Source organism: Amblyomma mixtum, chromosome 7 (genome assembly GCF_055824585.1).
Source record: "Amblyomma mixtum isolate Tamu chromosome 7, ASM5582458v1, whole genome shotgun sequence".
Taxonomy (NCBI): Eukaryota; Metazoa; Arthropoda; class Arachnida; order Ixodida; family Ixodidae; genus Amblyomma; species Amblyomma mixtum.
This window is the reverse complement of record NC_143018.1, coordinates 20795756-20856703: the sequence shown is the minus strand read 5'-3', so window position 1 is coordinate 20856703 and position 60948 is coordinate 20795756. Positions and strand designations below refer to the sequence as shown.

The 60948-nt window shown below is 48.1% G+C and overlaps 2 protein-coding genes across 8 annotated transcripts in view; both read left to right on the top strand.

The window, feature by feature from the left end:
- Positions 1-2355: 2355 nt before the first annotated feature.
- Positions 2356-33764, top strand: LOC149335180 (uncharacterized). 2 transcript variants are annotated; one of them, XM_089551858.1, is made up of 8 exons: positions 2356-3357; positions 14993-15119; positions 16805-16938; positions 19258-19357; positions 20953-21158; positions 23941-24075; positions 25094-25211; positions 31604-33764. In XM_089551858.1, exons 1-8 carry the CDS (start codon positions 3300-3302, stop codon positions 31836-31838), a joined length of 1113 nt encoding a protein of 370 aa, XP_089407984.1. In that variant the 5' UTR covers positions 2356-3299; the 3' UTR covers positions 31839-33764. The 2 variants fall into 2 exon arrangements, with proteins under 2 accessions (XP_089407984.1, XP_089407985.1); XM_089551859.1 differs by lacking the exon at positions 23941-24075 and having other exon boundaries at positions 2365-3357.
- A 1895-nt stretch (positions 33765-35659) lies between these two features.
- The window catches only part of LKRSDH (lysine ketoglutarate reductase/saccharopine dehydrogenase), a 74595-nt gene continuing 49306 nt past the window's right edge, over positions 35660-60948 (top strand). For 2 of the 6 annotated variants that reach the window (XM_089551843.1, XM_089551837.1), the window contains exons 1-2: positions 35660-35840; positions 59304-60102. The gene's annotated coding sequence lies outside the window, so the exon portion shown is untranslated. Of the gene's footprint in view, positions 35841-58537; positions 58747-59303; positions 60103-60770; positions 60896-60948 lie in introns of those variants that run through there. The other 4 variants (XM_089551844.1, XM_089551839.1, XM_089551841.1 and 1 more) reach the window with 4 other exon arrangements.

The following is a 60948-nucleotide window of genomic DNA, read 5'->3' as shown; positions in this document are numbered from 1 at the left end:
TGGTCCAAGGTTCGAGTTCCGGGACATTCCGTATTTTTCTTAAGCTACGAAGCTTTGAGGAGGTTGCATAGCTGCTATTTTCGTAGCCTTTTGGATTAGCTCATGTGGATAACAATCATTATTATTGTCATGTCTTTCATTACGCACAGTGTTCTCCTTTCACTTCTAACATTGTAAGTGGAGCAGAGCTATTAGCCTCTTGCATCGATGCCCCCACGAATACTGCTAGGAGATGACAGGCAGTGATCAATACAGAATAATCCCTGTTAACAAACTTCAAATTCAAAATCTGATTGCCTTCTGTGAATAATTACTGCAAGCTAACTGACGAAAACAATAGGCGGAGTCATTGATTCCTGATGCAAGCTGTTGCCAGTGTTTTTTAACATTTCAGAAGTAATGCTCACGTCATTTTATAGCTACCTGCAGTGATGCGATAACCTGCAAACGTTTGAATTTCGGAGTATCCAGTATAGCGACTTTTCTAAAAGGTGTCACCAAACAGTTCTACTTGCAATTCTACACTCTACACAGAAAGGAGTAAAAAGGGAATAAGCTATCCTCCCATTTATAAAACGGAGCAAAAGGACAGCTTACTCCTTTTTTTACTCCCGTTAGGCTTAGAGAGTGTAGGGTAGCTGCAGCAGGCACAGGGCAGGGTTAGTTGATGCTCATTGGTGGAGCCTTTTTTCTGCAGTGGATCTTGTTGTATGATGATGGTTATTAATACGAATTGTGGCAAGAATCCGCGTTGTTTATTGTCTGAGGACGTCTCTAAGCAAACCGAGGACGTCGTTGGGTCTACACAGCATTGCGAGGAACTTTCGAAATACGGCGAGACGAACGAAGCGAGAAGTGGCGAAAGTAAAAGCCGGCTCTCTGTGGTGAAGACAAGCCTTCAAGGCCGCGCGTCGCCGAAGCCGCCCTTCGCAGAAAAAGGGGCGCAGCCCTAGCGCGAAGGCGAAAGTCGACGACGACAAAGAGATAAAACGCGCGGTGTTCGTGCGTTGCTTTCTTTTCTCGTATTGTTTTTTCGAGCTGGGCCGCGTTCCTTTGTTCCTTTCTTGTATTTTCATGCGCCGTCCTCAACTGCACGGTCGCTCCTCCGCCTCTCGCGACCTGACAGCCCGACGAAAGTGAGAGAGCCGCGGAGAGAATTCTCAATAGGTTCGCCGGAACGCTGGCTGTATAGAGGAGGTTCACAAATGGCGTACAGTGCCATGCTTGAAACACGAGGTTTTATTTCAGCAAGGTCATGGTAACGTGGGCACGAAATAATGCATGCATCTTGTTCGCTTTTGTACTTTTTTAGGCCTGTAAATATGGCCACGTCCACGGAAGATTCCAAGAACTGATAAACCTCACTCATGCTACGAGATGCAATGAAGAGCGGAGCTTCAGATCTTTCCACCCTGCCCTCACAAAACCTTCCTCTGACTTTATAATGACCTGTTGTGGACCTCAAACTGAAGGCTGTGTATACAGTGCCCAGCAGACAGGGGAGGGGGGGGGGGGGGGGGGGCATAAAATAACATGTAAACAGCAGCTATGCATTCTCAATGTGTTCCAGAGTCACGGTTTCACGAACTATAGCTAATTTCTTCCAGGCAGGATGGCAGAATTCGTGACCATGTACTGCGTAACAGTCAAGTTGCTTTCAAAGTACGTTGTACTCGAACTGATACACCTATTACAGGTACGTTATAGGCTGCACCAGTGATGCAGGACTAAACATTTGTTTTCACAACATGGGGCTCTTTACAAATGCGCCAAAGCCTAGATTTATTTTTTAATTTCAGGTCCATGAAAAGGACATTGTTGAATCCAGGAGTCGCAGCTCTGACTTGAGAACTTAGCAACATAACTCCTTAAAAAGCTGGGCCATCGCGTTGCAAGGCAAATGTACCTACGCCTTTTGCCTTCGCCTCGGCGGGCAAATATAGCAACAGGTTATTATACCGACACGAAGAAATAGCACTCGGTTGTTAAGAAAGTAATTGTTTCAAGCGTCGCAAGGAGGGGCGACGAGACGCGAGAACAATCAGAAACGGAGATTGCGAAAGAGGGTGCGGAAGGAACGCGTAACTATTAGAAAGGAAAACATAGGAAGGGTAGCTTAGTGTGGAGTTCAGCCAACGCCAGCGTCAATGTCCGTCTTGGCAACGTACACCTCTTCAAAACAGTCCTGCGTACACAGGATGCGCCGGGCACGCACACAGGGGCACAGACATGCCAACCACGCGTAGATGGGCTCGCCAGTAGCAATTACAGTACAGGAGCAGCAGCAGCAACAAGCATGCGGCCCAGTCCCGTCGGCGAGGGTATCACAGCGGGCACCCCACCCACTGGCGTCGCCGGAGAGAAGGCGCGGCGAGCGTGGACCAGCGCCCAAGCGTGTCCAGGGAGAGAGGACAGCGCATGCGCGAGGAGGAACGACGTCTGGACCGTTACGGGCTCAGCGCGGCCTCACCCTCTCCGCGACGGTGGTGATGAAGCAAGCGCCCAGCGCCAGCGAAGAACCAACGCAGCCCTCGAAACAATTGGACGCTAGCGGCGTCGACGACAGGACGGCACGGGTCCAGGAACAATCATCGGAGATCTCTGTCTTAATAGCTGCTGTGCTGGACTTTGAATTAGTGCAGGGGCACATCATTGTCCTCTACTGTTCTTCATCATTCTCGGCATCAAGTCAGGCTCTGTGAGCTGCACAGTTTGCGCGTCAGTTGAAGTTGAAGACCACCTCGCCAAGTTCGGGGATACTGTGGACCACCTGCTCCAAAGATCATCGCTCCTTCAGCGGCTTCCAGTCGGAGGTACAGCGAAGCGTCTGTAGCAAACGTTCTAGTTTTTAATAACGACGCTGAGAGTGCTCTTGGACTTCTATGAAGAAGCAAGGGTGAAGTACTACTGAAGAGACCGTGTTTCTAGCTGGGGGCTACCAGACACCCGTTTCTCGATCCAGGCAGCCCAGAGACTCATACAACGCGCTTTCGGTCTTAAGACTTGAGATCGCGAAGGACTAGCCCGCAGTGCTTTGCTTTTCTGAAAATAGACTGTGTTGAATAGAAGAATTTTTTCTTCAACAACATTTCCGTCGATCTCAAGAGACCAAATATTTAAGGGTATCTTCAACACGAGGAGTCCGAACATTTGCACCTCTTACGACACGTGGCCGTCGTCTGGACATCGAGACACTGACAGCGTGCAAGTGTGCACACCTTCCCAAGATCTCGGCGAAGCATTGTGAAGGAACTCATTTTTTCCAGTACTGAGTCACCTTCACTCTCACATCGCAGACAATGACTTCATCAGGTGCCTGGACAGCGGTAGCAGCGGCCTGCATCATGCTCATCAGCTGTAAGTACTGTACTATACCTGTTGTTTGAATTGCTGCTACAAATCACGCAGAGACAAATATTACTGTTCAGCAGTGCACGGAAAGTTCAAAGGGCAAGAATAGAGGCTAGTTGGTTGCAAATGGGCCGATAATAATGTTAACCGCTGAGTGAGCTAGTAGGTTTTTAAAATAGCTGTATTGCAGTGAGGCTGACAAGCCCAAAAGGAGAAGAGACGGGACAGCGCTTCGCTAGCAACTGGAACTTTAGGAATAGAAAGCCTTCGTCTGAACGCTGAAAAAGCGCCCATTGCTTTCTATTTGGTTTCTTTGTTTTTTTTTTTTTAAGCCAGCTAATATCTGATTTGAGAGGACGGATGTCATGGACGTTTATGGAAGTGCGGAATATGGTAACCTCAAAGATCAAGCTCTTTGGCAGGGTGTGCTGTTCTATAGTTATGCAGCTATAGTTTAGTTCGTATAGCTTTTAGTAGATGGTGGTTTAGAGAACTCTATAGTAAAGGAGGGAAAAAACAGAGAGAGCGAGGTCTGGAACAATCCTTCGTGGCCGACGAAAAAGTCATCCAGTTTCTGATGCGTTAAACTCGTAAAGACCTACCAGAGGCTTTTTATGATATAAAAATCTGTATAGCTAATCCATTTCTCCTTCGGTTATCACGGTCCCAAATATGTACTCTAGCGCTCAACATGATGTACAGCATGCAATATGTGCCTGGAGCTCTCTTCATGAATCAGTACGATCATGGAGGCTCTGAAGACCTTTTTTTATCTAGCTGCGAATTTTGCGAAGTGTTTTCGCATGTTGCTTGTTGTGCACTGCGGACTCAATCGTTTGCTGCAAATTCAGCATGAACAGCAATAGAGTCACAGCCGGTGTGTTGTAGGCCTGCAGCATTTGCTGTCAGTACTTTCTGGGAGTATGAGAAATCAAGAAAAGCAGACTCCGTTAGTTGTAAGTACAAAAAGTTTGTTATAAAGTTGAAACGTGTTTATTTATTACCTCATTTTACTCTGGTATTCGGATTTTACCAACATTAAACGGTACGTCACCGCACAAATAATTTGCTGGGGACAGGAACAAGTTAGTTATGATAGCAGGGCTATACAGCCGGCGTGCAACGCGCGCTGTAAAGCAAAACACCTTGAACACAACGTTATTAGATACGCCAGCCGTGTAGCATGTGGTTCACTCTAGCGCTAAGTCGTACGTCACGGTGTGTGACAGCGCAACGTGCAATACACACGGCGTCGAAACTCGTACGTGACCGAAGCAACATGTTTACCTTGTGCGTGAAACCTGTTAGCACATAAATTCACGTCTTATTTCACTGCGCGAAGTACATGCGTCGTGGTGAAAATCTCGCCTGGGCATGTCGAAGGCAACTTAGCCGATTACACTCGTGTATGGCTCTCCGGCATGCCTGCCGGCGTAGCTTGAAAACGCGAACAGTTTTCGTGGACCCTAACACACACTCTTCGGTGTTTCTATGGCCACCAACGGTAGGGAAAATTATGCGATTAGTTTTTAGTCGTAAAGAGTGGCGCCTGTAGGGCACTACAGTCGGTCGGTTATCGGCCGATGCCGCGCCATGTATTCGAGTAATGACGCGTAATTAACGGGTAGTTCATTTCTGCCCGTTCGCATTGGAATTCTGTGCCGATGTCAGATACATAGGTAATGCGAGCTGTAATGGCCGGCTGCCATTACTAATTATCCTGCTAGGGTATTGAACCGGTGCAACCATGCGTGTGACCAGCAGTGCCCCAGACGGGCCCACAAAACGGCTCCTTAAACATGACCAGTGTCTGTTATTTACTCGATCACAGCCGAAACTCAGTAGCGGATTAGGGGCGGGGGTCGTTCCCTTCACTCAGCGAGAAACTTTTCTGCGGCGAAACCATGCGAAATTCATTCGTGAACGCAGCTAGAAAGTCGCAGAAATGCATTTCGCTAAATAGGGCCCAATCGCCTCCCCAAGAGTCACCCATAAATTTGCCGCTGTCAGGACGGAGCCTTTTTTTCCCTATAGAGAGGCATGAAAACCTTATTCTGGCGCTATGAATTGGTCTGGGTTGTGGGGATTGTTGTATGATGCTAGTCACGGTAGTGTGGATTTCTCCGCCGGCTTGACGCCACAAAGTGGCACCTGGACGGAGAAGGCTTCTAGCTTCACCTCTATCAAACGCACCAAACCTTGAATCTGTTTTCAACGCCGTTCCCACGCATCATACTGCTCATTTGTGTCTTTTTATCTCTCTTTTGCGTCTTTTTATTTTCGACCGCGCCAGTGTCGCTGTGCTTTCACTACTTAATGAAGACCATAGTTTTACACAAGATTAGATTGCATATCTTTCCCTCACGATATCAACGTAAAGAAGAGGCACGAAAAAGCTGAAAGAGAGAATTCTGCGCACGGTTAGAAATGCGTACCGTGTGCGGCACTTCACCGAAGAAAATGACAGCCTCGCGTGACAACGTCGCAGTGACCGCACGCATCACTGCCGGAGAGGCGGCGTTCGCGGTGGTGTCAACAACAATGGAGCAATCTGGCCACTCCCCGACGCTCCTAGAGTTGCTGTACGTCTCCACTGCGGTGTGGGCGGCGACGGGGCCGCGGAGGTTTTCCGTCGTTGTTTGCACAAGTCCTTTTTCTGCTCACCACAAACAAAAGCTGAGCAGTATGCATCGTTGATGCGTCTTGACGGATATCAAAATCATGCAGCTGGGATGCGCTTTTGATAAGACCGGATTGTGACTCGAATGAACTTAGGTTGTAAGTTGCGCCTGTTCGGACCCTTCTGTCTTGTGGTCGTCTCAAGGAAAGAATGATAAGAAATTTGACAAACGCAGTACCGCCAGAGAGGTAACTGCAGGAACTACTCAGGAAGACGATGCGTAGGTCGATATGCTGACTAGACTTCTGCTACTGCTGCTTTTCTACTACTACTACTACTACTACTACTACTACTACTACTACTACTACTACTACTACTACTACTACTGCTACTACTACTACTACTACTACTACTACTACTATTACTACTACTACTAGTACAACAACAACAACAACAAGAACTACTACTACTACTACTACTACTACTACTACTACTACTACTACTACTACTACTACTGCTCCACCTCCTCCTATTACTGGCACCGCTACTACAATATACTGCTGTCAGTCATACTACCTCTCCTACTGCTGCTGCTACTACTTTTCCCCAGTCGAAAAACACAACAGAAAATTTTCTCTCGTTACAACCGATTTTCTGTAGTATTTTTGGCCATGAACATGCAATAACAACAGAATGTTCGCTAGTAATATGCTGTCTCTTGTCTTAGCGATATAACTTTTGAAAAGTGCTGCAGAAAAATATTATAGTACTACTGAAAAAAACTACAACACTGCAGAAAAATCTGTCGTTACGACAAAACGACAAAAAGTTTTTTGTGGTACTTTGGTCTAAATTTTGCCGTTTCTTTGTAATGTTTTGTGTGTGTGCTAGGGGGGGGGGGGCTGGATACTGCTACTACGACAGCCTCTGCTACTGCTGCGACGAGGAGTGCGCAATAAAATTCCCCGTAAACGCCGCCTCATCGTAGCTATCGCTCGGGACCGGCAACAAGGTGAAGGAAGAATACAAAAAAAAAAAAACTCCTCTATTTCCTTCACGTTGTGTCCTTTCGCGCCGTAAATATGCGCTCGTCGGAGCATCGAAGTAGCGCGCGAGTCCCGGCCGAAGGAAGTGCGAATAAAGGGCGAAAGGAACGAGCGGAAGCCGAAGCCAAAAACCCGATATTACACGGACGCGGGGCAGCTACCGCTGCGGCCGGTACAGGAGGATGTGACGAACAGGGTAATGACGGCGCCACAAATAATTCCTTTCCGGCGTTTGTTTGCAAAGGCCTCTCTCGGCACGCTAAGACCGATTCAAGGCCAAGGCGTTGTTTCTGCTGTACAACCTGGTCACGGCACCGCACCACGAAAACGATGGCAAAAGAATTGGATGCAAGCACGTTTCTGCGTACGACGATCTTGCGGTGACGTGATTTGCGGCCGCCATATTGGTGAACCGCGAACGCGACTCAAGGATGCAACGCTGTGTATCTGGAAGCATGTTTCGTAACCATTCTGTTCTTTATTCATACTTTTCCTTCTTTGCCGTTGGTGAGTTCCGCCGTTAATAGCGGAAGAATCCAATGACGCTCCTAGCTTACTAGCAGCTATGACGTCATGAGAGGTGAAAGACCAATGGTGGAGCAGCAACGAACTTCGAAAAGGAATATTTCTACAAAAACAGTGTTTTTTTGATAGGGCTAGGTGTGGTTACATTGGTTGTGTTGGCATTCCAGCCCGCAAACATCTACCCAACCAGCGACCGTCGGTGCCGTTGCCGACGAATACGGTTATTATAGATAGACGCTTAGTTGTCTGCTAGGCGCTGCGAACCAATGTTCCGTGACATAATCGCGCGATGAGGCCCCTTTCCGCTATTAACGTTTTATGAGTAAGCCTCAAGACTGTGACTTCAAGCTCTGTCCTAGTTTTCCCCTTTGCGCGCGTTTCGAAGGGTCCAATAAAAAAACCCTTCTGGCGGAATTTACGCGGTCTCGAAAGAGAATGCGGAATGAGTCAAGCCGTCGCCGAGGGTTTAAGTGAGCACGGTTTGCAACCGATACTCCGTGGTCTTACATTAGGAGCCGGAAAGGCGTTGCGCAGCTAGAAACGTGGCTTCGCAGTAAAACGTGACTTCAGCGCCCAAATCGCCGTGACGTCACAGCTAATTGCGACGTCCGAGTCACGTACGAACGTGACGAAGCCGCCGCTCAACAAAGGGGCTGATTGATGGCGGAGATACACGTTAATGACGGTATTGTCCGATTCACAAAGGAGGAAGGTGGGAACGGTATAGTGCGGTAGTTAATAGCACAGTGAGTAGTAAAGCAGGCGTGACGTCACCGCGAATTTTGATTGCTCTGCGACAGACATATGGTTGCGCACAGGAAATGTTCACGAGAGAAACAATGCTGGAAATAGGCGGCCAGGTAACTTCTGCAATAGGTGGCGCGCGTTATGTCGTCTACGAACGTAAGTGTGTTTGTGCGTTTAAATTAAGGACATCTTGAATCGTCACTCGGGAATTTTTCTAGTTTACTATGCGCCCCCGTTTGGCTTGTTTGTCTTTTTAGTTCGTAACACAATTTGCGCATTTTTTTGGAGTTTGTAGGTTTCGATAAAAAAAATTGTGTGTGTAAAACTGTCTTCAGAAGTAGCGGCCACAGTGTCTCTCAATTTCACATTTAGCGAACTTAATGTAAAGCTATATCGGCGGTACCTTTCGGCAAATCGGAGGCGATATGCTCCCGCCATCCAATCAGTGAATTTTATGACTGATGACGCTTGAGGACGTCGGCCGTCGCCAGATTTCTTCTCCGATGATGTTTTTAATTCTACCGCATTAAAAATGAGTCCACGGAATCGCGGCCAACAACATATCGTGTTGTTTGTTGTTGAAGAAAGCAACGCGCTTGCATAGGACTTCGCACACTCCTTGAAGTTGTTACATTTGTCGCATCCTTTACCCCGTTTCTCTCTCCTTACGTGCATAATAAGCGATATGCTTGTACTATACAACTTATACGAACATCGGAGGACACATATATTCCATTACAGCGACGCTATTTGTGAGCATCATTTTAAACGTGGCGGCGCGCAACATTCATCTTCGCCTTATTTTGCGTGATTTGCATTTTTTTATATTTTTGCTTCGGTCTGGCTTTTACAACAAGAAAAGGGCCATTCAAAGGAAACCTCCATATGAAACATCTACCTTTGCTCCGTAGAATTATATCCAATCACACAGCTGCCTCTTGCCCGCTATTTGTTCAGCGTCGCCGCATTTCCAGAACGACTTCACTGCGCCCAGACATAGTGAAAGTCCCTCGCATGCCACGAGAAGCGAGAAAGGCTTTGAGCAAGCTGCTTCTGTATCCCATCCCTTTTATAGACAGTCTATAGACTTCTTATAGACTCTACTGCCTTTCTGAAGATATTTCTTTCTGTATATTCATAGTCTATTGAATGTCTACTACAAGTCTATGACCATAAATCTATTGATTGTCTATAAACTGTCTATAGCATTGGTGTTGTCTAAAGACTACTTTCTAGGATTTGTCTATAGACAGTCTTTAGACTTTATAGACTGATGCCCGTGGACAGCCTACAGACTGTCTAAGAAAATTTTTGTAAGGGATGGCCGATCTGGGTGACGCCTCAAAGCACTTCGCAAGATGTCCGCGTTCAGTGCAAGGAAGACAGTACACAGAGTAGGCAGAGTTTGCCGCCAACACATCGCACGTCATACTACAGCTGTCATTACGTCTCACTTTCCGCTGTTGATTTTACGGTTCGTTCAGGCGGAATGTATCACAGGCGTGTATGACGCCCGGGAGCGCTGCCGCTTCCCTAGGCCTACTCCAATCCGCTCCTCCTCCATAGTGCAGTGTAATACCGGTCTTCCAGAGTGCTCACGCTCTGCGCGCACAAACAACGGATTCCTTTATTCCCGGTGTTCGTACAGACAAAGCGTTAGTGAATGGGCAGCGTTGAAGTCTACACACGGACGCAGCGGTGCTGCAGTGCGCGTCTGGCAACGCTGCTGCTGCAAAACACTCCCTGTCTCCAAGGGATAGTATACAGTACCGGTCGTCGAGTTCATGCGTCGATGACAGTTCATGGTGTATGCACACAAATAACGGGCAGAGACGCTGGTTATTATGTACAGTAGCGCGCTTTAAGCGTTTATACAAGCGATCACCTGCGTCACTCCGTAGGGTTCCTTGCCCGAGTCGTCAGAGCACTCCCTTTAACCAAGGAGCAGTATGCACTTTACCCGTCGTCCTGTCCACTGTGTGCGGTTACCCAGTGATGACAGTTCATGGTGTATGCACACAAATAACGGGCGGAGACTCCGGTTATTATGTACATTAGTGCACTTTAAGCTCCTATACAGGCGATCACCTGCGCCACTGCGTAGGTGCCTTGCCCGGGTCTTCAGAACATTCCCTTTAACCAAGGAGCAGCATACACTTTACCCGTCGTCCTGTCCACTGTGTGCGGTTACCCAGTGATGACAGTTCATGGTGTATGCACACAAACAAGCGGAAGCACTTCGGTTATTATGCACATCCGTCCACAATAAGCGTGAGCAGGGATAGTGGACTCCACGCTCTGTAGACGCACGGAGACAACGCAACGGCAAAGTCGCAGCGGGCGGGCGTCGTGCACGGGGCGACAGTCGGTTGTTGCGCGAGCGGGGGCCGACGGACGGACGATTGGGCGACCTTCCGAATCGCGCCGGGAGACCAGCGGCGCGAGACGTGACCCGGCCACTGCCGACGGCTGCTGCCGGGTCCTCGAACGCGCAAAGTCATCGCCTGCACGCAGCGCGGAACTCGGAACAGGCGGCGGGAAGAGGGCGGGTCAGCGCGGCACCGCGCGCGAGGCCAGCGCTAGGCCTAATTATACTCACGCCACAAGGACCTCGCACGTGGTAGAGTCGCTGCCGTCCTTTTCCCTCTTTACTCTGACAGGCAGCTATCGACCCAGCAATTACGGTATAATAACCTCAATGTCTCGAGATGATGAATAAAAAATTCAGGGGGGCACTTTGTTTTTAGTCACACATAATTGCGCTTTCGAAGAAGACTTTGGACAACACAGTTACGACACAAACTCTGGTGCACACTTTTTTGACCTAAAATGCGGTGAGGCGAAATCCTTTAGCGCGGTGTTGCTGCTTGTGTCACTGATGTGTGGTTAAGACGTTTTAACTACACAACTGTTTGTGAATCTTAAATGCTGGAGACACTGGAGGGCGTTTGGGAGGCATCCGTCTGATTCGACGCCTTTCTGCAAACACTCGCCAGCGTCCTAGACAAGGAGAAGTACACATGCGTTGGCAGGAAGTAGCGTCGCCATTAGCTTGCTCGCTGCGGTACGGAAGGATGGTGGTTCGAATCCTATCATGCACAGATTTTTTTACCTCAAGGGAACATGGCGGGGGAAATTTGGTTCTGTCGCTCCGCCACCAATTCCGCGGCTACTGCAGCGAAGCTTATATCCGCTGTAAATGAATGATTGCCTCAACTTATCTGCAGCGCAGAGTCTCAGTGATAAGATATCGAGGACTTTGAGGTTAAGCTTCACATCTGAAGGTTGGTAAGCGTATTGCAAGCACAAGAAGTTTCTTGCTCAGTTGGTTCACAGATAACTGGTTGCGCAGTTGAACATTGCTTGGTATCCTATAACTGATTGACTTATTCATTCTTATAACAAAAAAAAAAGAACAATGCGAAATTAAGCCTTTCTCCAGTTGACTGCTTCGCTAGGTATCTGCAGTTAAGGCTATGCTTTCAAGACTATGAGCGGCGGCAGATTAGTCAGTCCCTCATTGTGCCAACCTAAGGTAGATAAGGACCCTAACGATTCGTACCCCCGTTTTAAACCTACAAATAAATTTTATAGAAAATTTGTACAGGTTAGTATATCGCCTTCGGTTTCGATGACGAAGGATGCCCGATACTCCGTGACGTCACCGGTTTACTAGGCTAGAAACGTGTGAATGGTACTGATGGGCGATGGAGTTTTTCTCTTCCATGTTCCTGACTTGATGCGCGCTCTTTTTTTTTCATTCAAATGTGGCTATGAGTTACCACCCAGCTCGCTCAGTCACTCTTGTAGGCTAATAAGAAGGCATATTCACGAAATTGTCCGCGTAATAGCGTCGCGTGATTGGCCAGAAAACAAGTTCTGGCTGACGTGTCAGTCACCCAGCTATAATAAATCGTTGTTTAATTAATGAACGCGCTAGCAAATCATGGCATGCCCTTACGCAAGTAAAGGTCGTGCGTTTCGTAACGATCATTTTCTTGACTTATCCATTTTGCTTGCTTGCCAATGGACACTGCCGCCTATTGCGTCACAGCGGATAGCTAGCAAAGTGTTGTAAGCAGCCGCGTTGGTAGAACCGGGCAGCACACGTCGGCGCTCAATCGGAAGAATTGTTGCAATATGGGACTCAATCTTGCTGCCGTATTTTTCAAAAAACGGACCCTAAGGTCGCACCATGCTGCGATTTAAGGCAGTTTGGTGACTTCCTGCCCCCAACCCCACCGTTTCAGCCGAAAAAACAATGGAATTGTCCTGGGTCTGTCTGGACTCCTACCGCCTTGGACAAATATTGCCCAGGAGTTTACGAACCGAATCGCAGTTAATTTTTTGTTACCTTTCTTTTTTCTTCTTTTGCAAAGTTTCCTTCGCAACTCACAGTAGCGGCGCTTTCGCCGCTGCCACGGTTTAGCCGTTCCGGTGCCGATTTCAGGTCGCGGGCTCAATTCTCGTCCGCGAAGATTGCTTTCCGACGTTGAAAGCTACTTGCAAACCACTCTTTCTTTAAAGCCAATCCTTCCATTTAGATCTCCGTGGAAGGGAAGCTTAGTAGCTCGGGCCAGGCATCACTAAGCCTGCGGAATGAGGACGCGAAATCTAATCTACTCCTAACAAATACTTTCTTTTTTATAAGACAGATACTTGCAGAGCTTAGCTTAATCGGCTTAGCGCATTATTCAGCGAAAGCTGTTATAGATTTGGTTTGACCTTTTAGACCTCCACTTTGCCGAGGTATTCACATCGTCATCCGTAGGACAAAGACTATCCGATCTTATGCGAATCAACAAAAGATGATCTGGACACGCTTCGTTTCTTGCCCTCTCTCTCAAGTTTCTCTTCCCTTTCGCACTTACCCTCTCCCTAGTCGGCACAAAACGCGGACTGTCCACTTCGCCACAGGTGGGAACTGTATTGATTTAAATTAAATTAAATTTCATTAACTAAGCTAACTTGAACTAATTTACTAAGTAATTAAAGTCTTACAGCTGACGTTGCAGAATCCGCGGTATAACACAGGGCTATATGCCTAAACCAAAAATATCTGTTTTCGCTGTAACAAGAACAAGCGTGAGAAAGTATACCGATCAAAAAATTACCCGCAAGTTTTATCTTCGCAATATTATTTTATGTTCTGTTTTATACAGAAAGCGGAAATTGGTGAAAAAACCCTGAAACTTTGCTAGCATCGCTTTGAAGCCGCACTCAGGAACACTAAGCTCAAGGTCGTGGCAAGAAAAACAACGGAGAAAACTGAACAGTTCCATTTTGATTGTCTTCGATAAAACATTTTTATCGGCCTTAAAACCTAAAACATGTCTTTTTTCTGGAAATCTGAGACACGTAGCGTCTGTTGTGCGTGCGTGCGTGCGTGCGTGCGTGCGTGCGTGTGTGCGTGTGTGTGTGTGTGTGTGTGTGCGTGTGCGTGTGCGTGTGCGTGTGCGTGTGCGTGTGCGTGTGCGTGTGTGTGTGTGTGTGTGTGTGTGTGTGTGTGTGTGTGTGTGTGTGTGTGTGTGTGTGTGTGTCGTAGGCGTAGCGGTGTTTTTTGCGTACCTCTTTCCAAAATCATCCTCGCATGTGAATAGCCGCGCACCTTCAAGGTAAAGCAAGAAATCAGGTACATTACTGCGAGGTATTTTTCAGCCTCAGGACCTCGGTGCCCGAGTCTCTTTCCAGCTAGTCCCTCAAGGTGGCTACGCGCCATTTTCTTTTTGAGGACAAGAACAACAATACAGCGTAGTCTAGGCTACCCCGGAAACGTAATGGCAGCGGCACAGTGGGGCGACAGAAAATGAAGCAACTTATGGTCGGCACAGCAGAACCCCCCGCACACATACACTCACATACAGTGCCGCGACGTTTTTTAACGAAATACGCTTTCGCAAACGGGTAGCCTTTCGAAACTTAAGGGCGGCACTTAGGCTATAGTTTTGGAAGCCGGAAATTGCTTTTGTTCCTGTTTTTTTTTGTCGGAATATTTGCATACCTATCGGTATACGTGGAAGGTACAGGTTGCGAAGATTGTCACAAAATGGCCTCGGCACTGTCTCTCTCTGAAACCTTGCAGCGCTGTGCAACATCGAACTGGCCTCAGCTAATCAGAGGTCGAATTGACAGAGCTGCCCGCGTGCGGAAACGAACCGTGCTTGACCGGCGCCTTCATCATCATTGCCAGCAGCCTCTGCTGTTTTATCAGTTTACTATAGAGCCTATGCGCTTTACTATTTGGGTTAGTATGCTCTGAGGTACTTAGGCCTGCAATCTGTGGACCCTCAAAGGGCTCGCGATATCAGTGGCTGTGTGTGCCAAGACCTTCAAGTACACGTCAGGGTGAGCATCATAACCCCTGGTGAGCATCATCAGGGTGAGCATCGTCTTTCAATATCATGATGGGTTACGCCCCAAGAGAAGTAAATGGTCTACAATAAATACGCCCGAGTCAGGCTGGACGACAGCATGAGCGTTCATGGCGTCAGCGGATGAGGTATAACGCTTCAAATATTGCAGTAGTAATGAAAACGAGAAAACAGTTCTTGTTTTCAAGCAGCGTGGGTTGTCTTCGGCGTAATACATCCCGAAGTGGATGAGTAATTGGAACAATGATGCTTGATTTTGTGTAACAAAATCTCAATGAATAATTGCAATATCACCGTGCGCAAGCGTGTCATTGACATCAAACGATGCACAGGCGCAGTTCCGGCGATGTGCCAGACGTGCAGCCTGGAGAGGGCGGCCCAGTGCCGTGACGACCTGATGAGGCAAGTTCGGCAGGAAAGCCGCAGCTTCAGGGGCCAGGAGATCACCAACCTCTGCAGGTGAGCGCCTCCCTGTGACGCGAAAAGGGTTCACGCCATGTGCAACTGTACTGTGCACTGTCCACTTCTTTCCAGAAACCAGAGTACGTGGTTTTAGCACATAGCTATTACTCTTCGTGCACATTTGGGCTTGTTTTTTTTTTCGTGCACATTTGTGCTTGCTTTCTTTTATTTACGCCAATGGAGCGTACTATCAACTATTTGATAGTTGCGCTTCGTCCAGTCCTGTACCGTCTTGTTCTTTTTATACTCAGCGCATTTCTTCTACAGATCTAAAAACGAAATACCAACTAGCCCCACTTGTAGCATTAAAGCCTATTATCGTGAATTATTGACAACGTGACATATAAATGCAGGAGGAGAGGTCAAAAGGTCCGGGACTGGGGGGAGGGGGGGCGGCTACCTAAAATGCGGTTGGCGATTAAAAAATATACAGGTAACAAATGCGAAGAAAGTACTACAATATAATTAATATCCGCTATAGGTGGAGGTAATAGCGCGTGTGTAAATTATATAGTCAGCAGCTATTCATTACAAGAGGCATATAGGTAACTTGTGATGTCATATACGATGTCATATATGATGTCATACATGATTTCATCCGAGAGCAATCATGGGCGAGTTTGGGGTGACCGTTAAAGAATCTGTCAATTGTGATCAGTACGGATGCGTTGGCGTAGCTAACGGTGTGAGCTACAGGCTAAGACAGCATGACCAAACGAGAAATATTGGAGATATAATTCCTCACACGTAGACAGCCTTGCGCGGATCGTCAAATGTTTTGTTTAATACTGCATTTTATATAACAAAAAATAAATTTTCGAAGCTAAGCTTGAAGGTATGCTAACTGTGCATATTTTGTGAGCCTTTAATGGAAGCGCTCTATAAGACCAGAGAATCGGAAAATATAAGGAATTTTGTTCAGTGCCAGCCTAATTGATATCAGATGAATTCTACGCTGGACAAATTATTTAATGAAGGAAGGGTCGCTTCAAGAACTCTTGAAGGGAAGGTGAAATGGCTTTTTGAGAATTCGAGGTTATTAAAGAATTCGAATCTATTATGGTCCTAGGTAAAGCATACAAAATAGTTTTGACCTAACATTTAAGAAGGCGACGTAATCACCGATCAAAACCGTGACAATGTTCAGGCTTCTCCTCACTGCGTTAGAGGATCGCAGGGAAACTCGCGGTGTCGTCATTGTTGCCGGAATTTCAGGTCCGTTGCCTTCGTCTACAGGCTGCCGTGCTACTTCCGATGCCGCCAAGCAATGCATTCGTTTTGTTCTTTGAAACAACCGCTTCTTCGCTGGAAACTTAACGCCGCCGTACTGACGTCATCACTGCGGCCTCTGCCTGTCGTTGTGCACTGCAGAGAAGCCTGAACGCCGACGCCGCTTTAGTCGACGATTACGTCACTATTTCAACTGCTAGCGCGGAAAGATTTCGCTTGCTTTATCTGCAAGTTTCACGCATTCGGTTCGTTTAAACTCATCGAATTCTAAAACTTCTTCACTTGCCCTTTAAGTATCTGGGTAACCGTGGCGGTGACCTAGTAGGTGCTTTGAAACGAATTTTGCGTCGCTCACCGCGTGAAAACGGGATAATGGCCCCTGTGAGCAGCGCCAGCGCAAAAGTAGCGAGTTGTGATCATCCAGAAAGTCTCATCCGCGGGTCGGTATGCAGGTCTGCCCGCGACAACATGGCGTGCCTGATGTGGCACTCTGCAAACTGCCAGTCCCGGGACCAGCAGGACAAGAGCGGTGACGTCATCCTGTCTGCAAAGTCCTTCCTGGACCGCTCCTGCGACCTGGACGGAGGTGTGTGCGGGTGCATGCAGAAATTTGCGTAACACTGGTTACCAAAGAATAGAAGAAAAACTAAGTTTCTTCAAAGAGGAACTCGGATCGAAGCCCACATGTGAGGATTGCACTCAGGCAGCCGCGCGTGCGAATGCAGACTCAGTATTTCACTTTCTTGGCTGGTGTAATATAATATATCAATATATAGCAATTTATTTTCGATTAGACCCTGCCGCGGTGACTCAGTTGTTACGGCGCTCGGCTACTGACCCGAAAGACGCGGGTTCGATCCCGGCCGCGGCGGCTGGAATTTCGATGGAGGCGAAATTCTAGAGGCCCGTGTGCTGTGCGATGTGAGTGCACATTAAAGAACCCCAGGTGGTCGAAATTTCCGGAGCCCTTCACTACGGCGTCCCTCACAGCCTGAGTTGCTTCGGGACGATAAACCCCAATAAACTAAACCAAACCAACCTTTTCGATTAGATTCAATTCTTCTTTTACAGCGAAAGCTGTTATAGTTTTGGTTTCAACACAGCCCTGAATAGTACCGGGGAATCTACAGCGTCAGCCGTAAGACATTCTATACTTAGCGAATTAATCTAATTTAGATTCATCTAATTCTCTTTAAATAAAATACCACGTTAACGAGGCACCACAAGGAAGAGGACGGAGACCTGCTCTGTCTTTATACGTCTCTGTCCTCGTCCTTGTGGTGGCACGTTATCATGGATTCGTACCAACTCGCCCAGTTTTACACCCTTTTGTAATTAAATTAAATTAAATTAAATTCACTGACCACCCACCAGGGCAGGTGGCAAAGTGGAGAGAGAGATCTCCTTTACACTTTCAGGGGAGATATGAGAGTGAGAGAAAGTGCCAGAGGGAAGAGAGAGAGGGTGGGAGGCGATAGCTGATCTAGGGACTTTAGGAGGCGACGGATAGCCTACCACGGCTATCCGTTGGAAAGAGAAGGTCACCACAGAAAGAGAAGGTCAGGACGAGGGTTGAGGAATGCGTAACCTGAGGGTGGTTCCTTTGTAGGCAGAATGCATGACTATATGGCTAAACCAAGGCTATAACAACTTTTTCTTATTCATGCACTAAGCGCCTAAGCCTAGCTCTACAAATTTTTTCGCCGTTTCTGAATGGCTGATGGAACGTCGCTGTCCTGCCATAGCTGACTTTTGCTGAAAAAAAAAAAGCTGGGCCTGAAGTAGCTTGAGCCGGGCACAAAGGGAGAGAAAAAATAAAAGAAAGAACAGAATCGAAAAACGAAATAGTTATATCATACAGGCCCCAGATGTTTGCGTTGAATGGGAAAGAATGTTGTCCTAGTTTTTGTTCTTTGAGTACTCCTTTGCTTAAAAACCCTTGAAGTTGAGACGCCGTGATTCGAGCTTCACCTGCCAGGAAGAAGACTGCTATATTGAGTGGAGCGCTCGCAAAACAACTAAGAGAGTTGACGATTAAGGCAGCAGTGAAATGGGAAAATACACGGCGCTTCCGGTTCAGCGAAACGAAACAAGTGCCAAGGGCCAATGCTTACTTGTTGGCAACCGAAAGCAACTGCGCATTCCTTACTGAGAGAAAAGAAATAATGGGTAAAGAAAAATGTCAGTAAAAGACAATCGGTTGATCTCATGCCAGCTACGTGTTCAGGTCTCACAAGGATCTTTCGACATTCCCTGCAAATCCTGGCAACGGAAGTCGGTGTATTAAGTATTGTAAAGAATTTCGGAGCCCTAGTCATTACACACATTTCGTCCGAGGCTTTGCACAGTCATAGAAGAATTTTACACGAAAGATGTGGTTGCAGCCCAAACAAATTACTACAGCGTTGGATTACAACCCACTCAGCTGGTATCAGTTCCAGCGGACGGATTGCGTATGTTATCTCACGCTCCCAGACTGTTCAGTGAACTAGTATGGCTGACTGAGCAGAAATATACCAAGTGTTTCAGGGAAGCTGGTCCTTAATACTTAAAAATCGGTCTTTTGAGTTACAGAGAAGCTTTCTGCGGCGGATAGACCAATGTCGGCGGACATCAGAAAACAGTCGATCCATGATGACTAGTAAAAATATTGACTGAATTCGAATAGGTATCTTTTTTAATTATTGCAGATAGGCGGCTGATTAGAACTCGACATTTGTAGCTGACCGTTTGTAATAGCCATAACAGCTTTTAAGAGTTTCGAAAACACGGTTACGCTCGCCGCTGAGGCTATGTTCACTATGCGGTTTACTCTCTTCGTTAACGGGACCTTGAGCAAACATGCGTTTATGCAATGCGCCTGCGACGGCTCACGAGAAACGCCTGTTCTCGTCTGGCTTCGCAGGCTGGCGCGTTAGCCGCTGCTTCCAGTACGACGACGTGAAGCAGTGCGAAGCCAACTTCGTAGCCGGAGGCAAGGCGTCCATCGTCAGCGACTCGTGCAGGTGAGCCGACGCCCATCCCTTCTCCTCCTCCTTTCCACCCCGCCCGTCGCCTAACGGACTCCTCGGATGTATCAGCAAGCCCGCCGAACGAGTGTGCGCGTGCGTGTGCGTGTGAGTGCGTGTCCGTGACCAGTCCGTTGTTCTTAAGCGTGTGCGTCACGGAAACGCTTTATATTCCAAGGACGAAGACATTCCTTTCCCTTAGGCTTTCTTATTGTCTTGCGTCCCCTCCATACTCTTCTTTCTTTATCCGATTGCCTTTCCTGGTACTATGAGTTCACTCAGAAAGCATACTGCGGGCCACGATGTTTACGCGTTTGATTCCTAGAGCACCGAATATATTACAACTCTTCTCTAACGACTGCTCTTCTTTATTTTTTAGAAGGGATAAATCTGCGCCCACTCTAGCACGCAGGTACAACCGGAAACCGGAGAAGGCGTTGTAATACTTAAAAAAAAAAAAGAAAACACCGAAGCCGGTGGTGCGCCTCTACTTTGTCATCACCTATGACGTCATCAGAGAAGAGCAGGTTGAAAAAATACGCGCACGCACAGCACAGTTCGCAGCATGGTGTCACCCAGTCATATCCGGCGCGGCGTAGTTGTCTGAACTTTTGTCAAGTGATAACATCATGGCCACATCGTGTTGGAGGCGCGGTCTACAGCGCTTTCAAAGACATTCTCTAGATAAGGACGTGTTAACAGCCAGAACCGCTTGCTTAGTCGAACTGAGGTGTGATCAGTGACGTGGCCCCAAACTTGGTCTTGTAAATGAGAAGTCTGATCGCCTTGTGTGACCGTAGTGTAACGTAGCGCCTTGTGTGCTCTTTTCAAATCCACCTGACCGGGCTACTAGAAAAATTCGAGAACCGAAAGAATCGAATAAAACAAACGTACAAGCACATTGTTACTTTGTCGTAGGACGGAAGAATATCTCAACTCTGTTCCATTCGGAGTTCTTCCGCCCTTCCTCAGTGACTCATACAAAGCCACACCGCGTGTTATCAGTGGGATGAATCACTTCTTGAGGCATGTAATTATAACGGAATAAAACCAGAGGAAAATAATCACTTCGTTGGCCGTCTGGGGCCGCATCTGTAATTTTGTTTTTCATTATTGTGTCCCGTCATCATTGCACGGTCGATGGCAGCAGTGTTGACTGCCAGCAATCAGTGTCCGCCACCTGCACTGACTTCAAACACAAGCTGCCTGACAACCAGCAAACAGGCCAACTACTGAATCGGAAGAAATCTGGTTGCCTCAAGCCCATAATAAAAATTTCAGGGGCACTTTGGCTCTATAAAGTGCTGCAAGGCTTTCGAAAGCCTTCCCTGGCGCACTGTTTGGCATTGACTGCACCCACGGACGCCTTACGCCCCCTGTCGGAGCGGACGACAACTATTTTATTAGTTGCCGTCTGCTCCAAAAGCGGGCGTCAGGCATCTGTGGGTGACCTCATTTCGACTAATCGAAAAACGTGACACCTCTGCTGACAACCTTCTGTCGACAACGATGAGGCATTAAAGGCTTTCGCCTTAATATCCACCGCTAAGCAGTACTCTTGGACTTTACGACATGCCCATCCTTCCCCGCAGGAGCTACGTGGCGTTCAAGCGTTGCGTGAAGGACGTGGCCGGTCGGCGGTGCTCGGTGGAAGAGGAGCGCCAGCTTTCCTCCTACCTGGTGGACCGCGCTCGGGAGTTGAGCTGGCAGTGCGGCGCCAGCTCGGGAGAGGCCCGGGATGTGCACAGCATCTACCGGTCGGGAGGCTCGCCCGGAGGATACGCCCCCTACACGCAGGGTAAGGACTCTCCCTTCCCTACGTTCCACGGGAAGACGATCAGTGCAACTCCAGTGCAACATGCTCGAACTATAGAGGGAGAGATACATATATATATATAACGAACGGCAAGGGAACTTAGCCATGGCCCATAGCCGGGTTGGCTGTACTATACACATGCGAAGGTGGATAAATAGGGTGAAAGAGATGACAGAAAGATGAGTCCGTCATGTCTATGGGACGTGACCATGGTCAGGGTCTAGTGCGGCAAGCGTGGACAATAGAGTTTCATACTAAGAATACAATCTAGCGCTGCTGCCTGCAGAAGCCGTCAGTACGACAGTTCTTAAAGTGTGGGAATGGTAATGAGGGGAGACACAGGGATCGCAATAGCGTTGGCATCGAACGTCCTCCTGAATTAGGATTTCCGGATTCAATAAGTCATCCTAACTAACCAGGCAACAGGTTTTGCTTTTCAGCCGTATAGTGGAGCCTTTGCGGCACAAATAAGCAATTTTCGTCAAAAGGCCGAAATACCTCGAAAAGCGCAGGGAAGAGTTCTTACCTTGCACAAAGTTAGAGGGTAAGGGGCGCCGTGAGTTCTCAGTTACGCGGCTGAGAAACAAACTTCACTGCCTGGTTACTTTTACAAATATGGCACGTCTACCAACAATTAATTCAATCACTGGAACTGCTGAAGTAACATTTAAACATGGTGATACTTCGTCAAGTCTACGGAAGAGATCGATGCTCAAGAATTCTGCAGTGTGAACTGGAAATGAAATCAAATAGGTGCTATAAGAAACAACAAGCAAAACAGCAAAAAGGTTTATCAAGATCCATGTTCTTCTCATCAGTTGCAGTGTGAATAAATAATTTCAGTCCCAAGGTGCTATCCAGCTTCTTAGTATGGAACTCTATAGCGGACAGTTTTACAGCCAAATCACTGCAAGATACAGGATTGCCGGAAAAGTGTACCCGGAAGAGGCTTCAGGAACAGCGCTCAATTATTCACCGAACGTCACAGATTTGCCATGCTATGGACGTCAGCATAGTAAACGAAACACGAATTAATAGCGGGCGCACGCACGTTACTGTGTGCGTCGTCTCTGCGAATTCGTTTCATTTTTCTGTCGTCTACTAGGCTGACGTCCAACAACGTGTGCGCGTAATGAATAGCCCAAGTTTAGCCCCTAGTGCAAGAGACTGAGAAGAGTGGGGCACTCCAAGTCCGGTGAGCATACTGAAGTCATTGCGCATGTGGATTCGCTTCGAGAATTGCGCCAGCTCTTGTGTATGCGTGTATCTGGGTTCCGCATTGCTCCAGGACAAACATCTACTGCTGATTAAAGAAAAAAAGAATTGTTGAGCGCGAACAAAAGACAGATAGTAAGCACCAAATAGCTCAAGCTCTATTGGCAATGTCGTAGACGTTCCACATACTTAAAAGCCTACTTTTAAGTTTAAAATATCGACAAAGCGTCAGCAGCTGAACTGTACGCTGTTGTTTATCTGCTATCTGTTCGCCATCACAGCTAAATGCTGTGAAAAAGTGAGAGTCGCCGTATCCTCGAAACTACACTTGCGCATTACCGTTGCGTGGTTGGGCGAAGCATGGACGCTTGCCATTCGTAATAACTGGGATACGAGAGACTAGTCTTGGCAGGCGATATACAAGAAAGAAAAATGCTTAGGCGAGTCATAAAATACTTTTAATTCTGATGAGTTCCCTCAATCTCTCTCTAGAATAATTTTATTGCATCCTCTCCTGCTGTTGGATCCTTTCCTGTTACCAGCGGTACATCAGAGTGGCTGGAACGCGCAAGCATGTCGATACTGTGAGAGTAATCTAGAAATTATGGCGCATGATTTCACACATTCCCAAAGGATGCAAGATAGTGCTTCCTTTCATGCGCTTTAAACTAAAATGTACAAAGGTCTGGGGTTAAAATAGTTCGTATAACGGTGGGTTATTAAAAACAGGATACTTCGTTCTTACAAAGAGGAGAGAAAACAGAAAGGGCTGGTTATCAGTCGTCAACGCCGCCATAGTTCGGAAAATTTACTTCAGCGACACCACTTGTGTTCTCTATTTTCTTCGTCCTTGAAGTCTTGCTGTTTGCGCCAAGTTGTGCGCTTTGTTAGCAACCGCTTGTGTCTCTGCCATAGATTAATAGCAGTCATGCCTCTAGATGCCCCTCTTCGACAGCACTGACTGGACTCCAGCATTGACTGTAGTACTTACTAGGGTGCCTCATTGCAACTTTCCTTTAGCAGGATGGTGACATCTCCGCCATAATGGAGCATGGGCTCATTTAACCACATAAAAATAGTTCTACGTAAATCAGCAATTTCCAGTCTTTGACACGTGAGACCGTACAGTACTGCTTTCAGACATGGAAGTCTATTTTTTTATTGAATTTTAGAAGCTTTCTCTCGATTGTACGCGCCAATTAAAGCGTCGGCGTAACCACTGCGACCCAAAATGGCGTCTCCAGAGCGAATAATGGTTGTCACCACCCTACTAAAGATGTTCTGAATCGAGGCACCGTAGCACCGACAGTGCTGGCTGCCAACCGCCCCAAGGTTCCTGCACACAGGAAGCAAGAGACAAGTAATGCCTTTACTCAGATGATGCCTACATGCTCTTTTGTAATTAAGCCTAACTTTTATAGCGTGATCAAGCGAAGCGACATTGATGCAGATCACGTTTTAGCTGGGGTTTCCTTGAAAAGTGCATGATGCCTCGTAGAGAGACGGCCTGCATGCGCATGACCTGTGTGAACCCCTTGACCCATCCCAGCCCCGGCCTACTACCCTCCTCGGTACCTGGGGACCTCCTCCACGAGCCTTCCGCTGCCACTGGCCCCACTGCACCGATACAATTTCTCGGCCGTTTCTGCTTCCGCGCCCTCTAGGGCGTCTTCTTCCAACGAGGGTACGCTATCCCGCACCACCACCACCTCCCTTCTTAGTACACATAGCACCCACACGCTGTCGCTCTCGTCTGCCCAGTTGTTGTCTTGCACCTCCTCCGTCACTGGATGTTCAAACACTTCATCGGCACAATAGTTACGTGCTGTCGCCTCCTCACAGCGCCAGTTGGTAACCACAAAGGCACTAAGCGTAGTTAGCATTTCAGGTCGGCATCCATCTTCCCCAAAACGGGGAAGTGAAACTGCATGTAAGGACAACAGCTTACTAATATTTTTCGAAGGAAAGAATATACACGCATACATGATTAGATGTGAGGGAAAGATAGTCTTAATGACACATTGCTTGCTTCCAATATTCCTGCTTATTTTATTACGACACGACTAACTTGATTCTCCGATTAATTGGTGCCAGAATACCTGTAGTAACAGCCAATCTAACCGTCGCGTTAACAGAGCCGCTTATAGTGCTACCTTGCCAAGACATCTGCATCTCGAGGCATATGCCCAGGTGCCGACAAAGTTTTTGGAACACGGGAGCCAAGAAGAAAAAAAAACAATTTCCTCGTTTTCAGAGGTGCGTCCTGGCATATAGAGTTGCAGTGAGCAAGTCAGGCTACGCACGGATCTTAAGCTCACACCCATCACTTCGGGGATATATGCTTAGACTGCCGAGCAAACAGGCATTTTCGCGATGTGCGTGTTCCGAAAACTTTTGCTGGTATCTTTACGAATTGGAAAAGCCCATTAACTCAAACTGGAAGCAATCGATGAAAATCTTGGTATGGGCTAGTCGGTGGCTCATCTTAAGTAAAAGTCTATGCAGCGCGAAAAAAACAGGGATAGAAGAGAAGACACAAACAACAGGACTGGCGCTGGACTGGCGCCAGTCCTGTTCTTTGTCTCTCCTCACCTATCCCTGTTTTTTGTGCTGCATATACTTTTACTTAAGGAATCAATGTCGGGAGTGCGTTCTGGACACCTTAGCTTATCCTTGTTATTTCGATTTGTTGCCTGCGACAGATTCATACTGCATGCTGCGTGCCAGCGAGTACATCCAGGACTGCTCCCGGGAGCACCAGAAGAGGCAGCACAACGCCCGGCGGTACCACTCGGACGACAGGGTCAGGGATACCTGCTGGTAAGTGGCACTCACCGCCTGTAAATTCACAGCTTGTCCAGCTGAATGCGTGGCCTAAATGTAGAGTGTGTGTTAACGAAAGGAACGCCTTAAAAGCATTTTCTGTCACCTGCTTTAGATATTGCCACGCGCCTAACGCGCCGCGCGGCCTCCGCGCTGAGTCGAAGACGACGACGAAGCGGCGGTGGGCTCTCGTGGCGCGCTGTTCTGTTCTGTGTCGTGGAAGCTGGCTCGATAATTAAAAAGAAGGCTCCCGGTCTTGGGTTCTTTCTGACGTCTACCTTCACGGCTCCTCTGGTCGTGACACTGGTGGAGGTGCGGCCGATGCTCCCTACTCCTGAGGACGACTCGACGCGTCCGCCTCTTGTGACCACCCCTGTCCATCGTGCCAGCCGGAGGATCCGCGGCCTGCCCCCCGAGGCCCTTCCTATTGTCAGCGCGCCTTCAACTACCACTCCACTCATGGCGACGCCACTGCCCGCCCTGCCTACGACTGTCCCTGCAGCCAGCCCCACCTATCTCACCCTTCAGACTCCACGCACGCCTAAGCCCTTTCACGGCGACCTGTTTGAAGATGCCGAAGACTGGTTGGCTCACTACGAACGGGTCGCGACCTTTAACTGCTGGGACGACGCTACAAAGCTGCGTAACGTTTACTTCAGCCTTGAAGATTCTGCACGAACGTGGTTCGAAAACCATGAGAATACTTTCTCTACGTGGCCGGACTTTCGACGTCAGCTCCTGAGTACGTACGCTAACAGCGACCGCCGGGAGAGCGCAGAGCGTGCACTGTCCTCTCGAATTCAGCTTCCCAATGAGGGTGTTGCCATGTACGTCGAGGATGTGAAGCGTCTTTGCCATCGCGCTGATCCGGCCATGCCTGAAGAAAAAAAGCTGCGGCACCTGATGCGCGGCGTAAAAGACCAGCTCTTTTCCGGCCTCGTGCGGAACCCGCTCAACACCGTCGCGGTGTTCCTGGCCGACGCCGTGCATATGGAGAAATTGCTGCAGCAAAGATCCCATCAGTACGACCGGCAACTGCGCCAAACGTCGACTCTATCAACGTTGGACCGGTTCGACCATGATCCCAGGACGAATCCGGACTCCCTTCGCGAACTCATCCGTTCCGTGGTCCGCGAGGAGCTGCAGCACCTTCAAGCCACATTTGCCCCTCGCGTCGATTCCGTCACCAGTGTCATCCGCGAGGAAGTCCGACAGGCACTCAGGGCACAAGACGCTGCAGCTGTGCCGGCGCCGCAACCGACCCCATACGATCCCGCGCCGTACCCGACTCCTGTCCAGCCAGTCACGTACGCGGACGTCGTGCGCCGCGCGGCCCCATCTCCTGGGCCTTCGCCTTACACCGCACCATTGGTCGCGGTGCACTCTGCCCAGCCGACTCCTTACTGGGCGGATCGGCGCCAGGCACCGCGGAAGACTGACCTCTGGCACGGGGCCTTGGATCCTTTCATGACGGTTGTACAGAGGTCCTTGTCACCAACTTCTGCAATGAACATCGACATCTGTTCCGTGGCACAGCCATCGCTTACGTTGACCATGTTCAGGAAGTGGCCGAATGCTTTGCTTGTGCGGAGGACACACCTGGAGCTGACGCCGAAGCGGTCACCAGCGTAGACATAAATCCTGGCCTTCCACCCACTGAAAAGAGGCAACTCCAGGACCTCTTGCGGGAGTTTGGTGCGTGTTTCACGTCGTCGTCCAAAGTGCGCCAAACGTCGATAGTTAAACACCGCATTATTACGCATGAAGGAGCCCGACCCATCCATCAGCAGCCCTATCGTGTGTCCCCTCGTGAGCGAGATGCTATTCAAACACAGGTCGAAGAGATGCTCACAGACGGCGTCATCCAACCGTCAAGCAGTCCGTGGTCGTCTCCTGTCGTCCTCGTGAAAAAGAAAGACGGGACACTACGGTTCTGCGTCGACTACAGGAAGCTGAACAGTGTGACCAAGAAAGACGTGTACCCGCTCCCGCGTATCGACGACTCCCTCGACCGACTTCGTCAAGCCAAGTACTTCTCTTCGGTCGACCTCAGAAGTGGTTATTGGCAGATAGAAGTTGATGAGAGGGACCGTGAGAAAACCGCCTTCATTACACCGGACGGGCTGTACGAATTTCGCGTCCTCCCATTCGGGCTCTGCTGTGCTCCTGCCATGTTCCAAAGAATGATGGACACCGTTCTCACCGGTTTGAAGTGGCAGACCTGTCTTGTTTATCTTGACGATGTCATCATTTTTTCCGCAACGTTCACGGAACATCTGCACCGCCTCAGGACTGTCCTCAAAGCCGTTCGATCCGCCAACCTCTCCCTCAAACCAGAAAAATGCCACTTTGGGTTCACCGAATTGAAGTTCCTCGGGCACGTCATTAGTGCTGACGGAATCCGCGCTGACCCAGAGAAGCTTGCTGCCGTTGCTGCCTTTCCGGTCCCCTCCCACAAAAAAGCAGTCCGTCGTTTTCTAGGCCTGTGCTCCTATTATCGCCGCTTCATTAGAAACTTCGCCCAGCTCGCCAGCCCTCTGACGCTCCTAACCCGTGATGACACATCATTTTCCTGGGGCAACGAACAACAGACCGCCTTCGACGAGTTACGACGCCTACTCCAATCACCGCCCATCCTGGCACATTTCGACGAAGATGCCGATACGGAGGTTCACACGGATGCGAGCAACGTCGGTCTTGGCGCCGTTCTAGTTCAGCGGCAAAACGGTGTCGACAAAGTAATTGCCTACGCCAGCCGCGCACTGTCGCGTGCTGAGTTGAACTACTCTACCACGGAAAAAGAATGTTTAGCGGTAGTCTGGGCCGCCGCCAAGTTCCGCCCATACCTCTATGGCAGACCGTTTCGTATCGTCACCGACCACCACTCGCTGTGCTGGCTGAAAAATTTAAAGGACCCTTGCGGCCGCTTAGCACGTTGGGCATTACGCCTGCAGGAATTCGACTTCACCGTCACCTACAAGTCAGGCCGGAAACACACCGACGCTAATACCTTGTCACGCGCTCCCGTCGAACCTCCTCCGCAAGACACCACCGACGATAATAGCTTCCTTGGAGCGGTCATCACATCTGAGCTCGTTTCCAGACAGCGTGCCGACGCCGAGCTCCGTCTGCTCATCGAACATCTCGAAGGTGGGTGCCCTGAAATACCACGAAACCTAGCTCGTGGACTATCGTCGTTCTGCCTGCGGATAGGGGTGCTTTATAAAAAGAACTCTACTTCAAGTCCGACAACTTACCTGCTCGTCATACCGTCTGATCTGCGGGATGAAGTCCTCCTTGCCTGCCATGATGAACCGACTTCCGGCCACCTTGGAGTTACCCGCACCTTATCCCGAATCCGGCAGAACTATTACTGGCCCAACCTAACTTCAAGTGTCAAGCATTATGTCCGGACATGCCGGCAATGCCAGCGGCGAAAAAAACCCGCGCTCAAGCCTCCTGGACTGCTTCAGTGCATCGAGCCGCCACAAATACCATTCGACAAAGTCGGCATGGACCTCCTGGGGCCATTTCCTCTCTCGTCTTCCGGCCACAAGTGGATCGTAGTCGCCACAGACTACTTGACCCGCTACGCTGAAACGAAGGCCCTTGCGCGAGGTACTGCCGCCGAAGTTGCCCACTTCTTTATGCACGACATCGTGCTTAGACACGGCGCCCCATCGGCCATCATTACTGACCGCGGCAAGGCGTTTACAGCCCGACTCCTACGTGACATCTTAGCGCTTAGCCATACTGCTCATCGACCAACAACAGCGTATCATCCCCAAACCAATGGTCTAACGGAACGGCTCAACAAAACATTGGCAGACATGATCTCGATGTACGTCGACGTTGAACACAAAACCTGGGATGAGGTCTTGCCGTACGTCACCTTCGCATATAATACCGCGACGCAGGAAACCACCCAGTTCACCCCGTTCCGTCTCGTGTATGGCAGAGAGGTCCGCATGATGCTAGACGCCATGCTGCCGTACGGCGACGCAGAGCTTCCCCCTGAAGCTGGCCACTTCGTGGAGCAAGCAGAGCAGGCCCGTCAGCTGGCCCGCTTGCACATCAAGGACCACCAATCCGCCGATGCCCGATACTATAACCTTCGGCACAGGGACGTGCACTACGAGCCGGGCGACCACGTGTGGGTGTGGACACCAGTGCGCCGCAAGGGATTGTGCGAAAAGCTTTTAAATAGGTATTTTGGCCCGTACAGAGTCCTGCGCCGCCTGAACAGCGTCAACTACGAAGTTGTCCCCCATGGAACTGTGGTCTCCGGCCCTCAGCGTCAACGGCCTGAAATCGTGCATGTAGTGCGCTTAAAGCCGTACTTTTCGCGTGACTGAGCGCTGTGTTCACGCTGTTTCGTACCTTTTCCCCTTACCCCACGTGTGTACTTGACTCTCCCTGCATGTCATCTAGCGCGCACTGTATAGTTCACCTCACCCCCAGTCTTTTCTTTGTTCCTCTTCCCCTCACTGTACATACCCCATTCCACATCGAGACGATGTTTGCTTTCGCGGGGGGGAATAATGCCACGCGCCTAACGCGCCGCGCGGCCTCCGCGCTGAGTCGAAGACGACGACGAAGCGGCGGTGGGCTCTCGTGGCGCGCTGTTCTGTTCTGTGTCGTGGAAGCTGGCTCGATAATTAAAAAGAAGGCTCCCGGTCTTGGGTTCTTTCTGACGTCTACCTTCACGGCTCCTCTGGTCGTGACAATATAATGACAGAACAACAGTACAGTTTGGAACAGGAACCGGGGAAGCTTTTTGCGTTTTCTATTCTGCCTAGTCTGATTAATTTCATAGTACTGCCTCACAATAAGTGTTTTTGCTGTAAACACGAGCACCATTTTTGGGACATTGTCACCCATCCTGTGCACTTTATCACATTCAAGTCTAGGATCCTTGGGTATCAGTTTTGAATATTGCAGTATTGTAAGCACTGTTATGTAAATATTGAAGGTAATGGTACAGTCTTCCGATGTGTAACAAAATCTTTTAAAATTTGTGCATCGCTCGCATCGAGTTGTTAAAACTGCCATAGAAAACCAATGGCGACCGTTTTGACGATAGCAAACCAAAAATAGCAAAAACATTGCAGATGTATTGATTGCTATGGTGAAACCTTACGATATAAGAAAAAATTGCGTTCATAAACTATTTTGCCGTTGAAAAATGCGCTTGTCCAGGATTTCAGGGTATGACTGAAGTTTCTTTCTCACGAAGTTTATCTTGCACGTCCGGTGTGAGCAGGTAGCATAAAACTTTGACCATATCAGGACGTCTTTCTCATGTGGGCCTGAAAATTAAATGTACAAGCTCGCCCTTAGACATTCTAACTGGCTCCATTCGCTGATAGCCCTGGCCGACTTGTGCTTTCGTTCTAACTGAGACAGGAAGTGCACTCAACTCCTGTACGTAGCGAGGGAGTAGCTAACCATGTTCAGGCAGCAGGAAATTTGCTGTGATGGGTGGCTGCGCAGACCCAGGAAAGGAATAATTAGATATCACTGACAGACGTTGTTTACTGCAGTGGGCATTACTGATTGATTGCACTGATCTCCACCCTCGTGGAGATCAGTGATTGGCGGTGGTGATTGGATAAACGCATTGCTCCACCCAGGACACAGTCCGTAACGCTGTTCCTGTCCCAGCCATATGCCAGTGCAGTGACGCATTGCTTAACCACTGCGACATTACGCTGGTAGTGGCATGAGGACTCGCCGCCATCTATGATGCTAAGTATAGAGAATGACAAATTCTGCATACATGGGCATTAACCCACGGAGCTCCGAATGGTGCACGGTTTGGTGGCCAACGTGCATGTTAGGCATCTTTGATGTAAGTAGCTTGGCGCTTTTTTTTTTGAAGCGATAGCTTAACTCTGCTAGGTAAAGCCAGGTATCGCCATGAGTGCAGCATCACGAGCATGACTAGCAGGTGGCGCCAAGAGAGCAACCCAGGAGGCAGGTTGGCCACCTAGGTCACGTGACCTTGCAGCGCCATCACAAACTGCCCATCGGATAGTGAGCAAACTGCCCACCGTGGTAGATGTCCATTAAATAAATGATTGGTCGCTCGGGAAGAATAACATGGGCCACACAAAGCACATCACTATAAGGGCCTGCCATCCCACGGCAGTGACGCATCGCTTAATTAACCGCTGAACCACTGCGCTAGGAAGAGAATGAGGACTCCCAGGGATCTATGAATGTATAAAATAGAGAATGGCCTTCTGCATATATTTGAACTGACCAATTAGGCTATCGCGTCATGCCCTTAAAGCGGAGCTTAAATGTCCCCGCCTTTTTTTTTGTATATGTGCGTGTGTTTAATCACCCTTCTTTCCTCCCTGTGTCCACACACTCTCCACACGCAGTGCCACGCTAGCGTACCGCGAGTGCATCAAGGTGGTACTGCACGACCAATGCCGAGACGCCGGCAGCTCGGTCATCGACAACATCCTCTACCAGCAGACCAGGGAGCTCGACTACGAGTGCCGGGACTTCAACGCGTACCGATGCAGCGGCTGCGTCACAGGTGCATCCGGCATGGTGCTGCTGGCAACGGTTGCGCTGGCTCTGGCCCGCAACTTCGGCTTCGGAAGCAGCTGAGCACGACGGCGGTTGTAGTCCACGAAGGATGACGGCGTGTGCCTGAATGCCGAAGGAGCGAGTCCGCCATTGCGGTGGCAACAGAAGATGACCACGTCCAGGATCGCACTCCACTGTTTTCATCACGTTTTCCTTTTGTCTTTCGCTCATTTTCACATCATCCGTTGTAGCGTGAGTCAATCGTATGGTAAGGTGCCTCGATGTTACAAGCGTTGCCGTTCTAATGTTGAGACGCTCGTTGTTCAATTAGGAGCAGGCGTTTATGGCCGCAAAGATGTCGTATTCATCTGCTATAGATGGACATAAACTTTGTATACTTATTCGTGAAATAAGCCATTGATGCGCAGCAGCAGTACTAGAAAGTCTCGTGCATCAGACAGCCGAAGATGCTGCTGTCCACAATTGCGCTGGCGCAAGATTAAGCCTCTGCTCAAAGATGGCGCAGGTGTCACCATACTTAAAACGGCGACGTTGGCCGGTGGCGACACTGGCCGGTGGCGGCGCTTTGCGCCATCTAGCCATGCTTCCAGATACTTTTAATGAGCAAGTTCAAGGTAAGGAGCTAAGTAGGACAGCCGTATATAAAGTTACGCCAGTTAGTGTACGGGGATATTGAATATACTGACGGCATCAGGGACATTCTATAGTGCACTGCATTTGTGCGGCATCAGAAGGGGGTGGGGTGATGACGATGATAGCGCCTTATTTTTATTTGCAGAGTGGTGGAGATTGTCACCTTGTCGAGAAGCCATAACTGCCTCGAGCTGCAGTATTTATCTTGTCTACTACTCGTACTTCCTCACTATTTTTTGTGTACTCTCTCCACGCGTTCACCTCCACCCATTTCGTCATTTCCTCTTAGCTTCACCTGCTGCAAGTTAGCTTTCCAATCATTCTTTTTCAAGCACAGAAATTGCGTTTTGTCTATATCACCTTCCTCGCTTTGGAGCTGCGGAGGTCTAACAACTGCAATGTTTCCCTGCCTTTCTAGAACGGCGACAGCAAGTACATTAAAAGTTAGAATCCACATTTCACCTGTAATGCAGCATTTTATCTTGAAGCAAACAGTGCAAGGCTAGAAAGCAAGAGCGGCAAACGGCGTTCAAAAATGCCTTCACTCTGCCGGAGTGTGTCGACATCTATCGGAGAATCAAATAAGCGTCATGTTGACCTAGTTGGAAAGCTTCCAGAAAAGCAAACGAACGCTCGTAGGTGTATTTTCTGTGGCGTAGTTATACGCTCCTCATATTACGAAATGTGGCAAGGGGGGTAAAAAATAAGTTATAGTGAGAACTCAGACACGATATTTTGCTGTATCGGAGACAGCCCAATAATAGCATACCCTGGACCTCAGCTAAATCCTCCAATTATTTTTATATCTCTCATACAACGCACTCCTACAGTCACCAGCAAACTTCGTTTACAAAGGCCAGCTTAATGTAATTTATTTTTGTTCACATTGCGCTATCTACTCAGTTTAACTTTACTCTTTACCGACACAGACAGGTTGAGATTATTTTGGTGATGGTGCCTGCAGCCCTAACCTAATCATCCCTTATTTCTACTTTATTCTCTTTCTTATCTGCAAAGTTAACGCCACAGTTCATCGACATCCTGCCCACGTTTCCGGCATACCAAACTTATCAGATACACTATATAACTGTTAGGGCATTAATAAACTCTCAGTGTCACAAAGCGGTTAATGAGGTTTGCATTAACCGAGATGACATTTTAAGCAACTTTGTTGTGACAGATGACGCCGTGTAGATTCACGGGTGACTGTGTTTTTGTACATAAAGATATATAGCGCCACATGTGATGCAATTTTTAACGTTCCGCACGTCTGTTTGTGTTGTTCATATTATGATGTTTTATTGTACCGTTTGTTTCAGTCAAGTTAATAAACTCAAAGTTTCATGACACGTACTCTGTGTGTCGGTCGTATCTGCTGTGGAAAATGCAGTTAGAGAGTTCCAGCAAAGTAGGTACGCAGTACTGTCGTTTGTGGTATATGGCTAATGCATACCCGTACTTGCTTTCTAATTATGGCATGGCATACACGGTGCTTGGTTACGTTAAAACTACCGGACACTGACGTAACCACACCTCGCAACAAGTACCCCGTGGAGCCAGGGGCCATATGCACAAAACTTCCCTTGCGAGAAGAACGTTGCGCTCTTTTCCTGCATACGATCGTTGAACCAACGAGAAGCACGCAGATATCGTGACTGACTAGAGCAGGAGCCAATGACGGCACTAGTCTTCACAGTCATCGTCTCGTCGGCTCCACCCTGATTGGCGAACGCACAAGCGCCATCGACAGGACAACTTGCGAACAGTGGCCTTGACTCAACCTGAATATGGCGCATGTTGTACAAAATCCGTCGCCTAATTCATTGTCATTCTGGCTGTCGCCAGCAATTAATCGCCCTCCACTCCGACATTGTTCTAAGCCCAAGCCGACGACGAGGCCTGAACGGCCGTTGTCGCATTTGTACCCGACCGAAGCGAAACGCATTCTCTTTCCTCAGCAGATGATTTCGCAGACACAGAAAAAAAAAAGAATAAAAGTAGTGGAGCGTACGTAAGTCATTTTGCCTCATCTTCTAGGTGTCACCTTCCACCACAGTCTAAACGACCTTCGACGTCATTACGAGACCAATCATGCAAAGTTTCTTCCCGGACCATTCTGCTTCCTCCGAGCAGACAGGCAAGGTTGCAGTGACCCATTTCGAACGGCGCCTTCGAGGGGAACCAGCAAGAATATGTGTCTTGGTGTTGACGTCCGAGGTCATTGTGTTAAATGCGCTGAAACTTCCACTGCTCCTCTGCAGAGGCTTAGGGAAAGAAAAGTGAACCTATTCCTCAGCAAGACCGCAGCGGTGGCCATGATCTCAGCGTCCCCCTCGTATGCGAGAGGAGTGGGGTTCGACACCCAATGCTGCAGAGTATAACCACCGGTCTCTAATGACACAAGCTTTCTCCAGGCCTGGCGCTCGGCTTTTATGGGGCGAAATGCTCGCGAAACCTGCGCCGTCCGAGGACGTGGCGGTGGTAGTCAAGCCATATATCACGCGGCGCTCCCTCCGGACCTGTAATCCGCGATTTCAACCGTCGTGTAAACGGGCCTTAAGCAGAGGATGTAAGGCACTTAATGAATGTAAGCCTACTATGATGCAATTTTTTCGAGGTACAAAAAGCAGGCAACAAAATGGAGCTCGAGTAAATTTTTATATGTATTGTTATGCACGCCTATGAATAAGAATGCATACGAGAGGGAGAAGCAATAGAATTAGATTGCTTCGAATAGTGCATGAACCACTACGGAAGCCTGCATAAGAGACGCGTGGCGAAAACAGCGCAATGCGTAGCAAGAAATTGCTGGTAAGCGTTTTAGGTTTTCTGCGACGGTAACTAAGGTGTCTATAAGTAACGACAGCGCGCATTATGTGAGGACTGCCGCTAGCAAATTTATCTGCATGCCATACGCAGTGACCTGCTGGTTTAGCAGTACTCGCTCTGGTCTACCTAAGCTGTTCCTCGGGCAGGCCGCGGATTAAGCAACGATGCACCGGGTTTCAGAGAGACTCGCTCCAAATCTCTTCCACAGACCATATCACTTACAATCCTGCCTTCTTCGGTACTCACTGACAGATAACATAGCGTGTTGCATACAGTTTCAACAACGCAGCAGCGAGGGAGAGACGAAAAGGAGTGGACAGATAACGAAAGTCAGGGGAGAGGGAAGTGAGTGTGTGTGTGTGGGGGGGGGAGTACTCTCAATTGTCTCGCCCCGCGTCTGGTGCCCGAGAGGAATTCCGCCGCCTGGGAGGTTATCGGACCGCGACGTCCGCCACATCAGAGGAGCAGTCGCCGTCGTAGCCGGGTGCTCGCATTTCAGCGACGCCGTACCACGCTCGGAGCGCCGCGTTGCGGCTGCCACGGAGGGATCGTCGCTCGACAGCCGCTCTTTCGGGCCCTGTCACGGGCACACCGCTGCAGGTGAGTGCGCAGCCCTATGCACTGCACGCTTTCTACGGCTCCTTTTGCGAGATTTATTATTTCTTGTTCGCAAGCGTACATCCTCTGGCTTGCGCGTCAACTTTTCGTGGCACAGCTGACATTGATAACAGTCCAGGTCAGCAAGCTCACTTCAATAACAGCAAAGGCAACGATTGTGTTAAGCAAACACTGCATACATTGCCTTGTAGGTTGGCAGATAGGTTATGCGTGTTATCCGAGTGAGCTGAGCGTAGGAGAAAGACGAATAAAAGGAACACGTTTCTAGGCGAAAAAAGAGCAATTTAGCGACGATAGAATAGACTGCTAGGTATGTGTCTGTCTCTTAGGGTTGTTCATGGAGTTTTTGTGCTTGGACGCAGCAACAGGAATGTGCAGCGTGGTATAAAAAACTCTCTTTAAGAATCCTAACGATCTTTCCTTTTTACCTCAGCTCACGACATAATTTATTCGTAATTAAACCATCCAATACCGCAAACATAAAGCCTCGTTCTGATATTCAGCAATTCATTTCTCAGGAAGTAATTTCTTCCCAAGTTTAATAAACCTGTCTTCGTTCAAATTTTATTGCGAAAAACGCTTTTCAGCATCCGTCAGTCGCCGTCTCTGTCTTCGCCAAACCCTTGAAGTGGGTATGCGCCATTTATCCCCCGAGAACAACAACAGCACCATAAGCTTCTCTGAGCGAGATGCGGAGATACCTTTCTGCTGCAGTATACCTTCCAGCAGGTGGCGGGTGTTTCTACAATTGATTTCCTCCAATATTGCGTCGAAACTTGATGCGAACTCTTCGCCGAAACCCGACTGTCCACACCTTCCTGCTTCAAGCAGGCTCGTTTTTAAAGTGCGTAGCGCATTTATGTACACCCTCGTGGTAGAAACGTTAATATCATACATGGTTGCGCAATTGTTGCGCAATGCAGTTCGTTATATACCTAAACTGGAAGTGCCAGTTAAGCGTAATTCAACATGCCATCTGGCAGCTCTACCTTTCATCCATGTACGTGTAGGCATGAGAGCAGAGTTGTTTAATACTTAAGGGCAGGAAATTAGTCCAAATCGCCACGGTTTTTCTTTAGGTTCGCATTTGGAGCCAGTAGCGGACGATAAGCTTCCTACTCTTCCAGGATTGTGGATGCTACATAGAGAAAACATTTTATACTTCCCACCTCTTTCAGTATCTACACTGACCGGTGAGATTCCGTTTATTGCGACAAACATGTCGAACATTCTTAGACAAAAATTGTAACATTGTAACTTATAACATTTCAAAATTGTAAGGTACTGTTGCGGAAATATTGAAGGTAATGGTACACTCTTCCGGTGTGTAGCAAAACCTTTATTCAAGAATGCTTCCGTAATGTTCCCGTCACTCGCATCGAGCAGTTAAGAGGGAATAGAAAACCAACGGGGAACACTTTTGACGACAGCAAAAACATTAATAGAAAAAATGCAAACCTGTCGACGGGAGATATCTGCGGATATATTGATTGTTACAGTTAAATATTACAATATATGAAAAACTGAGTTCATAAACTCTTTCCAGTTCAAAAATGCTTTTGTCCAGAACTGTTGGATATGAAGAATGCCTAAGGCCATGAAGTTTGCTGCGTCGTTTTCCAGTCAACGCGTTGTCTTGTAGTATAGTGGTTGACACCTACATATGCTTCCTGAACAGAGCTCAGTAGCGAATGCCGGAAGGCGCAAGTACACCAGAGAGCTCAGGTTGCGATGTTGGACATCTCCCTCCTTGTATCGGATTTCGAGCGTTCGCATCGTCTATACTACTACACTTTCGACATCTATATATCAACGGATCATCACGCGTTGTTCATTGTACACTCGTCGTTCATTGTACACGCGTTGTTCATTGTACACTCGTTGTTCATTATACAGGCGTTGTTCATTGTACACTCGTTGTTCATTGTACACGCATTGCTCATGGTACAGCTCGTAAAGACAGCAAAAAGCTTGCCGAAAGGACCAAACTAACTCTCAGACGCTGCCTTTAACTGAAGCCAAGAGGTGTTTGTTTCTCCCCTACGACACGTCTAGAAACCCTATAGAAGCAGCGGTTCGCGGGACACTAAAAGACGCACGCCACTAGAGTAGATAGGCCCCCAAGTATACGTTCCACGGTTTTACTGCTTCCACGTGTTGTCTGCTTCAAGAGCCGAGCAAGGGAATGTGGGCAAGCATGAAGCCATAGCCATCATCATTGTCAGCCAGGTTAAGTACACCGGAGGACAAAGGCTTCTTTTGGAGTCCTCCGCATACCTCTGTTCTGTGTCGCCTGATTCCACCTGATGCTACCCAACTCCCTTATCCATAGCGTACTATACATTACCATATACTACCACTATACTGTACGTGGCAGGCATACTGCATAACCCACTTCTTTTGTTCTGGGTAAAAGTGCGAAGCGACGAATGGTCAAAGCTTCCCATTAGCAAGGCCCAGAATTTTACGCACAACTGATTTCCTTCTCATGAGTTGTTTAATCGTGCGATTCTTTCATCACAGAGGGTAAGGGCGACATGTTACACACAGGCCCCCTCCTCACACTCATTTTGCTAATCATTGTGACTTAATACCAATTAGCGTGAACCGAATAGAGCTAGTGGGACTGCTATATATGACCGTTCCTAACACTCGAGCCACTGTAACCACTTGACGCGAAGAACTTGCAGTGGCGTTTTAGTTTCAGAAACATCTCCGTAAGACAGGTGACTTGTCCCCGTGGTTCAGTTTACTCCATTCATAGGCCACAGAGCCGTACTAATAAATTAACTTTATCAATGAATCAATTTCGAGAGCGCTTGTTTGCATCTGAGCTCCCCTGGCCCTCCTAATCTTGTCACTTGCAATATTGAACTACCGCACGTTGGTGTGAGGATGCAGAACTGAAACACGGGATCTATGCAATCGACTATTTCATTAATATTTGTCGTACATACATTACACTTTCTTAATGCCCTTTAAAAGTGATGGTCGGTACTTTTTACCCAGTTACGCAGTAGGCTTAAACAACCTGCTTATGCACAACTAGGTGTAAGCTTGTGAAAACCGTTGTGTCGTTGGGTACAACGTCTCTGTAGCTCCTTTTCGCTATGAGCAAGGAGGTTCACCTCTCGACAACCGAGAGTGACATCCGCATTCTTGGAGCGCCGCCAGGTATGAGCTTCCGTCGGTGCATCTGTCCTTGCGCAGCAAGAAGTCATTCGTGACGTCACGACTCAGCGGGAGCCTCTCTCGGAGCGCTGTCTCCGTCAATACTCAAGGGGCTCGATCATTACCGCATCCCTAGGAGAGGAGGAGGGGTTGTTACAGGAAGCCAGCCTGTGCCCTTCACACGGGAGAAGAGTGTAACAAGATTTGGTTTGGTTTATTGGGGTTTAACGTCCCAAAGCCACTCAGGCTATGAGGGACGCCGTAGTGGAGGGCTCCGGAAATTTCGGCCACCTGGGGAACTTTAACGTCCACCAACATCGCACAGTACACGGGCCTCTAGAATTTCGCCTCCATCGAAATTCGGCCGCCGCAGCCGAACCCGCGTCCTTCGAGTCAGCAGCCGAGCGCCATAACCACTGAGCCACCGCGACGGAGAGAGTGTAACAAGAGATTGAATCAACTTTTGAAAGGTCAGTTTATTTAGCACAAAAGCACTTCCATTGTAAATGCTGAAGGAGGCTGCAATGCCAAGAGCTGAACAGGGTACCTCCTGTTAGACAAGTACAGAGCGGTATAAGTAAAAGTAACAGGGGAACATACATTGACGAAAATCGCTATTATAAACACAAGATAAAGTAAAAAAAATATGAATCAGACAAAATATTCAGTAGCCGAATAACAAATACAGGAGAAAAGCAGTAACTTCACAATAAAACTATAAGGAGAAAAAAAATATTTTCACTTCGAAGGAGCAATCTATATACTATCGAGCAGTGAAGGAGATTTACTTTAATGTCAGTGGAGGAATGACGAAGATTATATTCGAAAGGATTAGTGCTGCAATATTGTTTAATGCTTAATGGCAATGAAATCGACAGAGATGTCGGCGAAAATGAATCGCGAATTTTGCTATACTTTTTTGTAGGCTTCGGTAATAAACAGTTTTTGCGGCCCGAGAAAAAGAGAGCGAAACTAAGGTGGACAACCTCGCTAGTCTTAATTACCGGAATGGGAAGAATTCCTCTGGTGAACTTGTAGAATATACAGTGCCATGAGAATAGTGTACCATGCACGATAGCGGAATATGTTATGAGCACATAGTAACATTGTAGCACTAGATGCAAAGTTAATGTCTGTAAATAATCCGCATAGGTTGACACTCAGTGTGTTGTATTGCTGATAAATGTGTCACGCGGGTGTCTCCGCAGAAGAAATGCAGCTGTTAATATTTCATACAGAGCAGAATACGGCTGCAGATCTAAATACTATATTCAAACAGCAAAGGCCCAAGCTGCTGCCCTGGGTTGAGGTCACTGGGTGTTCAAAGTCTGATGCTGTGGAATCATTTGGTGTCTTGCTTTCGAAGAAGTCTGCGATATGCGCATTTAACAAGGCTGCTTAGCTGGCCAGCGAGCTGGCTGTGACCTACTGAAAACGCAACAGTATTGCATCAAAGTGCCGAATCTTAGTTTCTTTCCTCAGTGGAATGCACCACATGAAGGTGAATTTAGAGCCTCCGATACAAAGCGCACATTCATCTTATCACTCCTGTAAAACGGGAAACGAAAAACCGAAAAATCAGTGCCCACTTCCGTTTCACGAACCATTGAGAAATCACGTTCAAAAGGCCTCTCCTCTTTGTAGGGCAAGCTTACAAATTTTTAGAATGAAGAAGCTTGTCATGTAGAAAGCAGAGTGAGCCGGAAAAAAAAAAAAACAAGAACTTCTTTATCTGTACACCCTCAAAACAGCAGCGTTAAAAGTTTCCTTGCTTTGCTTATACTTGAGTTGTTACGATTTTGTTCAAACATTGGTTGAACACTGGATGTACCACCTTGAAAAACATCATCATCACATCATCGTCAGCCGAACTATGCTCACTGCGGGGCAAAGTCCTCTCCCATGTCTCTCCACTTATCCCTGTCCATTTAACCCTGCCTTCTCTTGGAATCCACTCCGTTACCCTTAAGGACCAGCGATTATCTTACCGTTCTATGTGATCCACTCCGTTACCCTTAAGGACCAGCGGATATCTTGCCTTCGCATTACGAAGGCAAAATAACCGCTGGTCCTTAAGGGTAACGGAGTGGATTACATGGAAAGGCAGGGTTAAATGGACAGGGTCCAAGCCTATTTCTTCCTCTTGATTTCAACTAAGTGCATTGCAAGGCAGTGAGAAAGAAATGCAATAGGCGCGATCATTACCACGTTCTTGCTGCTATAGGGGCACAGCATGTTGCCACACACGTCCATTCGCTTGCTCTCCAACCCGCTGATAGCGCGACTGTGATGCCCCGTAGCTCTTACTGGAGCCCTGTCGCCCTCGACTAGTGGTACTTAAGCTGGATATGCGCTCTTTTGTTCGGAAGGACGTTCAGTATTGTGTCTCTGATCGTCCAGAGTGCACAAGTCTGTCCATGCTATCACCAGTAGGCATTTCCCCACAAGGGAGGTGAAATGAAGAAAAGATTGAGGGGAAGGGGGGGGGGGGGGGGGGGGCTTGCTGTTAAATGAGCAGATATGACCTACTAAAAGAACAGGTTGGTTGGTTTATTGGGGTTTAACGTCCCAAAGCAACTAAGGCTATGAGAGACGCCGTAGTGAAGGGCTCCGGAAATTTCGACCACCTGGGGTTCTTTAACGTGCACTGACATCGCACAGTACACGGGCCTCTAGAATTTCTCCTCCAAAGAAATTCTGCCGCGGCGGCCGGGATCGAACCCGCGTCTTTTGGGTCAGCAGCCGAGCACCATAACCACTGAGCCACCGCGGCGGCTACTAAAAGAACTGTCACTATATTGCTGCGAAGCAGACTCTTCTCCATCCTCGGAATCCGCACTAGCATCAGCAGCCATGTCTGCGTCACCTGCAGGCTTCGGGGCAAAGGACCCTATAAGTGATTTCCCTGCACACCCTCGAGGGGGGTTTGGGGGGGGGTTGTACACACCATCTTGTTTTTCTGAAGTTACCAGCTTAATTCGTAACGATTTTTTTACACTGATAAATACAAAAAAATGGCTACATCTTCTCCACCCTGTGCACACCCGTCCCCCTAAAAGTTTTTGACAGCCCCCCCCCCCCCCCCCCCCCCCCCACCCTTCCTTAATTTCAACTCCAAGGGAAGCCTCTGAACTCTATGAATCTAGAGCTTGCTATGCCCTTCGTATCCAAAAAAAAAACCTCCAAACCTCATCGGTGTACATGACATTCGATCACTACCGACCACGTTTGCCAGACGAACACGATCGCGGGAAGCCATGCATAAGTATATCTTGCCCAAGAGTCTACGACCGCAACAGTTATGTGCCGCAAGCCAAAGCGCCTTTACAATTCCAGCTTTGCACAGCCTCTCACCCGGCCTAAGCCTGTTTTTCGACTAAGCGAGAAAACTGCTTCGGCGGCTCGCTACCGTTCGGGGAGTTTTTCGGCAAATGCTAAGCCCACGTCAATCCGCCGAGGTGGCTCGGAAGATCGCGTCGCGCGATGCGCTTGTCTTCCTTATCAGGCGGCGCCGATAAGATGTCCAGTGTGTTACCTTCCCTTTCGAGCATTGGTCAATACGCGCGACACCGCATATCTCAAGCGCCTCTCAAGGCTCGCGTCTATCGGCTCGAGCATACACCATAGAAAAACATGTTGTTCAGGGAATAGATAATACAGCAGGTAGAACAAAAAAAAAGGCAACTTTGTGCCAATTCATTGCTTCCTGATCTGGGGCGGAATGCGCAAAACTTCCCTCATGTAAGAGTTCTTCGTGACTGAGTGCTACTTGACGATCGCGACAACTGGGAACACAAGCACTTTAGCAACTTGATATCTACGAGGGGTGTTCTGTAAATTTTCCGTACTTTGTTGAATATTTTCTTGTGAAGTGGATGCAGTGAAAGAATACGTTGTGCCCAAACGAAAGTCTAGAACATCCTCTTCGGCAGAAGTGCGTCATTTTTTAATGTATTCCCCAATAACGGTCGTGCATACCTCCCACGCAGTATATACCCCACAGACAGTCATAAATTACTGAGAGGGAATGGCGCCATTTTTGGTAGAGACAAACTGCGCACCGTTTTATAGCGTTTGTCAAAACGAATGCAATTTTTTCATCTATTGTATATGACTTCACTACAGCAACCAATGTATCTGCAAATATCCCGTCGACAGGATTGCATTCTTTTGCTATTAACGTTTTTGCTACCGTCAAAAGCATTCCCCATAAGTTTTCTATGGCAGTCTCAACTGCTCGATGCGAGCGATGGAAAAAATTACAAGATTTTAGTAGGCATAAGAAAAATGGATCATTACTTTCAATATTTCGTAACAGCGCCTTACAATTTTTCAATATTCAAAATTTTTGTCAAAAGATGTTGGACATGTAGAGGAGGAGAAGGAACAACTTTATTTTAAAAGAACAAAAAGTCCTCAATGGCGGGCTCCTACTTGTCAAAGAGTCCACGGGTCCCCGCCTCACGGGGAGCTCTGTTCACCAGCCATGTTTGAAGAGCAACCCAGGTCTCACAAGCCCCATCGGTGGCTGTGTTTGAAACAGCCGCCTGCTGGGGCAGTGGCGCATCGCCTAACACTGCTACACCACTGCGCCAGTAGTGATTCTATGAATCTCTTAGCAAGAAGGGGCCAGGGTTCGAATGCGATCCTGTCGGCTGCGCCATGTCATCACTGATGTGCCCGGATTCATTTGAAACAAGCTGGTTTATTTAAACTTACCGAACACACGAATAAAGCAAACTCAATCATCAAAATTTAAGGAAGTTCAGAGGATCTGCAGAGCGTCGGAGGACCATGCTGACGAATCTCGTTCGTCTCTCTCCAATGGGCCCCGCTCGAAGTTTGATCTTTTCCGCAGTGCGCTTGTCGGCGGATCTAACTGACTAGATAAGTAGTCCGCCCTTACAAAAATGGTCTACAGACACTCTATAGACTTCTTATAGACTCTATTGCCATCCTATAGATACAGTCTAGCCCGTTTATAACGAAGCCACTTATAGCGAAATAGCGGTTATAACGAAGGGATTTCAATTTCCCATTCCCATTTTCGCATTTTCAATACATTTTGGGTCCGGTTTTAACGAAGTAAAAAGAGCGCGTCAGCGGATATAACGAAGAGATTTAATACCAACCGAAAAATAATCTGCCAATCAACACATTTTTCCGCGAAAATGAGAGCAAAATTCGGCTGACGGCGTCCTTTCGTGGCGTCCTTTCGTGGCGTCGTCTGCTCTCCTGCGGAGCGAAAGGTTGCTTCACTGCATCGCATGGCACGCCGGTCTCGTGTTGCGCCGTCCTTGAACGGCGCGTCACGGCGTAGAGCGGTAGAGCACGCCGCGCAGGGAAAAAACGTAAAAAAGAACAGAGACGATTTTTTTTTTCGATGACGTCGCAGAGAGCGGCCGCCTTGGCCAATCGCGGTTCTCTATTTCTCCCAGGCAGTCGGCGCCACGGCTGGACTGCAGTCTGCAGGAGGTGTGGCAGCGCGCGCTTTGTTTTATGTCGGTGCCGCGGTGCGCAAGGCAGGGAGAAAGCGCGGCGGCATTGTGAGCATGTTGGAAGCGTGGCTCATTTTTATCGTTATCGCGGATCATTGTATGCTGTTTATAAGGACAGAGTTATTCGACTTGATCTAGCTGGTGAACGGACAACTGAGCGCGGTGTCGTACTGTTCCAGGTTGGGAGCACGGCGAACGCTACTGAGATCGCGCGTGACGCCATCGGTATACCGATGTTTGCATTTTTTTTTCGTAGTCCGCATAGTACGAAATAGCGGATATAGCGAAGTGATTTTCGATTCCCGCCGACTTCGTTATAACCGGGCTAGACTGTACTTATTTTTTGTCTATTCATGTCTACAGACCGTCTATAGAGACAAGTATACTAAAAGTGTATGGCCATAAATCTATAGATTTTCTATAGACTGTCTATGGCATTTGTATTGCCTATAGACTGTTCTCTAGGATTTGTCTATAATTGCTTATAGATTTTATAGAAGTCTATGGACAGTCTAAAGACTGTCTAAAAAAAACTTGAAAAAGCGTGGTAGAGGGAGGGCAGGAAGAGAGTTTCTTGATGCACACAAAGTAAACAAGGAATGGGAAAACCTCAGGGCGCTTGTCGAAAGTCAACGTTGGCAAGCACCCTGAAGTCTTTCCCCTCCCTTGTTCTCTTCGTGTCTAACCATAGACAAGTAAGCAGCTACGCAACCAGTTTGCTCGCAGTCCGGATTTCTGCTAATCGAGGAACAACCTCAAGTTCGTATTTTAGTACGCGGCTTCGATCACGACGAAATTCACTCTCACCACATGCTCGGCAGCAGCCTCACAGGTGCCAGCAATTAATTGCTCCTGATAGCTCCGCGCAGCTGACAGCTCTTTGCGGCCGCACATGTAGCTGCTTGCCAAGTCCCCACAATGCGAGAGGCCAGTCGCGCCACCAGAGACTGCACTCCAGCGTGCGATCGCTGGCAGACGAGGTGAACGTTTTCCACGCCAACATGAGAACGACATCCGGCCCAGGCACCGGGCATAGGAGTCGACGAACGCCAGAAGACGGCTGCTTTCTGGTCTGTTCCCACCACACGCAAGCGACTTACCTCGCCACCAACGGCCCCCAGTAGAACCGCTCTTGCAGCCAAAGGCCTTGCACCTTCAGATAAAGGTGTTGCCGGACTATATCGAAGGCCACTAGGGCCGCACACCCGTTATTAATTGGTTGATTCGATTAATTTATTGCGCGGATTAGTTGCGCTGATACACGTGCATGACATACGAAGAAGGTCCACACTTTCGTAGCAGGCAAATCTCCTTTTTAAGCAAACGATAGTTTTAATCTTGCAACAAATGAATGAATGAATGAATGAATGAATGAATGAATGAATGAATGAATGAATGAATGAATGAATGAATGAATGAATGAATGCCGCTACTTGGAAGAGAAAAGAGAATAGGGAAACTGTAACCCTGAGGTTCTTGCAAGCAGGAGTACCTATTTATTATGCACACTCGTAGCTTTCTTGGTTTATCAGGCGGCGCCTAAAGCACGACGCGTATATGATTGCGCATCTGAAGGACGGCCATAACGGTGTCTGTCCTTTCCCGCCTTTCGTAACTTTATTGACTTAGCAGGCTGCCAACGAACGAAGCTGATTACCGCACTTGGCCTTCGATATCCTGCCGCCACACAAGGCGAGATACAGCCCCCGTCAAAAGTACACAGCCTATAAGAGGTTCGCTTCTAAGCTGTTTAGCGGGGCTCCCTAGCACATCTAGCAGTCGAAAGTTTGGGAGGACTGATGACGCGAGGCCATTCCTCTTCCGACAAATTACGGTCGCTGAGGATGCATAACGAGACATGCTGCAGACCTCACAAGCAAACCCATTGGGCTGTATACTTTTGACGGGGGCTGTACCTGAACACGCAGCTTCGACAAGACCGAGCTGGATTAGACCTAGGACACAAGGAACTGGCGGGAGCCTCGAAACGTGGTCTGACTGGCATAAATCGGCGACATCATGGGCGCGTACAAGATCTGTCTTGCGCACAGTTATTAAAGCAATATCGCTAAGGCTCAAGTTTTGCACACAATCTGACGTCGTCAGTTCGTCACCGTCGGCGTTGAGAGCGGAAAATCCGGTGGCCACCTGCCCCTCAGGTCACATTAGCTTGTGACGTCACCAAAGCCTGCCGACCGGCTTATGGGCAGTTTGCTCACAACCTGGCTCTCGCAAGCCCCACCGATGGAGCCACCTACCGGGGCAGTGGCGCATCGCTCAACCGCGTCACTACCGCGCCCGGGGCCGTATACGAAGACTCCCTGCGATCTATGAATGTAAAGTAGAAAATGTCCATCTTCATATATCCGCACAAAAAGTTCTGCCGGAATTCACCTACTCGAGTATCTGCTGAGTCATCCTCGTTGCCACAGTCTCTTTCTCTTTTTTCTCTTTGCCCTTCCCTTACGCTCATAAGAGTCTAGACACTTACTAATCAGGCAAACCTCGAAGCTTTCAAGCGATAAATTCTCTCGCGCGCTTCATGGAACCGTTAATACCGTCTCCTAAAGTTGACGGTATTAAATCCGCCTCTAGTCGTATATTAAGAGGGTTTCAAATTGGGCTAGTTGATAGTTAACATGGTCACACATAACTGCGCTTTTGAAAAAGACTTGGGACAACACAGGGACGACACAAACTCTTTGTTTGTGTCGTCCCTGTGTTGTCCCAAGTCTTTTTCAAAAGCGCATTTATGTGTGACCATGTCTAGTCGTATATCCCCGTATGTTATTTCGCTCAAAGTAGACAGCCCGCCACAGTCGACTTAACCGAAATCTCCGCGAGGGACAAATGTGCAGACAGGCAGGAATGAAACGCGAACATGAATAAACTGTACTCTTCTACTTTGCAGCGATACGTTCCTTTACAACCGGTTGATGACTATGCACTTTCGCAGATCCTTTACCCACAAACATGAATTAGGCGAGTTGTACTCTGCACTTGAAAGTACACAGATGAAAAACTATACGAACGCTCAAGCCACCTTAAGAGTGCAATGCGATAACTATAGACTTCACAATTGTCGCAGCTTCTGCTGCAACTTCTGCGTGTGTTTGTGCCACTTTCTTTGCAATTGTCGGCCCATAAACCGCTACATTCGGACTGCTAGCTGCAGTAGCAGCTATTCGCTACGCTGTGAGGGTATCGACTTTTGCATTTATCACATTTTAACGCGATAGCATTAAAGGACCGTTCTCCAGAAAATCCGCCGTCGGCGTTGTGAGCGATAAATCACGGTCATGGCTCTGGTAGGTGGTGCCCAGAGAGCAACCTAGGAGTCAGCAAAATAGGTTACCCACAGCCCGGTGGGCAGGTTGTGATGACGTCACAAGGTCATGTGACCGAGCTCTCTAGACCAATAATAATTAAGTTGCCACCTGCAATGGTGGGCAGGTTGCTCACAATCCTGTGGGCAGGTTCTGATGACGTCCCAAGATCACGTCCCCTCCCTTGACCAATCAAGATGGTCCATCTTGGTAGTTTGTGATGGCGTCACAAAGCCACGGGACCACTCTGGACCAATCATCGAATTTCGTCTCGGGCGTCGGCTGGGATTGGGCGTGCCGACAACGCTAATGATATCGCATTAGAATTCACTGTTCGTTCACAGGTGCTGCTCGCGTTTCATTCCGGCCTGACTTAGGGTTGCAAGTACAGTTGAGTCTCATTATAACGAAGTTGAAGAGGCCCGGCGATTACTTCTTTATAGCCGTAGCTTCGTTATAGCCCATGTTGATCGAGCTTGCAAGGGGAATCGTCGTTCCTTCGTTATATCCATTAATTCGTTATAATGAGGTTCGACTGTATCACACAAGCGTCGCCAACCTTTACAAAAAATTTTTTAGACAGTCTATAGATTGTCCATAGACTTCTGTCTATAAAGTCTATAGACTCTCTATAGACAAATCCTAGAAAACAGTCTATAGGCAATACAAATGTTATAGACAGTCTATAGACAATCTATAGGTTTATGGTCACACACTTTTAGTAGACTTTTGTCTATAAACAATCGATAGACTACAAAGAGAAATATCTATAGTCCTGATTAAGGTGGCGAATTGGGTGTGTTGGTACATAATTACAGCCATAGCAGCGCATATAAGATGGGGACAGAGTAGACAGACAACGTAAGCGCTCGTCCTTGTCTGTCTCTCTGTTCCCGTCTTTTGTGCGCTGCTTTGCCTTTAAATATCTATAGAAAGGTAATAAAGTCTACAAGAAGTCTATAGACTGTCTATAGACCATTTTTATAAGGGCCCGTACAGCCAACGTCCAGTCGCAGTTGTAAACAAACGAAATACGATACGCTTTTCCTCTAGAGACTGCGCAATAAAGGGCAAGGAGGAGGGGGAGAGGGCTTTGAGCCACGGGCGAATGTGTGTCACGGCGAAGCGGCTACATAATCGCCGCAAGGCCGCACACTTTCACCGCGCTGCTGGCCGGCGGCGCCTTCTTTTACGGCCGCTGGCAGCTGCGGCGGTGGAAACAAACGAGGCGGAGGGTGTGAGCCAGGAATTCCAGCACGTGCTCGCGTCGCGGAACAAAAACACGGCCACAAAGGCGCGTAATCGGTCGCCTCTGTTTACGCCCGGCGCCGCCGCCGCGGAACGGTGAGAGGAGGAGACCCACGCTGCATCATTCGGGAGAGCGGTGTGTGAGTGCGTATACGGGGGGCTTCACCCAAGACTTCACGCAATTTTAAAAAATAGGCTTTTTTACTCAGACTAGCGCTTTTTTTTTTGCATAACATTGTCGGCGGTTTAGCAAATGAGAATACAGCTAAGACGTGCTGACTAGCAGGCTGGCTAATATTGAATAGTTAACTTTTTAACTATTACTGTTAGGCTCGTTAATTACTGAGAGGCGTGTAGCCCACCGTGAGTAATACCCATATCATCACCATCATCAGCCTGACTACGTCCAAGGCAGGGCAAAGGCCTCTCCCATATCTCTCCAATTAACCCTGTCTTGCGCCAGCCGCGGCCACCATATTCCCGCAAATTTCTTAATCTCATCCGCCCACCTAATTTTCTGCCGCCCCCTGCTAAGTTTGCCTTCTCTTGGAATCCACTCCGTTACCCTTAAGGACCAGCGGTTATCTTGCCTTCGCATTACATGCCCTGCCCAAGCCCACTTCTTCCTCATGATTTCAACTAGGATATCACTAACGCGAGTTTGTTCTCTCACCCACTCCGCTGGCTTCCGATCTCTTAACCTTACACCTATCATTTTCCTTTCCATAGCTCGCTGCGTTGTCCTTAACTTCAGCTGAACCCTCTTTGTTAGCCTCCACGTTTCTGCCCCATAGGTGAGTACCGGTAAGATACGCCTGTTGTATACTTTTCTTTTGAGGGATATTGGTAAACTGCCATTCATGATCTGAGATAACCTGCCATATGCGCTCCACCCCATTCTTATTCTTCTAGTTATTTCCCTCTCATGATCTGGATCAGCTGTCACTACCTGCCCTAAATAGACATATTCTCCTACTACTTCCAGCACCTGGCTACCAACAGCGAACTGCTGTTCCCTTGCTGGGCTGTTGAACATTACTTTGGTTTTCTGCATGTTAATTTTTAGCCCCACCGTTCTGCTCTGCCTGTCCAATTCATTGATCATGCTTTGCAGTTCTTGTCCTGAGTGACTTAGCGAAGCAATGTCATCAGCGAATCGCAAATTACTTAGGTATTCTCCATTAACTCTTATCTCAAATTGTTCCCATTTCAGGCCCTGGAATACCTCCTGCAAACAGGCAGTGAATAGCATAGTCGAGAACGTGTCTCCCTGCCTGACAACTTTCCTTATTGGAATTTTATTGCTGAACTTATGCAGGACTATGGTAGCTGTGCAATAGTTATATAGATATATTCCAATATTTTAAAATAACACTCTTCTACACCCTGATTCCGCAATGCCTGCATGGCAGCTGGGGTTTCCACTGAGTCAAATGCTTTCTCGTAATCAATGAACGCTATATACAGGGGCTGGTTATATTCTGCGCATTTCTCTATCACCTGATTACGTGATAGAGAAACGCGGTTACCCTCGGCGCTGCGGTACAACAAATTTTGGCTATTCCGACGAGTTAGGTGCACTTGGAAGGTTGTATTGCGTGCGCGGTTCTCGAAAGCACATGTGCGAGTAATTTGGCACGATGTAGCCAAAATTTACGAGCCACAACGCCGACAGTAACTGCGTTCTCGAAATTCTAAAAACTGATTGGGATATTACTTACTGTAGGCTACACGCCTCTCAGTAATTAAGCAGCCTAACAGAAATTGTTTAAAAAGTTACCTATTCAGTATTACATAACCAGCCTGCTAATTAGCGCGTCTTAGCTCTACTCTGATGCATTACACCGCTTACAATGCTATGCCAAACAAAAAAAAAGCGCTCTTCTGATCCAAAACTCCTATTTTTAAAAACTGAAGAAAGTCTTAGGTGAAACACCCACTACAGTTGCTGCTTGCATAGCCCAGGGAGTTTGTATGCGTGGATTTTCACTTCGCGCATCACATTTTCTATGTCTTTCGCTATCGATTCATTATCTGATTGATGCTCTCGTGCTGCATACACAGGTCTTCGCAGGTCTTGCGTCACAAATTCACAGCTCGAATGATTAAGCAAAGAAGGGAAGGGGAATGAGGGGCTCGTTATAAATATGACAGAAGCCAACAGCCACAGAAAGCAAGGGGCCACAGGGGATTTTTTTATGTATTTATTTATTTTGTGCTGTTGATCAATTTAGAACATTACAGAATATGTTATCGCTTAAAGCTAATTGATTAGAAAAGCAGAAGAAAAAACAACCACATGCCGCTGGTGGGATCCCCTTCCCTTGTTTGCTTAATTGCTTAGCGAGGGCCTCGGTTCTGGCAGCCTTGGCGCCATAGGAAGCATAAAAGGGTTCTCACGCAGCTTCCACCCTCTCCGTTCGATGACGTTCTACGTCACACCTGCGGTAACCCAGGACGTTCTACGTCCGCCGCTTAAGAACGTGGGTGGCGCTGATGAACACTCTCAAGGTTAGGTTACTTGTAAACATAAATACCTCCGAAAACAGAAGATTTGACAGCCGTTGCCGTAGCTCAGCGGTAGAGCACCGGACGCGTAATTCGGAGGTCGTGGGTTCGGATCCCACCGGCGGCATGTGGCTGTTTTTTCTTCTGCTTTTCTAATCAATCAGCTTTAAGCGATAACATATTCAGTAATATTAGAAATTGATCAACATCACAAAATAAATAAATTAAAAAAATCCCCTGTGCCCCTTGGTTTCTGTGGGTGTTGCCTTCTGTCAGCTCTAATGATTGCTTGACAGTTCAATTTTATATTCGCATACTAGCTAGGTGTATGTGTGATTATTATCATTGCTTACTTTCGATTTTTCGTGTTTATTAGAAGCTCTGTGGGGCGAGAATGCTTGTCGGTCATTAAATTTGCCCATTGGCTGGAGGCAACTGACGTCACCGGACCGCAGCATTCCCATTGGGTAAAGGAAAGTGACGTCTGTTCCAGTAAAGGCATCAACAGCTGCTAATGCTAGCACATTGTCAACACGTATTGAAATTCGGGGTCCCTGTGAATTTTTAGTCTTTTTTCCCCTGTTTACTAATCATATTTGCTGTAAATATGATTTCTCACAGTTTATCGCTTCATCGTCATCATCATCAGCCTGACTACGCCCACTGAAAGGCAAAGGCCTCTCCGATGTCTCTCCAGTTAACCCTGTCCTTTGCCAGTTACGGCCACCGTATCCTCGCAAACTTCTTAATCTCATCCGCCCGCCTAACTTTCTGCCGTCCCCTGCTACACCGAAAGGCAGTCTCTCAGCCGTGCGCTGGAGCGCCTAGATACACGCCCTTTCACGGAAATGAAGATTCTCGGCCCCTGGCCGCGGCGGTCGTCGGCGGAGAAGGCCTGCAAGGCACTACTCCGCTTCTTGAGAACTTCTGGCCTGCACGATAGGCTGTGACTTTAACGAACAGTGACGTTTTATAGTGACTTCAATTTTCTGTTACTCTCCTTTCTCTTTCTTTTTTTATCCCCTCACCCCCTTCCCCCCGTGTAGGGTAGCAAACCGATTATTATTTCGGTTAACCTCCCTGCCTTTCCTCTTCTATATCCTCCTCCTCCTCCTCCTCCTCCTGCTACACTTGCCTTCTCTTGGAATCCAGTCCATTACTCATAAGGACCATCGGTTATCTTGGCTTCGCATTACATGCCCTGCCTAAATCCATTTCTTCCTCTTGATTTCTCGTTTGTTGTCCATATATTATTAGCATTATTGTCATTTGCAGTGTGTTCTGTATCTTGTGCGTTGCGTGTTGTAGCTAAGTTAAACTTTATATTATGTTGCCAGTTCTTGTATGGTTCCTCCGCTTACCAACGAAAAGGAGCTAGTAGTCGACGGCAATATCAGGCACCAATCTCTCCTTACAGGCTGATGCAAATAAATAAATAATAAGGGGGTTATTAGAGTTCATCGATGAAAAAAAAGAAACAATTATTGCTCGAAGGCACATGTAAATCTATTCTCCTCCCCCCCCCCCCTCCCCCTCCCCCCATTCCTTCCTTCGGACGCCTTCTTTCTTTCGAATTCGCCAATGCTTGCCATTGCCGGAACCAAAGTGCACTTATCACTCACGGCAGCCGATCATATAGCGGACAGCCGAAGCGCCTGCCAACAGCTTCGCGAATCCTTCCCCTGATTAGTCGACGCAGGCTCGCTGTACTTTTTTGGAGAGTTGGAATACGGGATGGCGCCGAGTGCAGTGCCTTTATTACAGTTGGTTTTATTGGGTTTCCCGAGTGAATGTGTTTGTGTCTGGCTGAGAGAGAGAGAGAGAGAAAAAAAGAGAGGAACGTATGTAAATAGCGTGGCGGGAAAGAAAAACAACAGCACGTGGATTGTTAAGATAGCACGCTTGATGAACGTTGAGGGTAGTACTAGGATGAGTTTCTCGGAGATCCGTTGGTCAAGGCTCTTCGGGTCATTTGGGTACTAGCCAGCGTCGCGAGGTGACGATGTTGTTTAACGGTGCTTCCGTGGTGTGAGATGACTGGGTCCGTGTTATTAGGCAGAAACGTGGAGGCTAACACAGAGGGTTCAGCTTAAGTTACGGACAACGCAGCGAGCTATGGAAAGAAACATGATAGGTGTAACGTTAAAGGGACACTGAGGAGAGCACTATTAATATTTTTTTTATAGCAAAATCCGATAGTTCAGCATGTCATGGCTTTGTTGCCACTTGGCCGGCAGCGAAAGATGCATTTATTTCTAAGAAATTTGGATTCGAAGTTGAAAAAGTTATTCCCGCCGCTCTGATTCAAACTTGGGATTCTCCTATGACGACACAGGACTAAGTGACGTGAAACATGACGTAACGCAGACTCCGTCATTTCTAGCGGCCAGCGCTGCCTAACAGCAGCCGAAACGAAAGCTACCGCCGGCCGCACGTTGAAGGCATCTATACAGTCGCTTCGGTTACGTTTGCACTGGCGTTTTGCCAGCGTTACGATGGATCTCGTTCTCGAAGTCGTCAACGAAGTTCTCGCAAATAAACACCTTTAGCATACCGTGTACCTTGTTACCGCTAGCGGAATACCGGGAGCCCCCCTAACGCCGGTCAGCAGGCGCTGATTGGTCCCGGTGCTTCAGGCGCGCACGTAGCTGCCGGGCATGTGGCGCCATCTGGCGACGTCAAGGAGATTTGCGCATGCATTGGCTGCGCCTCAGTGATTTGTGGCTTCTCGGGTCCTAGAGTTGCTAGAACCATTGGTTCTAGCAACACTGCTTTGTCCTATGACGTAATCACGCTTGTACTTGCGAGTTTGGCCTGTGGCGGCGATACCTGTATTTTGGTTCTTGCCCTTTTCTACGTTACAAGAGCTTTGTTGTGGTGGTGGTGGTGGTGGTAGTGGTTTATTTAAAAAATAAAACGTGAAGCAAAAGAGTATGATTGGCGTTTTTGTAATCAGGAGCTGGTACTCTGCCGATAAAAGCCAACTTCAATTTCTCCTCAGTGTCCCTTTAAGAGATCGGAAGCGGGCGGAGTGGGTGAGAGAACAAACGCGGGTTAATGACACCCTAGTCGAAATGAAGACGAAGAAGTGGGCTTGGGCAGGGCTTGTAATGCGAAGGCAGGATAACCGGTGGTTCTTAAGGGTAACGGAGTGGATTCCAACAGAAGTAGTAAGGTGGAAAGTTGGGCGAGTTGAATCTTGTTCATGATGAAGTTAGCGCCAAAAACGAGGACCAAAGTGGGAGAAATACACAACACGAGCGCTCCATGAGATGTTCCAAGAGAAAGCAAGCGTAGCGAGGGGCGCCAGAATGTTAGGTGGGCGGATGAGATTAAGAAATTTGCGGGGATACGGTGGCCGCAACTGGCAAAGGACAGGGCTAATTTCAGAGACATGGGTGAGGCCTTTACCCTGCAGTAGGCGTAGTCAGGCTGATGATGATGATGATGATGATGCCCTTCCTAGATTCCACTCCGTTTTCTATCATTCGCCGGCAGTTACAAGGGCGTGGAAAGGACGAAAAAAGGAAAAAAAGCTAGGCGAAAATCACAACAAAATATTTACATTAAGCATTTCAACCCCGAATTTGCTGCTTGGTACACCCTGCAACAGTATACGCCGTATAATGCGGCGTCGAGCAATCATCAGCTTTTCTTAAATGGATCACTCTCGAAGGGGAGAGGTAAGAGTTTAGTAATGTTTATGTTCCGCGTATATCGTTGATTTTTTTTGTTTTTTTTTTTTCAGAATTCAGTCGTCACTTGACGAGTGGTTTAGAATAGCGAGACAAGCTCTGTTTGCTTGGCGCTCGGCAATAGGCCATCGGCTGAAATGAGCTGAAACATCTACGCTATGGGTGAAGCGCTAAGAGTCAAAGAGCGATTCTTTTATGCTTCCTTTGAAGAACAACCGTACCTTCTCAGTACATTTCATGGTTGATTGCTGTGGACGCAAAGCCAGTTTCATAGTTTATCATACAGACCACAGTGAAGTGTCAAATCCAGTTACCCTCCACTAATAATTACAGTCGCTTGAGTGCCGTGCCATCTTTTGTGGAAGAAGGGAACTATATGCTTACCATCGTGAAGGCAGAGAAAACACCCAGATACGGTGACCCATCTGTACGAGTCCGGTCCTGAACGCCTATCCGGAGAACATTACCATATGATCGCAAGGAAGGTGAATGCGCAGGGGTCGCAAAGGCACAAGCAACGTCACAATTACATAGCCACAACACCGGCACCTTCCACATTTATATCAGTACATACAAGGCGCTTTAAAAAACGAGAGCAGTGCTGCCTACCCAACGACGGTAGCGGCACACACAGAAAGTCATGACAAGAAAGATCACATGAAGTTTTGGCATTACATACTGAAAAGACAGACGCAGCGAAGTACTGATTATAGCGATATCGTGAAACAGAAAGACAATTCTCATCGGGCCGCCCAAAACGGCAGTGTAGAGAACATGACTAAAACAACACGAACTATGTGAAGTCATCGAGGCATAGGTATACACTCAAGTTATGCACTACTTCCTGTAGTATGACGGTGCTGATAAAAGTGTTGATCATAAATGCTACTGAAACAAAAGAGACGGCGACCCTAAACTTACTAGCATTAAGAACATGACATCATCGCTAAGAGCGAGTGTTTAAAGGAACAGACCAAAGAGGTAAAATTAGGCAAGACGTTTTTTGGCATGTGCAAGCTCTGTACGCCGGAAGCTTGCAGCATTTAAGCACCGAGCGAAAGCTGTTTGACACGCCCATACACCACGGATTATCATTTGCGTGCGGCAATGCAATATCCTTTTTCTATATGCGTGGTCCCCAGTGCAGACAGTTCCCTCTTTGACAAGGAAGCATTACGTCTGTACAATTGATAGCCTGTCAGGCAGCTCGCAGCTGGAGCGGCGATTGCCGAGCCTACTAGCTGCTTCTAAATGGTGCAAGCGGCTGAATGGCCGGTGTCTATGAAAATTAAGTGGCTTCCGTTTGCGTTTGCCTGAACCCTCATTGTAGAAGGCACATGGCCAACGCTTGGGACTAAAGTGAGACTTCAGAGTGGGAGGTGGCCGTGGCTGGTGTATTGAATTGCACACAGACGAGAGAAAAGTAGGGAGGTATTTCGAAAGAAACACGCTGATATACCCACTTATCGCGAAGTTCGGAGGAACTGACTTACCAAGTTTCCATTTGCTGCCCCAGGCGACTAGCTTCAACTAATTATTTTGCGCACAGCACTTTGAGAATAGCACTTATTTTGCGCATAGCGCATAGGCGTGTGTGACGCGTAGTTTGGTTAGCTGGTGGCGCGGTGCAAATACTTAGCATAGTTCTGGAAGTTAGCCTAATCACAAGCATCACAATGGTCGTGGACATACGACCTGGTGACAGTAGGGCAGGTATATCTGGAAGCACTGAACAGCTCACAACCGTCCAAAATCGTGGCATCATCGCTTTATCCCAGCGTCGACGGAAGTGCATGATATTAGCTTCAGCACGCAGTGTGGTATCGAAAATAGCGACAGAAGAGAAGATATTTCAGGTTATGACTAACAACAGCCACAAGGAAAACCTTCCGAGATAGATAGATCTCTGTGACTTACACTTACACTCTTCTATTTACACTAAGAATTTACCTTACTACACGTTCAGGCACTACTCCTTTTTTAAACCTTTCATTAGAACGAATTATAGTATGCAACTGCTCAACTGGCAAATTCCTAACTGCTTGAACTTTTTCCCGCCTTTAATCGAAATTATTAATCGTTGTTCTTCCCTGATTTCCTTCAGGAAAAAGGGGAAATTTTATTTTCTGTATAACTTGTAAGCATACCTACAGGATTTGGTCAATGACTCTGCTTACGAATAGCATGTCATAATCCAGTGTTGTAATGTGATTTTATCATTTTCCACTGCGTGAATTTATGCCCACTGATTGGTTCTGTATTTTATTATTCAACTCATTCTGTCAATTTATTATGTGCTTAGTTTACACAATTGTATAATTTGACTACTTAGTGCTGGCTTCAATCCCGCTCTTTTTAATTTCCTCTGTAATCGACAGATTGCCTCTGTTCATGTGCAAGTTTGTTTTATCTTCATTCCTATGTGTGTGTGCTGTTTGTGCTGCAAGTTTTTGTAGGGACATTGGCCCAGTCAGGCGTTCATTGCTATCGCCTTTTGTCTCTGCCCCTTGGCACTACTTCTGTACTGTCTTAAGCTCAACAAACAAACAAACAAACAAAGAAACAAACAAACAAACAAACAAACAAACTGGCCAGCAGGAGCACAAAATCGTCATAGCCGACGCCAGCATCGGCCCTACAACGCTCTCAGCCAGGCCGGTGCGGGCCAGACAGGGGCCCAGACAATGCCCTCACAAAAAAACGCAGGAGTCGGGGGTGTCGTCTCAGGGAAGTGGAGTGATGTGAGAGAGGGGGGGGGGGGGGAAGGAAAGCATTAGGTGCGGAGGATATTACGTCTGCGAAATTCACGGTCGGAGAGGCGGAACAAGACGTACACCGACGGAGACCATTGCGAGGCAGGTGTATGGGAGGGGGCGTATCAAATGAAAGCGCAGCGCTCTTCTCTGATCCGTAAAGCGACCGAAACGAAGACGCAACAGCGAGGAAAAGCGCCTTCATTTTTTCTCCCCTGAAGCCCGCAGACAAGCCAGACAGCCGAGGAAAGAGATTGACTACCCTCTCCACACCGCTGTGGCGATACGAACTCTCTCCTCCTTTCGCTATTTCCTTCTCCCCACGACTCACCGCCTCGGTTCGCAGCCGTGCAGCTGCATCGCCCTCTCTCGCTCGGCGAACACTTGTAGCTCGCTCGGAAGAAACAAAAAAGAAATGCGAAAGGCAACCACAGAGAGAGAAAGCGAGTAGGAAAAAAAATGAATCCAGCGCCCCCGGCAGAAGCCGTCGCGGCGAGCCGGTAGGCAGCCACGCATCCGCGCCGCTAGGGAACGGAACACACGCACTCGCACAGGTTGCTCGCTCTTTCGAGCGCTGCTGCCTTCCACGCCAGCGACACGACGACGAGCGGAGGAGGGACCCGATCGTACGACACCCCACCGCGGCGCCGGCAGTGTAACCTTCACCAAGCGCCGAGACAACGTCGACGGTGCGTTCGCGCCGCTCGCGCCTCTGTTTTGCCGAGGCCTTCGCTAACGCGTATCCTTCTTCCACGACTTCATTTGCGTTTCTGCTGCAGGTTGTCTGTTCATACTGTGCTTCTCTCTCAGCACGCGTTTTTTTTTCGTTTCCGGACAGTTTGGTCGTGGCCTCCAAGCGCGCTCTTCGTCGGTCAATAATGAAAAGAGAAAGTGTGCGCGGTGTGTTTGCCCTTGCCCGCTTGGCTGCTTCGCCTCCGTTTGTGGCGATGCGTTGGCATTACTCAACGCGCAGCGCCACTCGCTGCGTCGAAGTGGCGGAACTGAGATCTGGAGCTTCCGATTGTCGGCCTCCCTCTCCTTCCTTCCCCTTCTTCAGTGGTCCACACTTCCTGGCTTCCACTCTTTCCCTCAATCTTGCTTTCCTCGCCGAGAGTACGCTTCCTCCCCCTGTCGCAACTTCCAGGCAACTAAAAATTGGCGCAAGCGACTTCTTCTGACCTCTTCTCTTTACCTCGTTATTTTCGATAACGGTTTTAAACACTCTCTCCCCTCTTTCTTTCCGCAGGGGCGGTAACAGCATCCGGCTGCGGTGAAAGCTGCGGCCACGTCTTGGACAGAGGCTCTACAAGGACAAGACTTCACGTCCTGTGCTGGACTAGGAGAAGCCGGGGATCGTCGGGACATCGACCCGTTTTCCGCAGGCGGTTCGGAGGAAACTAGTGTTCTGCCGGAAACGTGTGTTCTGCGTGAACTCGCAACACATCCTAGCAGCCAGTCGTGGAAGTGTGCGCGGTTTATGTGGACAGATTCGCCAGTATAACAGTACGTACAACGTGTTGGCCTTCTTTGCGCCTTGATACCTTTCAAGATTTGACCTCTGAATACCAACGGAGGCAAAAATAACAACGAGAAAGAAACACAAGTGCGATAACGAACGCCAATTGTACGAAGGCAAACTAGTTGCGACTTCCAGCAAGGTTCTTTCGAAGACTGCGCCTAGGCAGCAAGTCCTCAAGGAGTTCCTTCAGGATTTGAGACGTTTACGAAGACAGTGTTTTCTGCCCTTCCTCGAGCAAGAAGCGAAGATCTCGTTGAAGGCGCGACAGCACAACAGTGCACGTGACGAGTCAGTGACATAACTTTCTCGGTAGCCGTTGCTGGTGCTGTTGGGGGTGTCGGTTGTGTTTCCTCAACCTCCGGTTTCTCCCGACCTCATCGGAGGCGATCGCTCTGCGACGCCTGAAAAGTGCATGCGTCCAACCCTGTTCGGTGAAGCGCGCCGTTGTGACTACTGGTCCGAACACGAGTCTGTCCACCGAGACAACTGGGCTTCCAGCGAGTATTCCTGGCTCGTTTGTAAACAGGTGAGAGAGCTGCTATACCAGCTGCGCGCGGGAAGCCGGCACCGTTCCGCTTTTGAGGCCAAGGGACGAGCAGTCAGTCCGGAATGAAACGCGAACACGCATAAGCCGTTTTCTCCTACCTTGCAACGATATATTCCTTTACAACTCTCTTATCTAAACTTCAATAGACTCTTTACTCGAAAAGAAGATTCAGGTTAGTCGTTTACCGCAGCTGAAAGAACGAATTTAAAATATTTTCTTTTGTTCAGAGTAGCTGTTCACGTTTCATTCCGGCCCGACAGTACTTTCTGCGTAGATTCTTTTTCTGGCTCGTGTGATTGACCAGTCTTGTCAGTGATATCCAAGCCGGCGACTAGCAGCGCTTGCATGTGTCAGCCCGAACGTAGCAAACGGCAGCAATAGTAATAGGAACAAAAGATTGAATCTATAAAAGAATCTGAATAAAACACAACGGCCCAGGATGGGCAGAGCTCATATATCATACGTATAAGACAGACGAATCAAGGATATCACAAGGATATCCGCTGGTATCACAATTAGGCCATGCGTTTGGTCAATCGTGATATATCCGGAGGCGATAGCTTACGAATATATGCGAGTCAATTACGAAACGATTTTGCACAATCGAAGTGTCACTAACAGTGTTTTAATTAATCTCTGCCACTTAGGGCCAGGACAATATGATGAATCCATTACAGATCTACTTGGTTCGGATTATTGTCGCTCTTGACTGGCTCATACGAGATACGCGCTCCAGTATGACTGAGGGATACGTCACTGGACGGGGTGAATGGTAAGAATACAATGAACCAAAAGGAAAAATAACTGGTTTGTTTGTCGAGAAAT

What these genes read in the sequence shown, in the direction of transcription:
- LOC149335180 (XM_089551858.1), top strand. Translation starts at nt 3,300, where the DNA reads ATGACTTCATCAGGTGCCTGGACAGCGGTAGCAGCGGCCTGCATCATG. An exon ending in CTCCTGCGACCTGGACGGAG is followed by an intron (nt 16,939 to 19,257) that starts GTGTGTGCGGGT and finishes CTGGCTTCGCAG; the next exon opens with GCTGGCGCGTTAGCCGCTGC. An exon ending in ATACGCCCCCTACACGCAGG is followed by an intron (nt 21,159 to 23,940) that starts GTAAGGACTCTC and finishes GACCCATCCCAG; the next exon opens with CCCCGGCCTACTACCCTCCT.